The sequence below is a fragment of the Triturus cristatus genome, chromosome 2_1, assembly GCF_964204655.1.
Source record: "Triturus cristatus chromosome 2_1, aTriCri1.1, whole genome shotgun sequence".
NCBI lineage: Eukaryota > Metazoa > Chordata > Amphibia > Caudata > Salamandridae > Triturus > Triturus cristatus.
In genome coordinates this window covers 663,234,861-663,306,949 of record NC_140581.1, presented here as the reverse complement: position 1 = coordinate 663,306,949, position 72,089 = coordinate 663,234,861, and positions in this window count along the sequence as shown.

Genomic DNA, 72,089 nt, shown 5'->3' with positions numbered 1-72,089 from the left:
TTCAACATACCTTGACATCAGAGACAAATTGATATATTAAACTCAGTGTAACCAAACAATTATTGTTTAAAAATTAATCATTTTAATTCAATATAATATAAAACATAATGGAACATGAATTGCACATGTATCTGTTTCCTAAAGTACAACAATGCAGACAACCTCATAAAATTACAAAGTAAACAACCTCATAAGAAATTCTGAGACACATAGACTTTCCTAAACAAAATGCAAGAAACAAGTACACAATATATATATAATACATAAACAGTGGCAATAATATGGATCTTCTTCTACACACGTTTTGGCGCACTCTACGCCTTCATCACACACAGGCTGAAGTCTCTTCTCGTTTGAGTCAAAGTATAATTTTTTATCAAACAGTAGTTGGAATCTACTCAAGATTTACGCTCTGTATTGCAGCAAGCATTATTACTGAATACCTATCTGTACACACATACTGATTTGGCCTACTCTTTTTAAGCACGCTCTGAGTGAAATTATTTTATTTCTCTATTTGGAAAAAATATTCATCACTCTTCTTCAGTTTTCACACCTGCCTCTGGTGTTGATATGGGGAATATATCCTTGCTTGTTCTGTCATCTTCTAACATCGCTACTTTTATGTCTATGGTGAAGGCATTGTGTGGATTAACTATTTAGTCATTATAAATCTCATTGTATTTTATCGCATTTTAACAAAGGGCCACATGCATCAACGAGAAAACTGGTCGCAAACGGGCAGATTAGCAGAATCTGCCCCTTTGCGACCTGTATTTTTGCATTTGAGATGCATCATCCCAAATGCAAAAATCGCAATTTAAGGAATCTCTAAATAGCGATTCCTTAAATTGCGATTGCATTTAAGGAATCCCAAATTGAGATTCCTTAAATGCAATGCATTAAAGTAAAAAAATTAGCGATTTCGCTAATAGGGGGAGCAAATTACCATGCAGTTGAACTTCATGGTAATTTGCAAAAACTTTGAAAAATGCACTTTTGTGCATTTTTCAAAGTTTCATGTTGTGCACACACATGCCCTTAGAGCATATGTGTGTGCAACATATGTGCACAGATCATTTTCAGGGGTGCAATAGGGTGTCATTTTGACACCCTTGCACCCTTGAAATTGCATGAGCAATTTGCGAGTACATACTGATACTCGCAATTTGCTCATGCAATCTCCAATTCATTCCTATGGGCCTGGAGGCCCATAGGAATGAATGGTACGGCATTCCTTAATTGCGAGTCGCAATTTGCGAGTCGCAATTAAGGAATTTGTAGGAATCGCTATTTTTATAGAGATTCCTACATGCATAGGCTTTTGCAATTCCTTAATTGCTATTCCTTAAAAATCGCAATTAAGGAATCGCAAAAGTCTTTGTTGATGCATGTGCCAGTATATTTTTTAAGGTAATTGTGGGGCATTCCTGATGAAGGCGCAGAGTGCGCTGAAACGTGCGTAGAAGAAGATCCATCTCATTGCTACTGTTTATGTATTATATGTATTGTGTACTTGTTTTTTGCATTATGGCAGCCAAACAGTGGAAAGGCAATGGGACCCCAGACAGAACAGGAGTACACAACATTGTCACCCAGGACCAATGCACAGACACCATACCCCCAACACAAACAAAAAGTGCATTATCTCAAAACAATCATGAACACAAAATGGGATCAATGGGACAATAAGCTAACACAGACAGATACACCACACCACCTATCAAGTCAACATGGTGTCATAGTGTACCATATGCATGCACATACACAATCCTGACAAGTGACAGGTCAAAGATAGGAAGACATAGCACAAGTGTGCACTCAAAACAAGCCCAGTAACAAGAATATCCCTTGCTGCATGTGACACACACACAAGTAATGCACACTACACTTGCAACACACATCTGAATGATTCACAATGCCCAAACTACTCACGCACAATGTCATGCAAATAGAACATCACACACAGAGCATCTGTCAGCAGAAAGAGCCAAGACAGGCCAAACACTGCATACATCCACAACATATGCACATGCCAATCCATCACATTGCAAAATCAGCTGGACATCAAGGGATGCACACCAGGCAAGTACAAGGCAACATACACTGACAGCACTGCATGCAGGCCAAGCAGTGTGTGCACACCAACCAAATCAGTAGCACACACATCTCAGTTTCACACCATGTACTCCCACATCACAAATCAGCACAGCACACAGACAACATCACACTCAGGAAGGGTAGCAATACCACAGTAAACACACATAAAGCTAACCCAACACTAACAGATGCACAACTCAGGGACACCCAGGTGCAAACAACATGACCAGAGGTCTGTGCGACACAAACAGATGCACTGCACATGAGCAACAATGACTGCAAACCAGTACAAAAAAATCACGCATAACTAATTGGGAAACTGTCCTGAGTGGCATATTGGTCCTGTGCACAGATCAGCAACACAAAGCATAGTGTAACAAATGAAGTGGTGGGGAGGCTCACATACTGGCAACCCAAGGGGATAGCTGACATGAGAGTGAAGTGGTGTGTACGTCAGTAGTGGACAGGTCAGGAGTGTACTATACACAAATACATGGAGGAGTCACTCACAATGGGTAGGCATCTGAAGCAAAGCTAGGGGATGGTATGACTCAACATCCCACATACCATACTGGAGCCTAAAATGGCTCAAGTGACAGCAATGCATGAGAAAACTCACCAACAATGTCAGTGTGGCTGAGCAGGTCTGCACAGTGAGCACAAACAGTAACAAGACACATGGCTGATCAACAAAACACAACACAGACTTGCCAGTCGCCCACTCTGCATACTCACAACTGGCAGCAACAACAAGTAGGTGTCCCCCAGGAATGCAAGGACACACCAACACACTGCACAGTGCACAACCTACAACTCCTACATGTGCACACAACCACAAGCACAGGGCTGACAATTCAAACAAACAGGCACTCAGCTCCTAAGTCATACAAGTCTGCAGTTGGCATTGCAGGGGCACACACACATCAACACTACTGACCAAGTCACCCACTTCACACTCAAGACCACACATTCAAATGTACCCATGTGACTAGGAAGACAGGCCATCACAAGATGACCATGCATCAACACTGCTGTTCACACATCAAGAAAGATCACACAGACATGATGGACCCTGGCCAGCCTGCCTGTAATCCTGTGGATAGAATTCCCCTCTGTGCTGGTAGTGCACCCTAACATGATGTGTACAATTTAGCAAACCTGACCATAGAATGATAGGGATAACAGTAGATCATCACAAACACCCATCATTGCACCCTCAAGCCTCAGAATGATGAAGAACTAAAGTGCCCCTCACCACTGGCAAACCTTGAAAAAGTAAAACAAGCAATTGGCAATGTCAAAGTGGCATACTGAGCATGTGTCACATGAACCATACCCATACAGAAAAGTTTTTATTAAACAAGGACACTGACAAAGCAGACAACAGGAGGAACTGTCTTTATTACATATTACCCAGATAGGCATCAAAAGTAGACAACAGCAAGGCCAGTGGCTAGTCCATAGTTCAAAGTAGGCAAAAGTGTGCATGAGAACCTGCACAGGTAATGGGCAAACAAAGTGATAAACAGCAAGGCCAGTGGCCAGTCCATAGTTCAAAGTAGGCACATGTGTGCATGAGAACCCGCACAGGGAATGGGAAAACAAAGTGATAAACAGCAAGGCCAGTGACCAGTCCATAGTTCAAAGTAGGCACATGTGTGCATGAGAACCTGCACATGGATTGGGCAAACAACTTGATAAACAGCAAGGCCAGTGGCCAATCCATAGTTCAAAGTAGGCACATGTGTGCTTGAGAACCTGCACAGGGAATGGGGAAACAAAGTGATAAGCAGTAAGGCCAGTGGCCAGTCCATAGTTCAAAGTAGGCACATGTGTGCATGAGAACCTGAACAGGGAATGGGTGACACCGTACACTGCCATGGGAAGCAACACAGCTAGGGGGATAACAATGGGCAGTTCAGGCACCGTTGTGGGAGAGTAGGGGTGGGAGGGGGACTCAGCCTCAGACTTGGCTGTCAGTCAGACTGGGAGGTGGCTGATTGTTGTGGACAGTTGGACTAGACCTGGGAGAGAGAGGACCAGCTGAGGTAAAGGCATCAGTAGCTTTGTGAGCCGGAGGGCTGCTTGGACTGGGTGTTGTGGTGGCACGTGGAGGCGGAGACATGCTGCCGTGAGACACAGTGTGGTAGGGAGAATGTGGAGGGGTGCCTTTCGACTTCTTGGGGATTTTATAGGGAATAATTGTCTTGGTAGGAGTGAGAAGTGGGGCAGGCATAACAGGCACACTCTCTACCACAGGTGCATCAGATGCAGGTGGTGGCCCTCCCTCTGGGGATCTGCTGGATCTGGCGGTACGCTTGGCCTGGCCTTGCCTTTTCCCCTCCATCCCCTGTTGACCAGGTGAACCCCCCACAGTGCCCTCCTGTCCCAGCTTCACAGGGGTGTGGGTGGGAGTTGAGGTTGTGTGTGAATCTGCCTTAGAGGGCTTTTTCAGCAGACTCTTAGCAGGCACCAGCTTCACTGTAGGCACGGCAACTGTTTGCCTGTATTTGGGAGACGCTTTTGGGACGGGAGTGTCCTTGGATGGGGCCAATTTTGAGGCATGTGAGCCTGAGGCCTGCTTCTTGGCTTGATGCCCCTGAGTGTCCCCTGAAGGGCTTTTGCCTTTGCGATCCTGTGTCACTTTAGTTTGTTTGGGGGATGGTGTCTGCGCTGTGGCCCGCTTGGGCTGCTGCTGTTGTGTGCTGCTTGTGGTGTACCTGGAGCCTGTGGGCTGTGGTGTGTGGTCACTCTCGTCACTGGCAGGGGGGTTGCCAAAGGGACCAGAGCTGGACTCTGAGCCTGTGACAGCTGAATGGCTGCCGTCACTGTAGAGGACAAAGACTGGACAGTCCTGTGTAGCCCACCCATGTCTGAATGAATGCCCTCCATGAAGGCAACTACCTGTGCCAACTTCTTGTCATGGTCTTGGAAGGAATTCACTCGAGCCGCTTATTTAATTAATTACACCCTAATAGCGAGGTCAAGCCTGATTTGCTGCTCTGTTTAAACCTACCTGATCCAGACGATTAGGCTCTGGACAGGGGACGCCGAAAACACCCCCGGAATCTGCCGATCGATTTCTGCTGCCATCTTGGGAGGTAATCGGACCTGGCAGCGGGCAAGTTGTTGTGGCGCTGCTGAAATAAAATGGACTCCTCTGTAGGTCCGCGCAGCGGACGCACGCAGCGGGCATGCCGGCGGCGTGCCGAAGGCGCGCCAAAGGCAAGCCCGTCTGCGCCCGTCCGCGCCCTCCCTGCTAGAGATTCAGGAGAATTACTATCCAACCCTTCCCCACAGAAACAACTAGGTAAGACAGGGACTTATACATATGACACTGATACTTTAAAAACCATCGGAGAGCCCAGAATGATCAAGTGTGCTAGAGCCCACAATATACTGGAACCGTTTCTCTGCAATTGTTGCGGCTTTTCACTCAATGCCAAATGTACTGAAAATCCCTATCAGATGAAAAAATGCATTGATTCCATAACATATAACATGATAAGCATAAACTGCCGGTCTCTCTCCAAACATAGTGCTAATATGTTTGACATCCTTTTTAATGAAAAACCGGATGCAGTGTTCATTACTGAAACGTGGCTCCAGGAAAGTTCAGGACCAAACTTAGCAATAGCCCTACCCTCGAACTATGCTATAGTAAGAGTAGATCGTACTAATAAGATAGGGGGGGGGGGGAAATTGCAGTAATTTAAAAAAAAAACTTTAGTTGCACTCTTGAAGAACTTCCCATTACAACAGGTGAAGCTGCCCTTTTTAAACTTACCCTGTCTACCTACTTTACTTTTTCTGGGATACTTATATACAGACCACCCGATTTGATGACTAACTGGATTTCTGCATTGATGGAACAAATCTCTTTCCAGATAGCAAATAAGGCCAATTTTACCGTGCTAGGAGATTTAAATCTCCATCTAGAAGATCTTACCTGTAGAAATAGTATAAGACTTATCGCGGACATGGCCTCTCAAAACCTTAAATTGGTAAATGAAGGGCCTACTCACAGAGCAGGACATTTTTTAGATCCCGTTTTCACCAATTTAGATACAATTACCTGCTCCCCAGCATTACCTACAATCTGGTCTGACCATTATCTAATAAAATTCTCCTTGATATCACCTTACAATACCAACAGAAGAAATGACATAACTCGCATAGAGAAGTCGTCAAGAAACTGGAAGAGGTTAGACGTAGAGAAAATGAACAGATGTCTAGAGGCACATATACCATCGATGAAGCAACAAATAGACCCACTAGCAAATGATATCCAATGCTGGCTTACTAAAGCTGTGGACCTATGCCTTCCTAATTGCAAACAAAACAAAATTACTCATCATCCCCCAGCACCATGGTATACTGATTCTCTGAAAATATTAAAATCTAGCTGTAAAACTCTCGAAAGACACTGGAGGAAAAACTATAACCCCATAGATAAAGCAGCTTATAAAGCCGCTCTAAGCGATTACCATAAGGAATGTAAGTTTGCACGTGCCACCTTCGTAAATCAAACCATCAATAAGGCCTCAAACTGTGCCAAAACACTCTTTAACACAGTGAAAACATTGGCTGGCTCAGACACAACTGCCAAACCACCCACTTTATCACTATCCAAATGTGAAGAACTAGCGAATTTCTTCATAAATAAAGTGGAAGGTATCTATCAAGATATCATCTTACAGGATACGGAAGTTCCAGGGCCAAAGGTTACTGCATCAGAGGGTACACAGCTTTCCAATCGAAGAAAGATCGAGCATGAACTAAAAGATTGGCCTCTATTAACTACAAATACTGTTCAAGACCTATTAAATTCTATCAAATCGGGGTCTCCAAAGGATCCTATTCCAGCTAACATCCTTAAGCAGTTAAATCCATCGGTGATACCTATTATAACGCAGGTACTCAACATGTCAATTAAAGAGGCTAAAGTTCCTCCCATATGGAAGCATGCTATGATCCACCCTCTGCTGAAAAAACCTAATGCTGATGTAATGGATACGAAAAACTACCGTCCCATCTCCTTACTCCCAATTCTATCTAAAATTTTAGAAAAACACATCCACCTTCATTTGACACAATATGCGAACACTTACCAACTTCTTCACCAGTCACAGTCTGGATTTAGGGCAGGTTTTTCAACGGAAACTGCGCTGCTGGGTGTCACTGAGACAATTCGGCAGAAATTGGATAATGAAGAAACAGTAGCGCTCATCCTTTTGGATTTGAGCGCTGCTTTCGATACCATTTCTCACAAGGTGCTCTTAAACACTCTGAGTAACGTAGGAATCAGTGGGGATGCTTTGAAATGGATTCAGGACTTCCTCTCAAATAGGACATTTCAAGTTTTCTCTCAAAACACATGCTCCAAGATCAATTCTTTCAGTCATGGTGTACCACAGGAATCTATCCTGAGTCCACTTCTCTTCAACATTTATGTTAAGCCTTTGGCTGAGTTAGTTGAGGAGTCGGGACTCATGATCTATTCATATGCAGATGACTCACAAATTATTTTTTCTTTGACGGCCCAAAAAGTAAATGACATCTCTGCGCTTAAAACTGGACTGAACAACATCGCAACTTGGATGAAGGAAAATTTCCTAAAACTAAACGGTGAAAAAACAGAGGTGATCATTTTAGGGAAACAGAAACATCTATGGAGCCAGCAACATTGGCCAGAGAAAATGGGCAATCTCCCAAACCCTGTTTCACAAGTGCGTAATCTGGGTGTACTCCTGGATGATTCTCTGAGCATGCATGCACAATCAGTCAGAGTGGCAGCCACCTGTTTTTCCATCTTACGATGGCTGAGAAAAATCTGCTGGATGCTCCCTGAGTCAACTAGGAAAATGGTGGTGAATGCCTTAGTAACATCCCGTTTAGATTATGGGAATGTCCTTTATTTAGGATCAAATAAAGCTAATCTCCATCGTCTACAAATGGCTCAAAATGCGGCAGTCAGATTACTATGCAATGTACCTAAAAGGGAATCAGTCTCTGCATTCCGGCGCAAACTGCATTGGCTTAACATTGAAAATCGAGTGAAATTTAAAGCCCTCACCTATATGTATAAAATAAAAGCCAACACAGCCCCGAGGTACCTTTGCTCACTGGTAAACACATATATTCCATCCAGGAACCTCAGATCAGCCTCCCAGGGCCGTTTCAGAATTCCAAAATTTAAACGCACTCGCATAGGAGGCAAATCCTTTGCTTACTTAGGCCCGTCTCACTGGAATTCTCTCCCTATTTCATTGAGAAATGAGCCTAACTATTTCAGTTTTCGAAAGTTGTTAAAAACCTGGTTATTCGATAAATAAAAATAATACCTTCTCTCTCCACCTGCAACAGCTAAATGCGCCGGGAAACCCTTTTGGGTAGCCGATGCGCAGTACAAATGCAAAAAATAAATAAATAAATAAAATTCAGGAGAGTTGTCTGACCCACATACAGCTGGTGCAAAAGGTCCACCGCCTCAACACTGAGGGCAGCAGGGGAGACAGGAGCAGGGGCAGCGGTGCCTGGGGGGAAGGACACTCTTCCCTTCTTACTTGTGCGAGCACGTGCAGCACTAGTGGAAGTAGCTGGGATGGTGGGCACTGGATGATGTGTGGTGGAAGAAGAGGCAGATTTCCCACTCCCTGTGCCTGCCAACATCGAGGTGTCACCACTAGCATCAGATGACGTAGAGGTTGGTGTTTCAGGGCGGGATTCCTCAAGGACACTCCTGTCCCCCTCCGAGGCGCTGGTCACATCAGTGTCAGTGAGATCATGTGTAGCAGTCGTGCAAGATGCCTCACCACTGGTGTCCGTCCCATGTCCTTCTGTGCCCTCGATAGATACTGCAAGAGACAGAGACGTAGGTTCAGTTTAGTGCCATACACACAAACATCAAATGCAAGCAAAGCACAAAACAAGATGATGATACCCCCAAGTAGCACAACACCCTGTGCAGTAACATTCTGCAACCTTAATTCAAAACTCAAAAGATGGTTGGTAGCATGCACACTTGGAATTATTGACCCATGGATGTCCACGCAGCCAAAGAGCTTGCCCGTGCCGCCGTGTAACCTGACATACAGATCACTGTGAGCCTACCTAGGTCCCTGTGGGTGAAAACAATGCACATCCCAACATATGGAGTCAACATAAGGGGACAACACAGATACAGACTCCAAAATGTCATTTAGCAATGGCCATGAGCTCCTGCCATCCACTATGTCATGCTTTTGTGCACAACTACAGTTGCACATTGGTGTCAAATGTGTAGTTCTCACAATTTAGAGCTCATGCACTGCACACATTGACGAAAGCACACTCAGATGAGGCACACTGCCCCTCACTGCCATGGGATGTCCCTGACTCCCTTAATGCAGCCGATGCCATAAGGCCACAACTCAGAATGCAATGTCAAGGGCCATTACATCAATGACATCAAAAAGTACCTCTAGCTAAAATGCATGACAGCTGCACCCAACACAGAGGCCATTTACAAGCCATTGCATCACACTAGCAACATCACAGAGCCCATCACTGGCTCAGGGTTGGAATACATGCAGTCACTGACACCCAAAGTCACCCTTTGTAGAATACTCACCCCCGGCTTGCTGCTGATGGGCCCTCAAATGTTCATCCAGCTCATGCTGTGTCACAGCTAAGATGCAGGCCATTAGTGGTGTCATGCTCATGCGTGCCAACCTGCCAGACCGAGGGAGCAGCCCAAGCGTCATCTCTGCCACGTTTTTGCTCAGCCGGCAAATGTCACCCCGCCTCTTGTGACAGTGAGTGTGCCGTCGGTTGGAGACACTCAGAACCCACACCTTGCGTGCAATGGCCCTCCATACGGCCTTCAGCTGGTGGACTTTGAGCTTCAGGCATGGGAGACAAGGGGAGCAAATTTCAGTGACGCTGGGTTATGTACCACTGTGTCTCAGTACAAGAGCAAGAACACACTCAGCACAGCTATTCAGATATGTTTAGCAGAGACAATACAGCATGACATGTATAACATTAGCATGAGATAATCATAACTAGATGCATGCAGGTATGAGGATGGACACGGTACCTGGCCATCTCATACACATGCAGAATGCCAGCACAGAAAGCAAGATGAAGATGGCCCACATCTGCAATGCAGTATGTGAGGGAGCAAAACATACATTACATTGCTAATGATGTTTTGGGGCAGACTCACTGTGTCCAACACCGCACACCCCTCAATGTCCTTGGCCTGTGAATGGCTACCTGTGTCATGGAGGTCACATATAGGGACATGATCTTACAATCTCACACCCTTATCACAAGGTCTATCTTGTGCAATCCACAGGCCTAAGATAGCTCATTGAAGAATAGGGTAGCAGACAACCCATATGTCTCACTCTGTCACTACAGTGATGGGTCCCTGACAAATTGCGCAGTAACTGTGCAGGCCAGGAGGGCTCACACTGCGGTCTAACATGTGCCACCAGAACTGTCACATGCATGTACAATATGAGAGGGCAAACAGTACCTACACATGCAAGTCAATACACAATATGATGAAAATGGAAGGGGGATGTTTCAAAAGTACAACAATCTGCTGTGTCATAGGTGAATTTCCACAAGAATGTCACCCTCAGTCATTTCACTCTTGTGCATACTGCTGACATTTCCATGGTGGCAATATTGAGTCAGACACACTTCCATCAGTACCCTCTGGATGGAAACCCTTTGTAATGTCACAGATGAGCTTGTGAAGAACCTCATGGACCCAAACATCCATTAGCACAGGCAATTTCTGTCCTGACTCCCACTTACTAAACTTGCAGTGTAACTGCATGGCTGCAAAACCACTGCATCTCTCCCATCCTGATATGCAGCCAGGGAAATGTGTAAAATAGGCTACAAACCCCTTTCCCCTGAAGTCAGTATGCTAGGTAGTGTATCACACATACCCTCACTCTCAGGCACATACTGCAGCAGATCAACTTAATTCGTGCACTCCCTGCACTCCCCTACTTTCACTCAGAAACACTTACCATGACATCAGGGGCACCATATAGCCTCCCATACTGTGTGAGCACCTCGTCCACCAGGACCTCCAGCTCCTCTGTGGTGAAGGGACGGGCCCTGATGTTCTCAGTCCTCGCCATCACTCGGTCCAGGAGACAGGAACAGCAGCAGTTGGTGGTGAAGGGTGTCAGTCAGCAGTATCTGGAAGCAGTGGAAATGTGTGTCTCTCTCCCACACATATATAGTCCCCTGGGGTTGATTCAGTGGTACTAAGCTGCTGCAATTGGTGTTCCAGGTCAGCTTTTTTCAAATGCATCCAATGACCGGCCCCCGGTAGTGGAGCACGCCTACCGCGATTTTCAAAAATGCATTTGGCTACCGCGATTGCGTTTCACATTGGCTGTAAGGGCATGGGCACTGGCGGCGACACACCACAGGGGCCAGGCGGTTGCTACCGCAATCGTGCATCTTGCAATTTTATCCAATGACTGGCCCCACGGTAGCGGAGCACACCTACCACGGTTTTCAAAAATGCATTTGGCTACTGCGATTGCGTTTCCCATTGGCTGTAAGGGCATGGGCATTGGCGGTGGCACACTGCAGGGGCCAGGCAATCACTACCGTGATTTGGCTGCTGGATATTGGTGCCCATGGCCGTGATTGTGTTGGCAGAGCACACCAACTGCCAGTTTACAATGTGTATATCACTACCGCGATTGCGGTGGGCATTGGCGGTGGCACACCGCAGGGGCCAGGCTGTCACTACCATGTCATGGCCGCTTGATATTGGTGCCCTTGGCCGTGATTGTGTTGGCAGAGCACACCAACCACCAGTTTACAATGTGTATATCACTACCGCGATTAGTGTGGGCATTGGCGGTGGCACACTGCAGGGGCCAGGCGGTCGCTACTGTGATTTGGCCGCTTGATTTTGGTGCCCGTGGCCATGATTGTGTTGGCGGAGCACACCTACCGCCAGTTTACAATGTGTATATCACTACCGGGATTGCGGTGGGCATTGGCGGTGGCACACCGCAGGGGCCAGGCGGTCGCTACCGTGATTTGGCATGCTTGATATTTGCGCCCATGGCCGTGATTGTGTTGGTGGAGCACACCTATTGCCAGTTTGCAATGTGTATATCACTACTGCGATTGCGGTGGGCATTGGCGGTGCACGTTATGGCACCTATGAGCACATCATGCAGTGGCAGTGTCAATGGCCAGTTAAAAAAATTGTACAGTAGACTCATGACTCATGCTACCAGATAGTGCTAAGCAATGCTAGTGTGACATTTAGCACACTGATGATCACACATGTCATGTCAGTGCACACGATTACATGCACGGGCATGTACTCCCTCACATGTCACTCATGAAATTGTTGTGCATGTACACACAGCTGTGGTGTGATGGACTCCCACATGTGTACACATTTCAATGTGTGAGATGACTAAGCGACACACAGTAATGAAGGTATGACCACATAATATGCCTATTTCACTGTTTATATAGCTGAACTCATGATAATACTTGCTCTTTGTGCACACACTGTACCACATTGTGTTGTGACTTTGTGCCCTATCTGACTTATGCAAGTAGATGTAGCAGGTATAGCAGCTACGTTGAGGCTAGCAGTGTTGCTGTCACACACATGTGCTGTGTCAACTACTCTCAGGGCTGGTGACACAAGATGTTGCAATGTACCTTTTGGAATTCACATAGTCTGATTCTGTTTTGGGGGTACTCACTGTGTGAATACTGGACAAGTGTGCAAATAGTTTAGATCAAGGTGTCCCTACATGTGAATTGTGCTGTAAGCTGAAGTGTTTCTGCCAGTCATTGTTGGCGCTGGCTCAGTGAACACTTAAGATCTTGGACACATCACATAGGGGGATTTAAATGACATGTGTGCCCTTTCATCTCACCTAGGAATCAACCAAATGTGCATCGTCCATTCACAGTGCTGGCAGACATGGAGGATGAGGACATCATATGGAAATTCCATCTGGATCGACCTACCCTTCAAGACCTATGTGCTATGTTGGAGTCCCATCTGAGGCCTCACAGAACCTATCTGACTGCTTTGACACCAACGTATAAGGTGATGGCGGCCCTGCATTTCTTTGGTACTGGTTCATTCCAGTACACGGTGTCCACCGCAGGTGGGATGTTGCAACCTATGTTCAGCATGGTGCTACGTGATGTCCTGTCCGCTATGATGACCTACAAGGACAGATACATCCATTTCCCCAGGAGGCATGAATTGGCGGCTGTGAAGGGTGATATTTATGTCCTTAGCCACATCCCTAATGTTGTTGGTGCCATTAACAGCACACATGTTGGCCTGGTTCCACCACAGGTATGTGATCACATCTACAGGAACAGGAAGCATTTCTATTCCATCAATGTGCAAGTGGTATGCCAGGCCGATATGATAATCTCACATGTCTGTGCCAAATTTCCAGGATCAGCCCACAACTCCTACATCCTGCCTAACAGCATCGTACCACAGCTGATGGTAAATCTGCATCTAGAGCGTGCGTAGATTGTGGGTGAGTACGCAGAGTCAAGTAGTATGCTGTATGTGTGATATTAGTCTGTGTATCCCACACCTAGGTGACTCTGCATATCCCAACCGGCCTTGGTTGCTGAGCCCACTGAGGAATCCCAGGACTGCGGGGATATCCGCTAAAATGATGCCCATGGGATGACATGTGAAGCATTCCTTTGGTCTATTTAAGTCACGATTTTGCTGCCTGGACAAGACCAGAGGTGTACTGATGTGCTCTCCCCAAAAAGTGTGTCAGATCGTAGTTGCATGCTGCATGCTCCACAGCCTGGCCTTGCGCAAGGAGATCCCCCTGCTCCTGGACGATGATGAGCAGCCGAGGCCCCTGCCTGCAAACCCACAGATGTCCATTGACGAGGATAGTGGAGAGGAGGAAGGTGTCGACCTGCGTCAACAGCTCATCAACCGCTACTTCCCTTGAAGGTGAGTGAAAACATACAACGGTGCCTTGGTCTGCAGATTTTGTTGTTGCTGAAAAGGCCTGGGTGAGCTTTGTGACTGCTGCCTGTTGTTGGCTCTGTGCTGGCTGCTAATGTTTCTGGGACAGGGTAGTCATGCACAGCTACAGGATGTCTATGTTGGTACTGTTGCTCATTGTAATGTGTGCAGAATTGAGTACCTTGATGACAAGTGTTGTGTAATGGGTGTGATGCCATCACCTGACAAGTGAATAGTGTTCTCCGGTGTTTTCCTAGGTCCCTTCAGCTTCTCAATGCCTCAAAACAATCACTGCTCCTGGTACATTGTAAACAGAGTCAACATTGTGCATCCTGTGATAAACATGGAGCTGACACGAACACATAGGTGTGTAATGAGTGTTTATTTACAATGGGGTATATGTCACATATTTACGAAAAGGTGTAAAGTGAATCAATGAGTTGTCAGTGATGGAAGATGAGACAATCGAGTAGTCACCACATTGATGTGGTGACACAGTCCAACAGACGCATGCCATTAACCTGGCAGCGTGGGTAATGACAGTCAACAAAGTCAATGGCGACCGAACATTCTTCTTTGAGTCACCTGCCATGGCGGATGAATGGCTGGACGCTCTGCCTCGACGACGCACGGAAGAGGACACTGCCGTAGACGGGGACAGTGGCCGGGATGAACAAGGTTGATGTATTCGGAACCGGACTGACTCGGACTGACTTTAGATAATGACTTGCAGTAACACGGAGGTTGTGGGAGGACGAGGGGAGCTCTTTCCTCCCTTAGGGTACTTTTTGTAGATTTTGGGTTTGGTAGGGCGACAGGCACACTGCAAGTTGGGGGGGCTTTGTAAGCTGCAGCAGGGGTGCAGGGTGGGGGGGGGTTCCGGGATTTTGGGGTTGTTGTTGGGGGGTTTGTTTCAGCAAGGCATAGTGATTATTTCCAGGACTGTTCCATGGGGGCTCTTCGGGTGTGGGGTGGGCCTCTTTACGTTTGGGGATGGGGGTAGGGGTTTAAGTGTTATAAGCTGGAATGTGAATGGTTTGGGGGATCGCATTAAGCGTGGGATTGTTTTGCAATTCTTGAAACGGTCATTGCCGGATGTCGCCCTGCTGCAGGAGACGCATCTTATAGGTAATACGTGCTATGCCCTGAATAGGAAGGGTTATAAATTCATAGCTCATTCGGGATTCTCCTCTGGGTCCAGGGGTGTGGGCATCCTAGTCAGAGCCTCGCTACCATTTGAGGTGGACTCCACCATTGTTGATGATAGGGGGAGGTTTGTGGCGGTGGCGGGGCGGTGGGAAGGAAGAACTTTGGTTTTAGTTTCGGTTTATGTCCCGCCGGCCCTGCAGGCCTCCACTTTCACAGATCTGGGTAGGGCCCTGCTGGATCTCCCGGGGGGTATGCTTGTAGTGGGAGGTGATTTCAACGCTGTTGGCTCCGGCCTGCTGGATAGATACCCGCCCAGAGACACGGGGGGGCTCAGAAGTGGCTTCCAGACTTTCTAGATACGCTTGGCCTGATAGACTGCTGGAGGCTCCGGCACCCCACACAGAGCCAATACACTTTCCACTCCGGGGCGCATGGTAGCCTTTCTAGGATTGACTACCTACTCACTCTGGCTGCGCATGCCTCATTGGTGTCTGAGGCCAGGAACATGGCGCGTGGTATATCTGACCATTCGCCGGTGTGGGTCAGGCTGGATCTGGGTCGAGAGGGAGGGGGAAGGGTGGCCCCTATCAACCCTTGGTATTTCCGAGACCCCAAGATGCGCAGCGCGCTGGTAAAGACAGTAGATAATTTTTTCAAGGACAATCAGGGATCCGTGGACTCGGCAGTGTCGCTGTGGGAAGCATTTAAGACCGTGTTGCGAGGGGAAGCCTTCTCCCTTGTAGTGGCTGCCAAGCGGCGGAGAGATGGCGAGGTTTTGCAGGTTGAGGAGGAGATCGCGGCTTTGGAGGGAGCGCTGGAGGAGGAGGTTACAGAGGCCTCACTGCATGAGCTGTGCTTGAAGCAATCCGAGTATAAGGACCTGGTGACGAATGCCGCTAAGACCCTCGGTAGGGAACAGCAGGGCCGTCTGTATGATGTTGGTGACAAGTCCGGGAAACTCCTGGCTTGGCTGGACAAAAAAGAACGGGTCAATAGAGTAGTGCCGGAGTTGACGGGAGAGTGGGGAGAGGTGATTGTGGAACCTGAGAGGATTGTGCAGTGTTTCTCGGACTATTTCCGTATGGTTTATGCCTCAGTGTCGGACAGGCCGCCCGAGGACTCGCATGACCTCCTGCGTGATATTGCATTGCCCTGTCTCTCTGATATAGATAGGGACGATCTAGATGGTGACATAACGGTCGATGAGGTGGCGGGGGCTATCCGCGCGTTGAACTCGGGCAAGGCCTCGGGTCCGAACGGCTTGCCGGTCGACCTGTACAAGCTATTTCCGGATAGGGTTGCCCCTCACCTGCGCGCCATGTTCGTGGAGGCGCGGGGGAGTGGGGCCCTCCCGTTGGATCAGCGACTGGCGACGATTGTGGTTATACACAAAGAGGGCAAACCCCGAGATAAGTGCGCCTCATATAGGCCTATCTCACTCCTTAACGCAGAGCCGAAAATTCTGGCTAAAATCCTGGCGGCCCGTTTGATCAGGGTACTCGGTGACTTGGTCCATCCGGATCAATCCGGATTCATCCCGCACCGTAACACAGCGTTAAATCTTCGGCGCCTACATGGTGTAATCGCCAGGGCGGGCACGCTGCGTGAACCAGCTATTGTGGCGTCTCTCGATGCCACGATGGCCTTTGACACGGTGGAATGGGCATATTTGTGGGCCGTGTTGACCAAGTTCGGCTTTGGCCACGGTTTTGTGAGCTGGGTGAAGTTGCTGTATGAGGGCCCTCTTGCGAGTGTGGTGGTAAATGGCCGGGCGTCGACTCCGTTTCAGCTTGGGAGGGGTACTCGGCAAGGTTGTCCCCTGTCGCCATTGCTGTTCGCCCTCGCCCTTGAGCCGCTGGCTGCGTGGATACGCTGGCACCCGGATATACGGGGACTTAGATGGTCGCCGGAGCACGAGGACCGTATATCGCTCTATGCTGATGACATCCTGTTGTATCTTGCCTCACCCAAGAAATCACTGATAGTGGTCTGTGACGTACTCACATCTTTCGGTAGGAACTCGGGTCTCGTTATCAACTGGAGTAAATCGTATTTATATGTTCTTAGTGGCGAGGTTCCACCGATCCCTCGAACTTGCTCGATCCAGGTTGCTCAGCAGGGCTTCGTGTATCTGGGGATCTTTATCTCCATGCATTCTGCCGTGCGATATGAGAGGAACCTGCTCCCCCCCCTAGCGCGCCTGAGACGGGATGTGGAGGGCTGGCGGAGGCTGCCGCTCTCCCTCGTTGGGCGTGCGGCCCTGTTCAAAATGATGTCTCTTCCCCGGTTCCTCTACGCGCTGCAGAATACTTTGGATTGGGTACCGGCCAACTACTTTCGGGAGGTCGAAGGCCTCCAACGAGCTTTGCTGTGGGACGGGCGGCCGCGAATAGCTATTGCAAAGTTGACGCTCCCATGGTACGACGGGGGTATTGCGCTTCCAGACATCCGACGGTACTATTGGGCCACCCAGCTGAGTGCGATTAATCATGGGTTTTATGGCCCGGCCCTCAGCCCTGGGTATGCCATGGACAGGTGGTTGCTGCGTGGTGGTAACTATTACAGGGAGTTGTATTCGCGGTCCCTGGACTCGTCCCTCACGGGGCCCACTGGTGTGGCGGTGCGTGTGTGGAAGATGGCAACTGACTCGCTGGGCTGGAAGGATAGGCTCACCCTCGCTACCCCGCTGTTTGAATCTGAGAGATTGGGTAGGCTTTGGCACTCAAAAGGCTTTGACAAATGGGACTTGATCGGCATCTCCAGGGTCGGAGATGTCCTGATTAAGGGGAGGGTGAAGTCCTTTGAAGAGTTGCAGAAGGAGTATGAACTGGGGCCATCTGAGTTTTTCCGCTATATTCAGGTGCGTCACGCCCTCCGATCAGTCCTCATAGAGGGTGAGAAGGTGCCTGAGTCCTCTCCTTTGGAGGACCGGGTCCTTGATGGTCATATGCCCGAGAGCACGATCTCGCTCATCTATAAGAAACTGATAAACGTCCGGGCGGATATGCTTCTGGGGTTGAGGGACCAGTGGTCTAGGGATGGCCTCGAGTTGGATGACGAGGATTGGCAGTCTGCTGTTTCCTCTCCTAAGGAGGTTGCGATCCCGTCGCGTCTGAGGCTGGTGCAGCTTAAAATACTGCATCGAGTGTACGTGACGGGGCCAAGGTTGGTTCACATGGGATTCTCGGAGGACGGCCTATGCAGGAGGGGATGTGGTATGGTGGGTACTTTCCTGCATATCATTTGGGAATGTGGTGTCATCACGGAATTCTGGCGGAGAGTCCATGCAGTGATGGGGGAGGTGACGGGCATTGCTATGCAGCCGGAAGCGCGGTGTTGTCTCCTGAATGTCTGGGGGCCCACTGATCACAATGCGGCGCAGACCCAATGGGTGACTCTGGGCAACATGGTCGCTAAGAGAGATATAGCGCGATTGTGGGGATCCGTGGGCCCCCCCACATTGACCGCGTGGAAAGAAAATATGGACTGGAGTATGCTAAGGGAGAAGACGGTATATTGCGCAAGAGGCCGCCCTCGGAAGTGGCACGCCATCTGGGGGCGGTGGAACCAATACAGGGGGGGAATTTGTCTTGCCCCTGATCTGGATCCCCCCGAGGAACAGCTTTCCTCCTAACCTTCTTTCCAGCTCAGTATGGTTAATGGACTTCTTTGGCCCCTGCTGTCCCCCTTCTTCCTCTTTTCACGATACTGTAAATGGTAGATGATTGGGGTCCTGCCTCCCCTGGGGGGCTATCACCATGGGCATTCAGCGTTCTTGCCTTGCTGGGGGTTGTTGTGTGTTTTGTGTTTATTTAAAAAATGGAATCTTTGCACTCCTCCTTCACTGTACTGTGGACGCGTCTCTGTTCCTCTTTACCGAAGCTGCCGAACCTCCGGGTTGTCGGCTGAATAGCTGTGTCCAGACTTTCGAAAATAAAGGTTTTAAAAAAAAAAAAAAAAAAAAAAAAACCAAAGTCAATGGCAAGGTGAAGAAGGGTGCCATCATGGCAGGCTCCGTGACTGGCGTCTGGCTGGTGTGTGCCACGGGATCCTCCCTGGGATTACTTTGGACGGCCCCTTGAACGTTTGGCAGAGGGGGCCTCTGCTGCAGGCTCAGTGGGGTCTGAGGACTCCCCCCTCTCTTTGGCCGCAGGAGAGGTTGGGGAACTGTCATCCTGCAGGCCACTGGAGGGAGGTGGAGCTGTTGTTTGGGCCACAGGCCTGTCTTTCAGAACCACCACAAGCTGGCCCAAGAGGTCCACAATTTGGCCCATGCGGGTGTCTATGGACCTCAGCAGCAGGCGAAGTTCATGGGAATCTTCAAGAGCCTGGCCCGTGTGTCCCTGGGCTCATTCATAGGCCCCAAGAACTCTGGCGATGTTGGCCAGGGCTTCGGTCCCAGTGTCTGGTTGGTTTTGACGCCAAGTTGCCCTCCCACCTGTCCTGCTGTCCCGGACCTGTGGTGTCACTAATCTCTGCACACGCGTACTCTCCCTGCCCTCCTCAGATTGTGGGGTGGGGTGGTCATCCCCTAAGGCAGAGAGAGTGTTGCAGGCGGTGGTGGTGGTGGTGGAGGCCGCACAGGTCATTACAACAGGGGTAAGCGTAGTTGTTGTTGCTGATTTGGTGGCAGGGGGGGACAGTGGGGTCCTGGGACCTGTTGCGCCCTGGCATGCCTGATGGGCCAGCTTCTGGCTCCGCATCCTCAAAACCCAGGGAGTCAGCATCAAAGAGTCCATGTTCAGGGGTGGAGACTGGCTCTGCATGTTGGTGTGATCATCTTCTGCTGTCGGTTCTTGGTCACCTGTGGAACAGAGGGGAAATGGTCATTGAAGTGCACCCCTCAAGCTTGGTATTAGATGTATCTTATTTACAGGTTATACACCACACTGTTTACTAGTTATCACATTGTATGTCTGCACAGTACTGTGCACCATGACATGATGTGGAGGTACAGACATTACGGGCCCGATTCACAGAATTAACTTAAGACAAAATCCTAAACTTACTACGTTTGGTATTCACAGAATGCAGTTACTACTTTTGGTATTCACAGAATGCACTTACTACTTTTGGTATTCACAGAATGGATTTACGACTACTAACTTTATGTCCGCACTCGGGCCGGAAATTCCGGCCCGGAGGCGGAGCTTCCGGACCGGAGGCAGAGCTTCCGGCCCGGAGGCGGGGCTTCCGGCCCAGAGGCAGAGCTACCGGCCCGGAGGTGGGGATTCCGGCCAGTGGCGGAGATTTAACCATGGCCAAAATCTCCACCTCTGGGCCGGAAGCCCCGCCTCCGGGCCGGAAGCTCCGCCTCCGGGCCGGAAGCTCCGCCTCCGGGCCGGAATATCCATCTCGAGTGCGGACATAAAGTTAGTAGTCGTAAATCCATTCTGTGAATAACAAAAGTAGTAAGTGCATTCTGTGAATACCAAAAGCAGTAAGTGCATTCTGTGAATACCAAAATGGTAGTAAGTTTATGATTTTGTCTTAAGTTAGTTCTGTGAATCGGGCCCTACTTGTCCATGATGTGTGTTAGAAATGGGATTTCTAGTTGGCTAAGGCTTGCGCCAAAGTCAGGCAGAAACCACCACTCTAGTCAGGGCAAGGGAGTTACATGCTGAAGATAACCCCTGCACACCCCCTTGGTAGCTTGGCACGAGCAGGCAGGCTTATCTCAGAGGCAATATGTAAAGCATTTGGGCACGCACACAGCAACAACATCCCAGGCACACTACAAAAGGAACTCCACACAAGGTTATATCAAAAATAGCCTTTGTATTCTCATAACACATTAGAATAGTAATCACACAATATACACTGTGCCAACTGGCACTGGGCAATATTTCCAAGGGATTATGTACACATGACAGGGCCACATGGACTACTCTCAGAACCATCACAAAGTAACTTAGTAAAAGTAAAACAGATCATAAACATACAACCAGTAACCACTGGTAATCACTGTACTTAGCATCAGCCTGTAACATAAACTACATTATGCACAGAATCCCATCAGGCGCGAATTACATTCTGCGCCAACCTCACCAGCATAAACAAATTATGCAATCCTCTCACGAGTCTAAACACATTAGACCCTAACCTCCTAAGCGCAACTCACATTAGGGGCATAAATCACACAGAGAGACATAATCTCACTAGCATAAACCATGATATGCAAAACAACCTCATAATTATAAAAGGCCACATTTAGAGGTATAACACAGGGTGCGTAAAACATACTACATGAATTACATTTCCTAGCACCAAAATCACATTAGGGCCTGGCGCCCTATTTACCGCCCAGTCCCCTGGCCAACTGGCCATCTCAGAAAAGGGGCTCAAATGCCCTGTGTCCCCAAAGTCAGGGCACGCTGCCTAGCAGCGGAATCCAATTGCACCACTGCGCAAACCTAAACGGTGCAGCTGGCACTAAGTGCTGCGCAGCTGTGAAGGGATGAGGGCGAGGGAGAGCGTCTCACTCCTAGCTTACAATCCATGTCCCCCAAAGAAACCAATAGCCTAAAAGTTGCAGCTGCCCACTACTTTCTGGGCAGCTGTGAATCTCCCAATGAGGCCTGGCACCACTGTGCCATTTTTGTCCCTCTCAGGGACTGTTAAAATACTATAGCCCCCTCGTTGCAGCGGCCTGCAACTGCGGCGCTGCTGTAAAGCAAGTAAAGAACTGGCACCACTGTGCCTGGGGACCCCCACTGGGGCCCCTTCAATCAAGTTAGCCCATCAGTGCAGCTGCCCTCTGCAAGTGGGGCAGCTGAAGTCATCGCGACACGGGGAGCATGGGCCCCTCTGGACCCTTAAACAAGAAGAATGCCCCTCATGGTAGCCCGCGGGCCTTTAAATAAACTTGCCCCAACGTTGGAGCGGCCCTTTGCCAGACGGGGTCGCTCAGCAAATTGGCACCGTGTGCCTACGTTGGGCCTCCCTCACAACCATCCCAACTCACCGGCTCTTGGGGGGGGGGAAGGCTCTCCACCTGGATGCAGCCGGGGCAGGCACCGGCAATGTGCCTCGCGCACCCTCCGCGGGAATCCTGTGCCTCGACCGGCACCACCCCACCCCCTTGAGCCCTCACTCACCGGCTCTGGGGGCAGACTCCGGTCCAGCCTCTCTTCGGGGGCCTCCTCTCATCATCAGCGACCTTCCGTGGACATCGCGGGGTTCCCTCAGCTCACGGGGGCCCCTCCTGGCCACAGACGCCTCCTCGCTTCACCCGGGCCCCCTCATGGGACCGGGACTTTACCATGGAGCCTGCGAGGATCCGGCTTCTTTCGGCCCAGCCGCAGGCCCCGCCCACGTCGCAGGCAGACTTGCCTGACTTCCGGGCGGCCGCGGCTGGGCAGCAGCAGTGGCAATCTTGTTGGCGGCAAATGAGGGGTAGGCTCCCTCGGTATTCAAAATATAAAGCGGGCTGGGCACCCGCTTGAAGTGGCAAAAATGCGGGATGGGCACCCGCCGAAATAAAAAAATAGGAATGAAGACGCAGGGTGGGCACCTGCGCAATGAAATTCATAAATTAGCGGGGTGGGCACCCGCGCTACAGGCGTCACGGGGGAATCCCTTATCTGAGGATTCCCTCTCTCTCTCTCAGCAGCGTGACACTGCACAGCCCCAGCTCCTCTTCCTGGGGAAATTAAAATAAAAGCGTTCACCAGGCGCTAAGAGGGGAGTCCTTAAGAAATGGAGCACAAAGCTCCCAGCAAAGAAGTCAGAGATGGAGCACCAAGCTTCCAGCAAAGAAGTCTTCAGGGAAAAAGGGGCAGGCAGTGCCCAGGGAGGCCAGCCCTCCCCTGGGCCCCAGCAGCACGCCCCACAGGATCAGGATCCAAAAGCAGAACATTTACTTGGGGTCACAGCCCCTTATTTATACAGCTAAATCCTTTGTCTAAAACTGTAGGGCTAGGGGAGAACCAGATACAACGGGTTCTGGAGCACTTTGTTTTGCCCAGCTCCCCTCTCTATTCACAGGACAGGCTATGTGCTCAGACGGACCACAGGGGGTGGAGCCAGCATTGTGAAGGGAAGGCCCAGCCCTATTCAGGTCCCAGGTGCAACTCCTCCCTCCCATTTACATGCAGATCTCTCCATTCACCACCAGGCATACTCACCCTGGCTCCTGGAATTCCCCAGCCCTCTCAGCTTCTGTCAATCACAAGCCAGACATGCAATTCACAGCACACAGAAATGCCAACTTCTAAAAGTGGCACTTCTCCACTAGTCACAATAAATCTGCGCACAACATTGTGCAGCATTTATTCTCACGAGTTCGCACATACTAAACTCGACCCTGCACTCCACTCACATCAGGAATTACCATGGACACACATATCCCCCGTGGATTCCTATGGGAGGGCAGGCCCATCTCACCACACATACACAAGAGAGCGCACGCACTTTACACTGGACCCCAGTGCTAAAGTGCTCAGAGGCCTAAAATCACCAACACCAGGTGACAGAAAAAGGCTAGGAGAACGCATAAAGTTTTGGGGTGAACCTGCCAAAAGGGCCAAGTCCAACAGTGTGACATGTCAATAGATACCATGCGCCATGTGCAGATTTTGTGATTACAAGGACATGTTGTCATCTAACGACTAGCGGCACAACGACTTTATGTGAAGCATCTTTGTTGATTACTCTGCATGGCAGACGTTGCATCTGAGCATGAACTAGCCATTGTTATCTCATGCATACCTTTGTCATGTCATGTCCTTTGCTTTATTTGTACTACAGACCATGCTTGCTTTGTTTTCATATGGTCCTTGATGTTCCGCCCCCATGGCACTTACAGATAGCATTCAGTGATGTGCATGATTGTGCACTGAATTTCTTCAACATATGATTTGGTGAGTCACACTTTGGTTTCTGTGACAGTTACATACGCTTAGGTGTCTGCACACTGTAAGTGGCAATTGGATCTGTGACAATTTTGGTGGGATGTGAGGGCTGGTGTTATCATATGGCGCGATGCTTTTTGAGAGGAATGGCAGGGTACATGCACTGTCTACTAACCTGTTCAGTTGGCACATTTGGGGGGAATTTCTGACACATCTTTCTGGGCGTGTGGTGGAGTGCTCCATCCTGCTCAGCTGTCGGACAAGGGGGCCTGGTGGGAATTGTAGTGCTGGCCTCCAACCCACACACACCCCTCCCTGAGAAGATGGCTACCTACCTACTAGTTTGATGAGGGTAATGTAATGGCTGACACATGCTTCTGGGTGGGGTGGGGTGGTTGCTCCACCTTGCTGAACTATGGGACAAGGGGGCCTGTTGGGAGTTGTGGTGCTGGCTTCGTACCCACAAACACCCCTCCCTGTTAAGATAGCAGGCTCCCTGTGGATCAGAGGAAGTGATTGGTTGCATCTGGCTCTTGGGTGGGGGGAGTGTTCCATCATGCTGAACTGTGGGACAAGGGGGCATGGTGGGGGTTGTAGTGCTGCCCTCCCACCCACAGACACCCCTCACTGTTAAGATGGCTGGCTCCCTGTGGAGCAGAGGAAGTGATTGGTTGCACACGGCTCTTGGGTGGGGGAGTGTTCCATCATGCTGAGCTGTGGGACACAGGGGCATGGTGGGGGTTGTAGTGCTGGCCTCCCACCCACAGACACCCCTCCCTGTGTAGATGGCTACATACCTATGAGTTTGGTTGGTGAGGTACAATGGATGCCACATGCTTCTGGCTGGGGGGAGTGCTCCATCATGCTGAGCTGTGGGACACAGGGGCATGGTGGGGGTTGTAGTGCTAGCCTCCCACACACAGACACCCCTCCCTGTGTAGATGGCTACATACCTATGAGTTTGGTCGGTGAGGTACAATGGCTGGCAAATGCGTCTGGCTGGGGGGAGTGTTCCATCCTGCTCAGGGGTGGGACAAGGGGGCCTGTTGGGAGTTGAAGTGCTGGCCTCCCACTCACCCACACCCCTCCCTGTTAAGATGGCTACCTACCTGTAAGTTTCATGACTGAGATTCAATGGCTGCCACATGGTTGTGGGCGTGTGGAGTGCTCCAGCTTGCTCAGCTTGGGCACAAAGGGGCCTGGTGGGAGTTGTAGTGCTGGCCTCCCACCCACACACCCCTCCCTGTGAAGATGGCTACCTATCTATGAGTTTGGTTGGTGAGGTACAATGGGCTGTCACATGCTTCTGGCTGGGGGAGTGCTCCATCTTGCTCAGGGGTGGGACCAGGGGGTCTGTTGGGAGTTGAAGTGCTGGCCTCCCACCCACACACACCCCTCCCTGTTAAGATGGCTACCTACCTGTAAGTTTGATGACTGAGATTCAATGGCTGCCACATGGTTGTGGATGTGTGGAGTGCTCCATCTTGCTCAGCTTTGGTACAAGGGGGCCTGGTGTCAAGAATTCCTGTCATACGAGGGGAGGAAAACGGTAACCAGCGAAAACGGACTACATCTCCCAGGATGCTTAGCGGTTGAGAGGTTATGTAAACAGGAGAGCTGTTACATAACTCAAGGGAAACACGCCCTTATGTAAACAGGAGAGCTGTTACATAACTCAAGGGAAACACGCCCTTATGTAAACAGGAGAGCTGTTACATAACTCAAGGGAAACACGCCCTTATGTAAACAGGAGAGCTGTTACATAACTCAAGGAAAACACGCCCTATAAAGGAAGGAACCGGGAGGTACAAGGCTGTCGGATATTGTGTTTACACCGACGTACCTGCTTCGTGAAGAGCAGTGTTCCGGAGTGGTGCTCCAGTAAGGCAAGAACGGAGGTAGGTCGAGTCGTTACTCCCTGGGCCGTGTCTTGCCCCATCGTCACCTGTGAAGGACCCGGAAGCTCTACCGGTCAACCATTGAGCTTCGCTTTTTGACTCGGCTGAGTCCAAGCGCAGTGGCGCTTTTGCTGGTTGGAGTCGTAACTCTCAGCCCGACCAGAGACACAGGGACTGCCAGCTGTAACGCACACCAGGAGGTGTTTGCCGCGTTACAGACTCGGAAGTCCACAGGATCGATCGAGCGGCTGCTCTCGGTTCAGTCTTCTTGCTTGTGATTGGGGTATCGGTGACGCATCACCAGAAGGTGACTCCGCGTCCCGGTGCAGTCTGAGGAAGAGGTTGAGCGGCTGCTCCCTTCAGGTAGAGACCCCGGCTGGGTGTTTCCCTGACTCCTCGATTCTCCCCAACACTCTTCGTGCCCCTCACAGCCTACCGATTGGCATTGTCGGCCATTTCATTTCTGCCCTCTGTTGGCATACGCCGGGATCGGCGTATATGCAGAGGACGGTTAGGACCATCCGTGCTGTGGGCTGGTAACGTACTTAGCCTGGAGGATTCCAGTGACTATAACTTTTGTTTGTTCTTTGTATTTTATTTGCCTTCATTAAAAGAACTAACCCTTCACAAGTGGTTGCGTCCTCATTGTCGTGTCTGTTAAACGATCCTGAGACGTTCAGGGCGTTACAAAATATCCGACCTTAATAACACTAACTGTCTCCCGGTCGATAACAGACATGGCAACACTTGATGATGTGCTGGCTGCTTTAGCGGCCATGCAAGTTGAAGTGGCTGCCTCTAGGCAAGAAACAGCCGATGTAAAAGCCAGACTGGATGCTATCCAATTGGACCCGCTCACGCCCAGCACCTCCCTCACGAACCAGACACCTGCGGTAGTAGTGGAAATGCCGGTAGCCATCCCCTTGGCAACACCAGAGAGGTACAGTGGGGATCCTAACACAGTGCAGGTATTCCTCACACAAGTGGCGCTACATTTATCGTGCAAACCAAAGGCGTTCCCCACGAGTCAGGCTCGTGTGGCTTTCCTTATATCCTATTTGGCTGGAAACGCGGCACAATGGGCCGTACCTCTGGTGAGCAGGGACGACCCCCTCTTATGTGATTGGGGTGCTTTTCGCGAGGAATTCCTGAAGGTATTCGACAGAAGGGCTGACTCGTACACGGCGGACCGTGAAATGCTTGAGTTGAGACAGGGATCCAACGACCTGGTGCAGTATCTCAACGCGTTCCGAAGGCTGGTTGCGGAAACCAAGTGGCCTGTTGCTAAACAGACGGCGCTCTTCCATCAAGGGCTGTGCGATGAGCTCAAGGACGCCGTGGCTCATATTGACCCTCAACCCAAGACATGTGAGGGCCTCATCAACCTGGTATTACGGCTGGAACATAGGCTAAGTGAAAGAAAGGGGGATCATGGGAGAAAAGGAAAATCCCTTCCATCCTATGTGACGGTGGGAAGTCCTGAAACTTCCACCGCATCCAAGGGAGAACCCATGGACATCAGCGCAATACGTGCGAGCCTCACAGCCACGGAGAAAGAGTCACGCCGTAAACAAGGATTGTGCCTATATTGTGGCAAAAAAGGCCACTACGTACGTGAATGCCCTGCCAAACCGAAGACGTCACGTTATCGGGCCAACCGGTCGGTAACAGCCGTGGTGGACATACCGGCGGAAAACTAGAGGACTCCAAGACCAGAGAAGGGGCATCTCGGAGTCACTCATCCATCCCTTCACTTTCCAACTCGGTCACTAAGGGACAACGACACCTGTTTATCACGGTGCACGTGGGAGTGCATGACCAGTGGATACCCGTTGTGGCCATGGTGGATTCAGGGGCCACTGGCATGTTTATGGACCACAACGAGGCATGCAGGCTAGGGCTAGTGCTTCTTCCCAAAGCAGTACCCGAAGACGTCTATGCGGTAGACGGAAGGCGATTGGTGACGGGGCCCATCGGACAGCACACGGGGGTCCTTCCGATGAGATATGGGAGGAACCATTTGGAACAAATCGATTTTAACATCATCCGAGCTCCCCAATATGGCGTCATATTGGGATTGCCGTGGCTACAGAAACACAACCCCTTTGTGGATTGGCCAACACATCGCATCGAAATGACGTCACCGTATTGCATCCTGCATTGTGGAATAAGAACGGAATCCCTTGACGCAGATGAGAGCAGGAGTCAGACGGTGGCTACAGCGGCAGAAAAAGATGTGGCTCTCCCCCAGGCTTATCACAGTTTTGAGGATGTATTTGATGAGGTGAAGGCGGAAGTGCTACCACCACATAGACAGTTTGACTGCCAGATCGACCTGGTGCCAGGGGCCAGCGTTCCCAGCGGCAGGCTGTATGCCCTGACGGAGCCTGAAAACGTGCATCTCCGGGGGTACCTGGATAAACTCCTCAAGCTAGGATTCATCCGCCCGTCCAAGTCTCCGGCCGCCTCGCCACTCTTCTTCATCCCGAAGGCTAATGGGGAGCTGAGAGCCTGTGTGGACTTTAGGGCATTGAATGCGATAACCATAAAAAATCGGTACCCCTTGCCTCTCATCAGTGTACTTCTGGAACAGGTCAAGAAAGCTCGTATCTACACCAAGTTGGATTTGAAAGGGGCATACCATCTGGTGCGCATGAGGGACGGAGACGAGTGGAAGACCGCCTTTAAGACCAGGTTCGGCCTTTTTGAGTACCTCGTCATGCCGTTCGGTCTGTGCAACGCCCCGGCAGCCTTTCAGTACTTTTTGAATGAGGTATTCAGAGAGGAGTTGGATATCTACGTGGTCGTATATATCGACGACATCCTCATCTATTCGTCCAGTGTGGAGGAGCACGTACACCACGTCAAAGCTGTGCTCCAAAAGCTGAGGGAAAACATGCTGTTTTGTAAACTCAGCAAGTGTGACTTCCACGTCACATCCGTGGAATTCCTCGGAGTGATGCTGAGTCCAGAGGGACAGGAGATGGCAGAACGAAAGATCAAGGCGGTGAAAGAATGGCCGGTGCCCCAAAGCGTGAAGGACGTCCAAAGTTTCATTGGCTTCGCCAACTTTTACAGGCGGTTTATAGATGGATTTTCAGGAGTGGTGGCCCCAATCACACAGCTACTGAGGAAGTCCAAGGAGTTTGTCTGGTCCCCTGAAGCGAACAAAGCCTTTGAGGCCCTGAAAAGCGCCTTTGGTAAGGCGCCGGTGTTGGCTCACCCCGATCCGGATCTCCCCTACGTGGTGGAAGCGGACGCGTCGGATGTGGCGCTGGGGGCTATCTTGTCCCAACGCAACCACGACACAGGGGTGCTTCATCCCGTTGCGTACATGTCCCGCAAACTCAACGACGCCGAACGCAACTACCATATTGCGGAGAAGGAGCTTCTCGCAATCAAGGACGCCTTCACCGAATGGAGGCATTGGTTGATGGGGGCAAGACATGTGGTATCGGTGTACACGGACCATCGGAACCTACAGTTCATGACGGCCACTAGACACCTTTCTCCCAGGCAGCTGCGGTGGATGATCTTCTTTGCGGGGTTCAACTTCCGCATCACATATCGGCCGGGGACGGAAAACCGGAAGGCAGACGCCCTGTCCCGTCAATCTGCAGTTAAGGAACCATTGCCTGCAACCGAGCGTTCCATCATTTCCCCGAGGATGGTATTGGGGGTTATCCAACCGGATACTTTCCTGAGGGGAATAAAGAGAGGGATCAGGTCATTCGCATGGCGGAGGTGGCTCCTCAGTCACAGAGAATGGCAGCTGAAGGACGGGATACCCCTGAAGGGCAGGTGCCTATTGATACCCACGCCTAGGCTAAGGAAACAAGCATTCATCTGGTGCCATGACTCTCCATGCGCAGGTCATTTGGGCTTTGAAAAAACGGTGGCTAGCATGGGACGGCATTTCTGGTGGCCAACCATGAGAGTGGATGTCAGGAGGTGGGGACAGGAGTGTCCTACGTGTGCTACCATGAAGGCCGACCATGGCCGAACCCAAGGGCTCTTACATCCACTTCCGACCCCGGATAGACCATGGGATAGCATATCACTGGACTTCGTGGTGGGCCTACCGGTAGACCAGGGGATGACGGCAATACTGGTGGTGGTGGATTACTTGACGAAAATGGGGCACTTCATCCCCTGCAAGAGAGTCCCTACGGCCGGGGAATTGGCGTCACTACTCCTAAAGAATGTGGTACGACTGCATGGATTACCTGGGGTGATCGTGTCGGACCGGGGGTCGCAGTTTACTGCGCAATTCTGGAAGACTTGGTGCACTGCGCTGCATGTTAAGACCGCCCTGTCCACCAGCTACCACCCTCAAACGGACGGCCAAACCGAGCGCCTGAACCAAACGCTCAAACAGTATCTGCGATGTTTTGTGGACCAGGGCAGGGAAGAATGGGTCGACTTGCTATGGGTTGCAGAGATAGCCTATAACAACGCCACTCACAGCTCCACACAGTCATCTTCGTTCTATAGCAACTATGGCCAACATCCCAGGTTCTTGCCATTTCTACATCCGTTCAGAGAGGACAGGATTCCCGCCACAGCGGACAGGGTGGCACACATAAAAGACACGTTGATGCGCTCAAGGGCTGTCCTAATAGAGGCCAAGAGAAGATACAAGGCTGCGGCAGATAGGAAGAGAAGGCCCGGGCCACTGTACCGCACTGGAGACTACGTCTGGATATCCACAAGAAACATGAGGTTTCGAAAGAACAGTGTGTTCCATCCCAAGTACATGGGCCCTTATCGAATTACCAAGTGTATGGGTCCCGTGAACGTGAAGGTGTGCTTGCCCCAGTCATTGCGGATACACCCTGTCTTTCATGTATCATTGCTCAAACCAGCACCCTCCAAGCCGTCTGGGACACCTAGGCCGGTATGCGTGGAGTCGGAGGTGGAGTATGAAGTGTCGGGCATACGGGCGTCCAAATGGCGCAGGGGGAAGCTGTGGTACCTGGTTGCGTGGAAAGGCTATGGCCCGGAGGAGCATTCATGGGAACCGGCTGAAGGGGTTCATGCTCCGCGCTTGGTCTCCTTGTTCCATCGGCGTTTTCCTGCCAGCGCTGGACCCGTGGGGAGCCGCTGAGAGGGAGGATGTACTGTCAAGAATTCCTGTCATACGAGGGGAGGAAAACGGTAACCAGCGAAAACGGACTACATCTCCCAGGATGCTTAGCGGTTGAGAGGTTATGTAAACAGGAGAGCTGTTACATAACTCAAGGGAAACACGCCCTTATGTAAACAGGAGAGCTGTTACATAACTCAAGGGAAACACGCCCTTATGTAAACAGGAGAGCTGTTACATAACTCAAGGGAAACACGCCCTTATGTAAACAGGAGAGCTGTTACATAACTCAAGGAAAACACGCCCTATAAAGGAAGGAACCGGGAGGTACAAGGCTGTCGGATATTGTGTTTACACCGACGTACCTGCTTCGTGAAGAGCAGTGTTCCGGAGTGGTGCTCCAGTAAGGCAAGAACGGAGGTAGGTCGAGTCGTTACTCCCTGGGCCGTGTCTTGCCCCATCGTCACCTGTGAAGGACCCGGAAGCTCTACCGGTCAACCATTGAGCTTCGCTTTTTGACTCGGCTGAGTCCAAGCGCAGTGGCGCTTTTGCTGGTTGGAGTCGTAACTCTCAGCCCGACCAGAGACACAGGGACTGCCAGCTGTAACGCACACCAGGAGGTGTTTGCCGCGTTACAGACTCGGAAGTCCACAGGATCGATCGAGCGGCTGCTCTCGGTTCAGTCTTCTTGCTTGTGATTGGGGTATCGGTGACGCATCACCAGAAGGTGACTCCGCGTCCCGGTGCAGTCTGAGGAAGAGGTTGAGCGGCTGCTCCCTTCAGGTAGAGACCCCGGCTGGGTGTTTCCCTGACTCCTCGATTCTCCCCAACACTCTTCGTGCCCCTCACAGCCTACCGATTGGCATTGTCGGCCATTTCATTTCTGCCCTCTGTTGGCATACGCCGGGATCGGCGTATATGCAGAGGACGGTTAGGACCATCCGTGCTGTGGGCTGGTAACGTACTTAGCCTGGAGGATTCCAGTGACTATAACTTTTGTTTGTTCTTTGTATTTTATTTGCCTTCATTAAAAGAACTAACCCTTCACAAGTGGTTGCGTCCTCATTGTCGTGTCTGTTAAACGATCCTGAGACGTTCAGGGCGTTACAGCTGGTGGGAGTTGTAGTGCTGGCCTCCCACCCACACACACCCTCCCTGTGTAGATGGCTACCTACCTGTGAGGTTGGTTGGTGAGGTACAATGACTGCCACATGCTTCTGGCTGGGGGGAGTGCTGCATCTTGCTCAGGGATGGGACAAGGGGGCCTGTTGGGAGTTGAAGTGCTGGCCTCCCACCCACCCATACCCCTCCCTGTTAAGATGGCTACCTACCTGTACGTTTGATGATTCAATGGCTGCCACATGGTTGTGGGTGTGTGCAGTGCTCCATTTTGCTCAGCTTTGGGACAAGGGGGCCTAGTGGGAGTTGTAGTGCTGGACTCCCACCCACAAACACCCCTCCCAGTGAAAATGGCTACCTACCTGTGAAGTTGAGCAGAGGGAGGGAATAGGTTACACATGGCTCTTGGGGGGGGGGGGGTTCCAGCCTGCTCAGGGGTGGGACAAGAGAGCATAAGATGGCTATCTACCTATTAGGTGAAGCTGAGCAATGCAATGGCTGCCACATGGTTCTGGGTGGGGGAGTGCTCCATCCTGCTCAGCTGTGGGACAAGGAGGCCTGGGGGGAGTAGTGATGCTGCCCTCCAACCAAAATGCACCCCTCCCTATGAAGATGGCTACCTACCTGTTAGCTTGGTGAGGGTAATGTAATGGCAGCCACATGCTTCTGTGTGTGGTGGGGTGGGTTCTCCACCTTGCTGAGCTGTGGGACAAGGGGGCCTGTTGGGAGTTGTAGTGCTGGCCTCCCACCCACAGACACCCTTCCCTATTAAGATGGCTGGCGCCCTGTCGATCAGAGAATGGGAATGGTTACACATGGCTCTTGGGTGGGGGGAGTGTTCCATCCTGCTGAGCTGTGGGACAGGGAGCCTGGTGGGAGTTGGAGTGCTGGCTGCCTATCCAAAGACACCCCTCCCTGTGAAGATGGCTGGCTCCCTGTGGAGCAGAGGAAGTGATTGGTTGCACATGGCTCTTGGGTGGGGGGAGTGTTCCATCATGCTGAGCTGTGGGACAGGGGGCCTGATGGGGGTTGTAGTGCAGACTTCCTCACCACAAACCCCCCTCCCTGTTAAGATGGCTACCTACCTGTAAGTTTTCTTGGTAAAATACAATGGCTGTCACATGCTTCTGGGTGCGGTGGGGGTGTGCTCTATCCTGGTGTGCTTTGGGACAAGGGTGCCTGGTGGGAGTTGTAGGCTGGCTGGCTGCCTGTACACAGATACCCCTCCCTGTTAAGATGGCTGGCTCCCTGTGGAGCAGAGAAAGGGAATGGTTACACATGGCTCTTGGATGGGGGGAGTGTTTCATCCTGCTGAGCTGTGGGACAAGGGACCTGGTGGGAGTTGTAGTGTTGGCTGCCTGTACACATGCAACCTAGGGAATGTTGCTAGATACCTTTGGGGTGAATGAGAGGGAGTGAATGTTGGATCTGTGAAACAAGTGTTGGGGAGTGTGTGGTGCACATGAGTGCATTTGGGCCTAGGGTGTGTAGCTTTGTAGTTGTGCAAGTCAGTACATAGCAGTGTGCTGGTAGACATTTGTTTGTACTTACCAGCCTCCACTTCCCCGCCTATTCCTGTGAGACTCTCTGGATGCAGAATGGCAAGCACCTTCTCCTCCCATGCAGTGAGTGTTCTTGGTGGAATGGAAGGGCCACCACCAGTCATCTGAGCCAGCTGACGGTTCTTGTAGTTCTTTGCTTTCACCTGACTCTTCAGGTCATGCCACTGCTTCATGATTTCCTTCTTGGTGCGCAGGGTGGTCCCTACTGCATTGACTTTGCTGACTATCCTTCCCCACGTTTGTGCTCTGGTGGCTAATGGTGTCTGTTGGACCAGGTTACCAAACAATTGTGGTTCTACTCTGATTATCTCATCTGCCATGACTGACAACTCATTGTCAGTGAATTTTGGCATTTTCTTTTGTGCCATGGTGTGTGATGTGCAAATGGTTTGAGGTGCAGTTCTGAGGGTGTTGGGGTGGTGTAGGTGGTGTAGGTGGTGTGTGTGTGTTGTTGTGCTGGTGAGAGGTGTGTTGTTTTGCCTATCCAATGTGCTGTAGGGTTTAGTTCCTTCAGGGCTGGAGTAGTGCAAAGGATTCTGGTCAGGGATGGGGCAGGTTTTATACTCACCTATGTGGGTTTGACAAAATGGTGTATTCTTGTCAGGTGTGTTGTGTGGGTTGTCCTGGTATTTGCATTTTGTTAGTTGCCATGGGGGTGTTTCCTTGGGGTGTGTTAGGTGGTTTTGGGGCTGATATAGTTTGAGTTGTGCACTTGGTGGCATTGTTGTGTGTTTTTTTTGTCGACCACCATAATAGCTCCGGTGCGACCGCGGCGGTGGGTATGCAACAGCCCTTCCGCCGGCTCTCCCATTCATCACTGTTTGCGATTGCGGCGGTCGGGAATAGCGGATCATTCCACTGTCACCTCAACGGTATCCTAATTGTGCGAGCGGTCACTCCGCTGGCCTTGCGGCAGGTTTGGGTTTTTCTGCCAAGAATCCGACCTTTGCGGACGGATTTTCATCTGCTCCGCCCGCTACTCGCGGTCTTTTGTGGCATCGTTCCACCGCGGTCGGATTTTTCTGGCAGTTGATCCTAATCTGACCACCGGTTTTGCCACAGTACCTGTGGACGGTTCATTTCCACTACCATGGCAGTCGGGATTGTTTTGCGACCGCCATACTTATAGACCCCAAAGTGTCTCAGAATCTCTTATGAGGTTGTTTACTTTGTAATTTTATGTGGTTTTCTGCATGTTGTATCTAAGAAACAGATACATATGCAATTCATGTTCCATTCTGTTTTATATTATTATGAATTAAAATTATGATTTTAAAAAAAATAATTGTTTGGTTACACTGAGTTTAATATATCAATTTGTCTCTGATACAAAGGTCTGTTGAAATTGTAGACCGTTAATTGCCTAGGGAGGTTTCTTTCCATTATATATTTGCCCTGCGCTAGGAATTGTTATATTACTCCTGCAGGGGGTTTCAGTTATTTTCACTTGACTACAGTCTACACTTCTAGAATGAACCCTTATGAGTTATACAGCATTTTACTGTACGCTACTCAACAATATGGCACTCCACTGTACGTCTGAACACTTAAAGAAACAAAAGTAAATGTTGTTATACTAAACACTACTAAACTACACCCTACTCCACTGTATCACACTACAGTTTATGTTACTCCACTATAAGCCATTGCACTGTACCGTATTACACTGTACCCCACTGTGGTCTATGCTATATCACTCGGCACCACTGCACTGTAGGGCACTCCAATATACACCACTTCATTTTACGCATTTAATTTTACAACACTGCACTGTACAACACTCCACATTACGTAAGCTCACTGTACCCCACATAAGTGTACAGTGTACACTTTACAACAGTATCCGCTACTATATTGTATCACACTCTACTTAATAACGCTCCACAAAAATAAACGGGATGAATATTACAAAATTGTTACTAATATTATAAAAACCATTGAAATTTAGACAAAAAAACAAAGGTTAAACATAAGTTATAGTCAGGAAAACTTTATGTATGTTTGGTATAGAAAGTCAAATTAATCTCCACAAACATTAGAAATTCTAAACTTATAATTATCTCTTAATATTATGATACCTGCACCATTTACATACTTATTTCTATGTTATTTGTGCCAGACACACCTTAAACTACACAACCATAACAAATTCAAAATGAATACTTATCTACTGAAATGATCCCGTATGCACCACTTCCAATTTACTATAAGTCATACTTATTTCTCAGACTTATATCTCTGCACAACCTTTTAATTAATATCACTCGCCACACTACATTAACTATGTGAAAGCAAACAATCTTGTACTACGTGAGGAAGGCAGAAGCCAAAATGTTTTTTTATCCCACGTAGCTCTTCATTGGAATTTAAATATAAATGCAAGTGCCACAATCAATATAACATTATCAGGTAATAAACAGTTTCATACAATATATCCGCTATATATTACTAGACTCTCTGATGCTGTCCACGTGAGGTGTAGTTAATCCACAGAACAAAACGAGGATCACATATGTACAATTCACTGTATTACCTAAATTACATAGAGAGAGCATCAAAGAATGTCCTTCTTCTTCACCAGAGCCCAAAAGGGAGTCTCACGAAACATTGCAGCCCGTAACGCAGGAGCAGGTAGCCTCCAGGTGGGAATTGGGGCCTGACACCTACCCCACGCCAATGCCACCAGAAGGGAGTTGTGGTACGACACACGTACTCAGCCATCCGGACACAGGCGATCATCGTGGAATTATCCAGAAGGAAATCAATTCTGGTATGGAGCTGTTGGACGTGGGAGAAGTGGGAGTATTCCAACGCAACCGGATTCATGGAACGCCAGACATCATGGAGCCTGTTGTGTGTCAGCCAATCTGTAAAGGATCGCATCGTGTGGATCATCCGTGTGCCTGGGAGCAGAGGGGCAGACCTGTCCATATCCGTGTCATAGACAATTAAAATCATCCCCCATGGGCTTAGAGCATGACTGGGGTGAGGGACTCAAAGAAATGGGATTGACCCACATTAGGTGCATAGAGGGCCACTAGGGGAATAAGCCTTTCATCCAGCTGCCCCTCTACTATTACATGCCGTCCCTCCTACTCTACCTTCTGGTGCACAACCTGTAGAGGTACCATAGCTACCACCCATATAAACACCACCCATGCATAAGCCAAGTAAGCAATTCCCACTATTTGACCCCTCCAGCGGCACTGCAGGTGTAGTAACTCCACTGCCATCATGTGTGCTTCCTGGATGTATACTATGTGAATGTGTCTGCGTTTAAGGTACAAATAAACCTGGTGACGTCTCTTAGGTGCCCCCATCACCCACACATTCCAGGATCAGAAGTTATATATAGAGGGAAAGCTAGCATCTCCAGACACCATTACAGGATACCACAGTTTTCCCTCACCAAGGCCTGCCTCCCAGTGTGCTGCACACCTCCCCTGACCCACCACCCTCCCACAATGCACCCACATTTGCACACATACAAGAAGTAGAAAATAGAACAAAAACAGTAACTCCAACATCAATCCCAACCCCCTCCCCAGGCCGACACAGGAACAAGCCCCAGACCAAAAACCAGCCAGAAAACAAAACCAGTCTAATTAAGTCCAACAAGGTCGGGAGGGGTAATATAGAGATAGGAAAGAGACATACGGATTTAGGTCCACTTGCCACACTCTAAAGCATACAGCACCCACATGCAAGACACCGTCTTTCACCAACACCCAAGTACAGCAGTGTAGGATGTAATGTCAGCACTCAGATCACTTGTTCCATCAACATCGGAGTGAGTGCTGGGCCAGCTCGCAATTCAGGCGGGATGTCAGCGAGTGCGCGTATCTGGTCGTCATCCAATGAGGACACTGTCTGGGCCGACGAGTCCGTGGTGTGGGTATGGCAGGACTCCAGTTTAGTCACAGCCCGCTCTTTCACAGCTTGCTTCTGTAGGAAGCTGACTCTATATATACTACACCAAAATGAGGTATAGTTTGTATAGAGTCCAGGTGAACCCAGAGGTAGGCAGAGGTTAAAGTTAGATAGAACCGCAGGGCCCGATTCACAGAACAAACTTAAGACTAAATCCTAAACTTAGTACCATTCTGGTATTCACAGAATGCACCTAGTACTTCTGGTATTCACAGAATGAACTTACTACTTTTGCTATTCACAGAATGAACTTAGTACTTTTGCTATTCACAGAATGGATTTACGACTCCTAAACTTACGTCCGCACTCGGGCCGGAAATTCCGGGCCGGAGGCGGGGCTTCCGGGCCGGAGGCGGAGCTTCCGGGCCGGAGGCGGAGCTTCCGGCCCGGAGGTGGAGATTTCAGCCATAGCTAAATCGGCCGGAATCCCCACCTCCGGGCCGGAAGCTCCGCCTCCGGGCTGGAAGCCCCGCCTCCGGCCCGGAAGCTCCGCCTCCGGGCCGGAATTTCCGGCCCGAGTGCGGACGTAAGTTTAGGAGTCGTAAATCCATTCTGTGAATAGCAAAAGTACTAAGTTCATTCTGTGAATAGCAAAAGTAGTAAGTTCATTCTGTGAATACCAGAAGTACTAAGTGCATTCTGTGAATACCAGAATGGTACTAAGTTTAGGATTTAGTCTTAAGTTTGTTCTGTGAATCGGGCCCTTACTCTCTATTTGTGGTAGAGTGGTCGAGCAGTAAGGCAGTATCAGAGGACTGTGTTAAGCATTTGATGTACACACTCAGTCAGCGAATGAATTCACACACTCAAGAACTGAACTCTAGGCCAATAGTTTTTGTTAAAAAAATATACTGTTGTTTTATTTTAGAACCAAGCAAGCCTGGCACAGGTAAGCAGTAAATACTTTACAATAATAAGTTGCTGAATGTAGAACCGTTTGAAAATGCAATAGGAATTGTACTATGTTTGAATTACAGGGGATGCAGTAGGTTGCAATACTTAGCAAATACAGTGCATTGAAATGAATAGGCTTTTCCAGTAAATTACAGGTAAGTTACTTTTTACGTTACCTTTCTAACTCAGTGCTGGATACCTAGATTCAGCACTGGGACATTTCCTGCAAACAGGTAAGTAAATGCGTTTTGGTTAATCATGCAATTTTTAAAGAATATTTTTAGGTTTCAAAACTCCACACAGAAACTTTTGGGAGAAAAATTGTCAATGTTATCCTACGGAGAAAAAACAGGTTATTGATTCAAAGGTAAATTATCGACTGTGGGTGTTAAGGTTCTGTGGTTAGACTCAGGGGTCCCCCAGGGTCAGTGATGCACTCTAGTTACACCCTCAGTGGCACTAGGGCGGCCGGGTGCAGAGTGTTGAGGCCTAATGTTATCGTATGGAGGATAGGGGGTCTCCGGTTGGTGGCTGCTAGCAAGCAGGCCTCACGGCTGTGGAAGTAAAGCTCCTAGGGTTTAGCACAGGGCAAATGGGGTTGCAGGTTGACACAAAAGATGTACCCCCAGTGGCACTGTGGCAGCTGGGTGCAGAGTGCTGTTTCGGCATCGGGCGCCCTGTTTTGTGCTATGGAGAGACCCTGGTCGAAAGAAACACTGCAGGCTTGGGGACGAAGATCTTCTGGGCGCGACCACCACTTCGAGGGGTAAGTTGGGATGTCTTGGGTTGGTCAGGCACCATTGGTTGTGGCACACAAGGCCGTGGGGCGTCGGGTGCAGGGGTGCCTTTTGGCATCTGAAAGTCTTACCCACTCTTTGTCGCGGTAGAGGGGATCCTCTGAATTGAGGCTGCAGGCAACGGCTGGAGGTCTTGAGGTTGGACTGGGGGGACCTCCTCGTGGTGTTCGCCCGTTCGGGTTGTGGACGGCGGGTGCAGAGTGGGGCGGACTCGCGGTATCCGGCCAGAGGTTGCAGTTGAACGAATCCGGTGTTTACAGGAGAAGCATTCTTTGGAATTGAAGGCAGGCAGGTCCTCTGGGGTTTTTGAGGTTGCTGGCTGCAGGACACACTGAGATTTTGCAGGAGCAGGTTCGAGGGGAGACAGGCCTGTAGGGCTGGGGCCAGGTCAGTGGGCGTCGTCCTCTTGTTAGATCTGCACGGCTTTTCAGTCCTTCTTCTCATTTTCTTTCTTGTCATTTTTGGATCTGAGGAAGCAAAGTTCAGGGTGCCCTAAATACTAGATTAGAGGTAGGTAAAGGACAGGGACCAATGGTCCCTTCCCTGGGGTGGGTACACCCCCTATCGTGCCACCCTTCAGTGGGAGGGGGGCAGGAGCCTGTCCCTGGTTGGTTGGGTCCCCCATCCTCAAGATGGTGGGAACTCGGAGATGTGCTTCACCTCGCCTCCCCCACCTGAGGGGTGGAGTTGGCAGAGGTGGACACACCTCTTTCCCTCACTCGTTTTTCCCGCCGGTTCTCTCGCCCAAAGTGGGGGGTAGAACCAGTTGGGACAAGTTGCTGAAAGCAGCAAATGGTCTGGGGAGGTTCACAAAGGCGGCATGCCTTTGAAGCTTCCCCTTCGTGAACCCTGCCCATCCTTGGGGAGGAGGCTTGGCACCTTGTCCCAGGATGCGCATTGTTTCAGCCCCCCAGAGCAGCAGGCTCTCGACTCAGGGGGCCAAAAACATGTCTGTTGGTGCAGGGGAAACAGCTTTAGACAAACTATTCTCGTGCTTCCTTATTATTGGTACTGAGTTTTGGATTAATATAGTTTTGCTTTTTTCCAACTGCGATCTCCAATTCATTTTAGAATCCAATGTAATGCCTAAGTAGTTAAAATTTAGCACGTATTCTATCTTCTCATTTTTGACAGTTAAGTTTAAAAAAAAAGATTTGTGTGGATTAACTGCCATATATTTCGTTTTGATAGAATTTATTTCCAAGCCCTTCGTTTCACAGTAAATTTTGAAAGTATTTGATAGGCTTTGCAGACCTTTGGGGGGTTTGTGATATTAAAATTGTGTCATCGGCGAATAAAAGTGCCGGTACTGGCACCCCCCCTAACTTAGGAGAATCGTGTTCGCAGCCCAAGAGATATTCAGGGATGTCATTAACATACAACGGAAATAAGGAAGGGGCCAACACACATCCCTGCCTTACCCCCCTTTTTACTTGTATGTAGTTCACCATTTAGACCCCATCGGACCCTTGCAAAGTTATCCTCGTGTAGTCTTATGATCTGCACGAGGATTTCCCCTGGGACACCCTGGTCTCTTAGTGATTTCCACAGGAGATTTCTGGGGATGAGGTCAAAGGCTGCTTTAAGGTCCACAAAAGCAATATACAAATGGGCTTTCTTGACTGTGATATACTTCCAAATTATACAAAGAAATCTAAAAACCTGGTCAATTGTGCTAGTTTTGACTCTAAAACCTGCCTGATATTTGGATAAAATGCTGTACTCCTCAATCCAGTTACTCAGTTTATTTAAAATTTTACGTGCATATATCTTTTGTAAAACATCAATCAAACTAATCGGTCGATAATGCGACGGGTCAAGGCGGTTACCCTTTTTAAAAATAGTTGCAATCTCTGCCCCCTTCCACGTTTCAGGAATCGGTGCACCTGCTGCAACTGAATTACATAAAAGATTAATATAAGGAGCCCAAACCTATTTTTCATGCCTCCATAGATCACCTGGTATCTTGTCTGGTCCAGGGGCCTTCCCTACTTTTATTGCGTCTATTGCGACTATTGTTTCCTTCATACTGAAACATAATGGGGCACTATTTGGACAAATTTCATAGTCTTCTTGATTATAATCAGTATCATCGTTAGAGGGTGAATAAAGTTGTGAAAAATGGGTTACCCAGGTGTTTGCATCCTTATTACATTTCCCCTTTTTATTACCCTTAGATATCAAACGCCAAAAGGTTGATTGATCATTTGTTTTGCCTGCAGTTTCCAGCTGCATTTTAATCGGAACCTTGGCAGTTCCTCTGCCAGCGCTGTGGACTCTGCGCATTTTTTAAAAATAAACTTTCCTACCTGCTTGCGCTCCCGAGCGCCTTCCGCTCCTCGCTCTCCTCCATTGCCGGCTGGTCACTGGAGCGGGGCGGGTGAGGTCACCATCTTGGACGCTCTGGGGTTGGCGGTGCAGTCTCTTGCTCCCTCCCCCCCTGGCTGGTATATCAGTTGCCTGGCTACTCCTTTGGCCAGCTTGACCGACGTCACTGATCTCCCGACGCGACTCCGGGAGCAACGCTTACCTTCCAGCTGCATTTTAATCGGAACCTTGGCAGTTCCTCTGCCAGCGCTGTGGACTCTGCGCATTTTAAAAAAATAAACTTTCCTACCTGCTTGCGCTCCCGAGCGCCTTCCGCTCCTCGCTCTCCTCCATTGCCGGCTGGTCACTGGAGCGGGGCGGGTGAGGTCGCCATCTTGGACGCTCTGGGGTTGGCGGTGCAGTCTCTTGGTCCCTCCCCCCCTGGCTGGTATATCAGTTGCCTGGCTACTCCTTTGGCCAGCTTGACCGACGTCACTGATCTCCCGACGCGACTCCGGGAGCAACGCTTACCTTCCAGCTGCATTTTAATCGGAACCTTGGCAGTTCCTCTGCCAGCGCTGTGAACTCTGCGCATTTTTAAAAAATAAACTTTCCTACCTGCTTGCGCTCCCGAGCGCCTTCCGCTCCTCGCTCTCCTCCATTGCCGGCTGGTCACTGGAGCGGGGCGGGTGAGGTTGCCATCTTGGACGCTCTGGGGTTGGCGGTGCAGTCTCTTGGTCCCTCCACCCCCTGCCACGCCCTGTTTCTCAGTCATTGGTGCCTATATCATGGCCCTGTGTCCTCGGCAGCGCAGCGGCCGAGTGCAGCGGGCGCGACGAAGGCGCGCCGAAGTTGCGCCTAAGTTAAGCCCGTCTGCGCCCGTCCGCGACGGGCCGGGACCAGGGGCCATGGACTCTGCCTCTCTGCGGGTGTACACCTCCGCTCAATTGCACTCCCATAAAGTTGCTCTGCCTCTCACACCCTCACTACTGCTACATCTGGACATGCTTGGCATTTTAGTTCCCGATCCTTCTCTTTTGCTCGACCCCCCTGCTCCATTTGTGTCTATCTCTCCTAACATTGCCTCTGCTTGTCTTCTTAACACTCGGTCGGCTGCGAAACATCAACTGGAATTATTTAAGCTCCTGCATACTGAGTCCCTTGATTTTTTGTTTCTCACTGAAACTTGGTTTTCGTCTGACTCTCTTCCCGATGTCCTGGCTATTCTCCCCTCCTCCTATTATGCCCTCCGGTCGGATCGCCCTGATGGCAAGACGGGTGGCGGCGTGGCCATGATTGTTCGTTCCAGTTTACAGTTTCAGCTTCTCCCTCATTCTTCTATTTCTAACGTGGATTTTTTGGTTGCTCGTTCACTCAATCTTCCTGTCCCTCTCACGGTTGTCCTCATGTATCGCCCCCCCCAACATATGCCCCTGTTTGTTGCCACCCTACAGGAACTCCTCGCAACACTTGTGGTCAACAATTCTTCGGTTCTCCTGCTGGGTGATTTTAATTTTTGGCCAGGTGACCCTAAGGAGGATTTGTCTTCCAAGGATTTCTCGGCTACTCTTCAGTGCCTCAATTTTCATGCTCATGTCACTGGCCCGACCCATGCCCAGGGTCATACACTTGACCAGATTTGGTCTTTAAGTTGTACGCTTTTTCCTCCTAGCATTTCTCCCTGCACTTGGTCTGATCATTTTCTGATCTCCTTTTCCATCTCTCTTGGTGTCCCTGACAGACCCTCCTTACCTAAAAATCTTGTCGCTCGAAACTGGAATCGGGTTGACTTAAACTCTCTTTCTCTCTCCCTTGCTTCTTCTACTCCTGATCTTTCTGAACTCCCTCTGGATTCTCAAGCTGAAGCGCTTAACACCTGGCTGTCTTCCTCTTGTGATCAGGTTGCCCCGCTTAGGAAAACTAAGGCTGTTCGTCCCTATGACGCTCATAAGTGGTTTAATACCGAGATTAAAGCTCTGAAATTGGACCTGAGACGCTCTGAGCATCATTGGAGACGAAATTACTGCCCCGCTCTTCGGGTCCAATACAAACATCTTCTCTATGAATATAAGCAAGCCGTCCTTCTGGCCAAAACAAAATACTTTTCTGAGAAAGTGGCCCTCTCTGCTAACAAATCCAAGGAGATTTTCTCTCTGGTCAATGATCTGGCATTTTCGGCTCGTACCAATCCTACTCTCATTCCCTCTCAAGATCTCTGCTCTTCTCTCAATGATTTCTTCATTGAGAAGATCGTCAAGATCAAAGCTAATATTCCCCTGCTTCCTCCCCCTCTCCCCACTCCCTCTCTGTCGGCTCTTTCTTCTTCTTTCGACTCTTTCCCCCCTATTTCTGTAGACACATTTCTCACTTTGCTTACCAAGATCAAGTCAGGCTCTCCAGCTGACTGTGCTCCGGCCCGGATTTTAAGAGCTTTATTTACTAGTTGTCCTTCTCCCCCTCTTTCTTTTCTCAATGCCTCTCTTGCCCTGGGCCTAGTCCCGTCATTCTTTAAATCTGCTATTGTTTTGCCTATTCTAAAAAAACCTGGCCTTGACCCTTCACTCCCTTCTAATTTTAGGCCTATTTCTCTTCTTCCCTATCTTGGCAAGATTTTAGAAAGTTATGTTACCTCTTGCCTTTCTGCTCATATTGAGGAGAACCATGTCCTGGCCTCACATCAGGCAGGCTTCCGTCGAGGCCACTCCACTGAGTCAGTGGTTCTTGCAGTCCTCGATGAGCTGAAATCTAAAGCTGATTCTTCTCTTCCTCAAGCCTTGGTTCTCCTTGATTTGTCCGCTGCGTTTGACACGGTTGATCATTCCATCCTTCTTGACCGTGTCAGCGCGGCGGGCATTCGGGGCCTTGCATTCTCCTGGCTTGCCTCCTTTCTTTCTGGCCGCTCTCAGGCAGTTCATTTATCTGGTTTCTCTGCCCCTTCCCGCTTGGTTCCCTGTGGTGTTCCCCAAGGTTCCTCTCTTTCCCCTCTGCTCTTTAATCTTTACATCTATCCTCTTATTTCTGCTCTTCTTGCTCTGGGGGTCTCCGTGTATAATTACGCCGATGACCTCCAGCTTGTCTTTGATCTTTCCTCTTCATCTCTGTCTCTCTCAAAATTTCGCTCTACTCTGGTCTTTATCTCGGATTGGATGAGCTCTAACCATCTTAAGCTCAACCCGGACAAGACCGAGTTAGTCTTGACGGGCGGCCCATCCAGTCCTTGGTCTTCCGCTTTTTGGCCCCCCTCCTTTGGCTCCCTCCCTAATCCGGTTCCTTCTGTCAGAACTTTGGGTATTCAGGTCAGTCATGATCTTTTCATGCATGCACAAATTAGTTCTGTTGTTTCTTCCTGCTTTCTATCCCTCCGGCTTATTCGAAAGATTTCCCGTTTCTTTTCCTCAGATGCACTTAAAATCATCATTATGGCTCTGATTACCTCCCGTCTTGATTACGGGAATAGCTTGTACGTGGGCATTCCAGCCTACGAAACTCGACGTTTGCAAGCTATTCAGAACCAGGCCGCTCGTCTCATCTTTCACCTTTCTAAAACTCATCACATCACTCCCGTGCTCAAGTCTCTTCATTGGCTCCCTGTTTTTCAGCGTTCTCTCTTTAAAATGGGTTGTCTTGTTTTTTTGGCTCTTGCCCGTTCAGCTCCTGCATTCATATGTTCCCTCATTTTTTCGCATATTCCTGCCCGCACTCTCCGCTCTTCTACTTTGGCCCTTCTCAACGTCCCCCGCTTCTGTAAATCCAGAACTGGAGGCACACGCTTTTCAGTTCTGGCCCCCCGTTTCTGGAATAGTCTTCCCCTTTCCATGCGATCCATCCCCATTTACTCCCATTTTCGTAAAGCCTTGAAAACTTTTTTGTTCTCCCAGGCGTACTCTTGCTAATCCCTTCGGGTTGCCTCAGTGACAGTTGGTCTCAATACCAGCGCCAGGAAGCCGCTTGGCCACAGTGCGCTTAATCAAATACTTTCTTCATTCATTCATTCATTCATTCAATACTCAGCTCAGTCCAAATGTTATCTTCCCAGTTCTTTCTAGCCTGGATTAGTAGCCTCTTGTAACAGATCCTTTTTTCCCTTAAGGTTGCTATATCGTTGACCTTTGTTGCCTGGATCAAATCTTTTTTTGCATCACAGCATTCTTTATTATACCATGGGTTCTCTAATGTAGCGACCTCAGAAATTCCTTTTTTGGATTTCTTAGGACCCTTACTTAGTATTGGTCCTAATTCTTCTATCAGTCTGTCATGCATCTCCATAATTGGAATCTCAGCTATCTGTAAGTTTACATACGGGGAAACTATTTCTACATAAATACCATAGATCTTTTTAATAGTCATTTCATTTCCCATTACTAAGGGCCATCTAAGTGCTCTACGATAATTCGTTAATAATGGCTCAATTGGACTAGAACTGAAATCACTTTTCCTTGGAGAGCTCAGCTGAAAGAGGGAGGCTACAAGTGTCAGACATAATGGATAGTGATCGCTCTCTATTTTATCTTCAATTACTAGGTCACATACCATGGGCCAGAAGGAGATAGATACCAATATGTAGTCTATACAGCTTTTAAAGCTACCCCATATGAATGTGGGTAAATTTGGGCTGTCAGAAGGCAATCGCCCATTACAGGCACGTAGACCGTGGCCTGAGACCAGCCTTAACAACTGCGCAACGGCACATGTGCACGATACTACTGGGCTACTGTCCAGTTGTGGGATGTTATTGGCCGAGTCCTCATCCTCAAAAATATTTTCAAATCCAACCACAGGTTCAAATTTGCGGTTAACCGTGGTTAAAAGTTGATCCAGGTGTTCAATAACTTAAGATTCCCTGCTTGCTACATTCGGTCTACTATATATGTTAAAAATATAGACTTCCCTTTTATCAGGTGCTAAAAACTTTATTCCCAAAATATCTTGGCAAGGGGAGTCAATGTGCTTAATATCAACACCTAGAGTAGTTTTTATCCAAATAACAGGACCTCCCAAGGGCCTTCCTCTTCTTCAGAGAATAGCAGCTATACTAAAGGTTTTATAACCTACCTTGTGAGGGCTTTCCAAGGCCCAAGTTTCTTGGAATAGGACTATTTCACTGTGTTCAATATAATCCTGTCATATTGCATCACCTAGGTTTCTCCTAATCCCTGCAATGTTCCATGAAATCAGTTTTATCTCAGTTTTACATTCTTCCATATTTTGATCACAGTTTATTTCCTCAGCTTGATTTTCTAGTCTTGGGACTTTCTCGCAGTCATTAACAAAGTTACAAATAAAGTTACCATTTATGACATCCTCCTCGCTGCACTGAGCTATTAGGTCTGTCTCAGCATGCACACTATGGTGCCGATTCCGCTCCGTTAAAAAACATTTACCGTCCGACTCGTATCCGTACAAACTGCCAAGTACGATTCGTACTTGAAAAATACATACGAATTGCGACGGGAAAATGGTCCGAGAGGGAGCCGTAAATTTTTACGTCCGAATAGCGTCGGGAAAATTGTCCGACAGGGAGCCGGACATTTTTACGTGCAAATCGTAAAACAGAAGTCCGAGCGCGCAAGTACGATCCGTACCGCCCGTCTGAATACACAACCGCATGTAAAATGCCCCATACGGAGCGAACGCTGTAGCCTACATGTACACGGGTAAACTTGTGCCTGGATACGAGTCGTACAGTCCCCCTCACCCCGCATATGTCAGCACCGTACCCCCGTATGTCAGCACCGTACCCCCCCTCCGCACCGTACCCCAACACCGTAGCACAGCCCCGCACCTGTACGTCCCGTACCCCAGGAACGTACCCCAGCCCCCCACCTGTACGCGCCACACCCCCGGCCCATCTCCCAGCCCCGTACCTGTACGTACCGTACCCCAACACCGTAGCCCAGCCCCGTAGCTGTACGCACCGTACCCCAACACCGTAGCCCAGCCCTGCACCTGTACGCACCGTACCCCAACACCGTAGCCCAGCCCCGTACCTGTACGCACCGTACCCCAACACCGTAGCCCAGCCCCGTACCTGTACGCACCATACCCCAACACTCCAGCACAGCCCCGCACCTGTACGCACCGTACCCCAACACCGTAGCCCAGCCCCGCACCTGTATGCACCGTACCCCAACACCGTAGCACAGCCCCGCACCTGTACGCACCATACCCCAACACCGTAGCCCAGCCCCGTACCTGTACACACCGTACCCCAACACCGTAGCACAGCCCCGCACCTGTACGCACCGTACCCCAACACCGTAGCCCAGCCCCGTACCTGTACGCACCATACCGCAACACCGTAGCCTAGCCCCGTACCTGTACGCTCCGTACCCCAACACCGTAGCACAGCCCCACACCTGTACGCACCGTACCCCAACACCATAGCACAGCCCCGCACCTGTATGCACCGTACCCCAACACCTTAGCACAGCCCCCCACCTGTACACGACGCACCACAGGCACGTACCCCAGCCCCGTACCTGTACGCACCGTACCCCAACACCGTACCCCAGCACCCTCACCCAGCATCGCGTATGTACAGACATACCTACGCGAAAAAGACTCGTACAGAACCAGGACACTGTACAACAGCGCAAGGAGGGTCAATTCGACTCGCACAACACCACAAAACACGTCAACATGACAAAATACATCTCTATGACTGACCTGGCACATCCAAACAGGCACACAGAAGCCCAAAATCACAACCACCTCTTATAACACACCCACCACAAATTGAAACCCAGCCACACCCACAAATGGACCAATAAAAAGGGCCCACACACACAACCCATGAGCCTTTGCAACAGACTCACTGCTGCCAGACCCCACAGACAAACAACTGCACCTTACTTACACCTTAACTACACCTTCACTTACACACCTTCACACAACCTCATTCACAAACACCCCCTCTTCACATTCACACACACACCTACACCTTCACACCCACACACCCACAACCATCCACACCCACACCATGCCCACAGACAAGAATCCAAAGTTCACAAGGGCGGAGCTGGACCTCCTCGTCAACGAAGTCATCAGAGTCGAGCCACAGCTGTTTGGAACATTGGTCAGACAGACCAGCATAGCCCAAAAAACAAGCCTGTGGCAGAGGATCGTCGACAAGGTGAATGCTGTTGCGCCCATCCAAAGGACCAGGCATGAATGCCAAGCCAGGTGGTACGATCTGCGCAGGGCAGTCAAGAGGAAAATGAACGAGGAATACGCCCAGAGTAACATCACTGGAGGCGGGCTGCCCCGCAGACCCATACATTACCATCCCTGGGAGGAGAAGGTGATGGCCACGCTTCCGCCGGTGGGAGTACACGGAGTCGAAGGAGTCGCAGAGCCTGGTGAGTAAACAAACAACTCACGTAACATAGGGGGAATGGCATCCACACCACAAATACACCAAATGCACGCAACTACCCCCAAGCCCTCACCGCACACAACCACACCCAAAAACCACGCTCATGCCACTAACGTCTCCATGCCCCATTCACAAATAAAGGCAATGCCATGTCCCAGGCCACACCAACCACAAACCCAAGACTGGATGTCCGAGATGCTGGGAGGGTGGGGCTCACACAACACATTGTGCAACTCCGAAGAAGACACCAATGCCCTCAGTCCATATGGCCTAGGTGCATACCCATGCACCATGCCCAATGCACAGGGACTGGCAAAGTACTGACAAGGTAGCTGACACTTGGCCCAGCTGTATGCAGCACAAGACCCTTCTGTGACCACTGTACACTCAAACACCAACTACACAAGCTCAGATAACTAGCACAGGCACTCAAACTCACTGTCATGCCAGCATGCACCATGAGGGGACAGACACATGACCTGGGAGACCTAATGACAAATCACACTACACCCAACAGCAGGCCCGGTCACACACCCCCCCTCACACAAGCACACACCCCCGGGGCAGGCAACGGATTTACCCACTCTCACAATGGACATGTGACACAACAAGACCAATCCATCGCCAAATAAGCATCCGAGCCAAAATACTACTGGCAAACACTCAGGAGCACATACCAATCTGTCCCCCGCAACATACCCATCCCCAAGTGGACATTGAGAGGAATGCTAGGCACATCCAACTATCTGGAGGAACCGTGACTACTTGAATATGTATGAAACATGGATGTGGCATAAAACAGCATTAACATTGTCTCTCTCTCACGCACAGGGCAACGTCATCGACCTCCCCCCAACAATGGGGGGAACAATCACAGTCCCAGGCTCAGCGTGAAGATGATCCCACCGGCAGCGACGACTCTCACCACTCCGTGGATGACCCCGACCAACCTGGCCCCTCTGGTGCCCAAGCCCCTGCAGCACCTGCGTCAGGTACATCTGTGCCAACCACCACCCCCATTCCTGCCACATCCCAGGAGACACCCAGGAGCCCTGCTCGCACTGAACAACACAGCCAGTCTGACCAGGAGGGACAAGGTTCTCCGGGCACCCAGGAGGAGGCAGACAACCCCGACAATGCCATCCCTCTGGGGTCCCGTAGACCCGATGTGCCCACAACGGCAGGCCAGGCTCGTGTGGGCAGGGGTGGTGGGAGTGGAGGCAGGCGGAGGCGCGAACCTGACCAGCCAGCTGAGGGAACCAGTATGTCACACATACGCCACATCCTGGACACATCCCGGCGTGACACCAGGGGCATCAGCCAGGTAGTGTCGAGCCTCACAGAGATGAAGGGGACCCTCGACGAGATGAAGAACCTGCAGGCCGAGCAACATGCTAGTCAACAACAACACCAAGGACGGATGGAGGCAAGACTGGCTGAGCTCCTGGCGGTGCAAACGGACATGAGCCGTTCACTCCGTCGGATTGCCGACAACATGGGCAACCCTCCCTGTGACACCAGGTGAAGACCAGCACCAGCCACAGGGAGGGAGGAGGAGGAGGAGGATTCGTCCGAAGGAGCATCACAGACATCGGTCAGGCCTGCATCTGAGGGTCCCCGGAGGAAGGTGGGTCGTCCACGGAAAAGACCGTGAGAGTCAGCGGACCATCCACATCTCCCAGGTCACCTGGCCTGGCACCTGGCCCTCTGGTGCAACAGCACCACCCCACCCAATGACATTCTCTGCCACATGGACTTGCTGGTCACAGTCTGACCAATGATGACCAACACTGTGGTCTGGACTCTGATGACTCCAACTGACAAGGATGCCATCTGCCCCTGTGAACTTTGGATTCTATGCACACGGTAGAGCACCTTACTTCATCCACCAAAAGACTTAACCCACCAAAAATAAATAGTTTATTTTGTCATGAGTTGTTGTTGTCATTTTGCATTATTCCCCAACATATGTGTGTGTGAATGTCAAACTATGCCTGAGTGTTGAACTAACTCCACACATCCATACCCTGGGATAGGAGTCTGGTACAGGACAAACATGGGTCACAATGTATCATTAAATGCAGACATGGATCACAATACTCACCTGTGATGGCCTCAATCTGCTGAGGGGGTGCATGCAATACTGTGCCGACAGACCGATTTGGAAGAGTACCATCAAGGCGTAGAGGTCATGCCTCATTCGGAGGTTCCCGGGGAGGGAGTCCGAGGTATGTGTTCCCAGGTGGGAGAACTATGTCCTGCATGCTGGAGTACGGTGGATCTGAAGAATCGTGGCCAGGTCAAGATTGGATGCACGGAGATGGCACTACGGGGTCTCGAATGACAGTGGTTCAAGCTTGGTGTTGGGTCGGGGTTGTGGACTGCCTCCTGAGTGTGGGTGGGGAGTCTGAAGGTCATCCTGCAGCACACAGCGATCCATTGCAGCTATCTCTGCTGGACAGTGATGTGGCTGGGGCGCAGTATGTTGCAGCTGAGGTGTGCAGATGCAGCCTGGATGTGGACAAGTGTCCTGGGAGTTTGGATGTGGCTGCCCCGTAGAGGGCAGGGCAGTATTTGACACGGATGTTGTCGTGGACCTGGGGGATGGTCCGTCTTTCCTTGGAGTGGATCTATCTGGAGATCATGTGCATAATGCAGAGGGTGTTGCAGTCTGCGGCACATATGCTGGTGATTACCATGGCAAATGTGAGCAAACAATCCATGATGCACGCCATCTTGTGTGCATGGACACTGGGTGCTTGTGCGGGGCTTTTGCGGGTGGGACACAAGCAGTTGACCCAGCTGTAAGGGTACAATCCTCAGATGTTGACCTCAGTCCTGTACAAGTCCAGCCTCAGGAGGCTGCTGTTCTGCCATTCATCAATAGATCTCATGAAATCTAGAATATTGGAACTGGCAATGTCTGCGCCCTTGGTGAGGGTGAGGAGCACCTGGCTGTCAATGGCATACGAGTTGATGATGAGTTTGTGTGCGCATGTGATGGTGGAGAGGGGGGTCCTGGACACATTGTATTTTGACACGCTGACAAATGATACCTGTGCCATGTGCCTCCCAACGACAGCATACTACATGCAGAAGCCTTGAGTCCCACTCCCATGTCCTTGCCAGGGTACAGAGCCGGTGGGGAGTAGGAGGGACATGACCTGGTGGGTGTGACAGGGCCTGCAAGGCGTGGCAGCACTGTGTAGGCAGTCGGAGATGCACACTCATCATGCAAAGGTATTGTGTGTGCGCTTAGTGTATGCCTGAGAGCTGGCGGCAGATGTGTGGATGGACATTGCTTGGAGGGTGGCTGCAACATAAGACTGTAGTGTGATGTGGGTCATGCAAGGACATGAGGCTCGTGCAATGTGCACGTTGCATGTGCAGACGGTCCAGCCTATGGGACGGCGTGGCCGCAACTGTGGCACAGACAAGCTGATGACAGCCAAATGAATGGGTTGATGTAGGAAGGGAGGAGCATCTTTGATGTGTGTGTGTTGCCAAATCAGGAAACTTCGTGTGCCCTTGCTGCAGTGGCTGCAACAGCAGGCGGCATGTCCTGGGAACTATGCCACAATTTCCACACAAAGACTAGGATGTCAGAAAGGACTACTGCAACAGGTGTATGTCAAGGAAGGAGTGACCGGTTTTCAATGGCACTCCCAGAGACAAAGGATGCACAATCCCCAAAGATGACTGACACCGGATCATGAAACTGAAGGCCAAGGTGCGCACAGGAAACACACCCCAGAAGGTGTTGACGGCCCGTTGTGGGGACCAACATACCAAAACACATACACAGCCATGGACGTCATGCCCAATAGAGAATCAAATACATGTAGAACAGCATGCAGGTTGCTAATCTACACATAGACTCATATGTACAATCCTTGACAACCATGCCAGAGATGGCGCATGCACAGTGGCAAGAGACCTGCATTGACAGAGATAAGGCACCTTGGAGGCTGAGGAACACCTTTATTACTCAGGCTCACACCTATGGAAATGCATCAATATTAACAGACTCACATGGTATTTTGGATTAACATGTGGGACCTACACTGGACACCCCCTTCGCACCACAGATACTGTCAATCTATGGGAGTGGCACACAAGTGAAGGGGGTGAGCCAAACATCCCCTGCTGCACACAGAGAGGCTGCATTTCCCCATTGAGCCTCTCATGGGGATGTCCCGCAATATGTCCACCCGTAGCCTCCCGTATGTTTCCGAGGGAAGTTGTACACACATAGATGCCTTCATCAAACTACACAATGCCATAACAGATGACTGTCACAAAGTGTGACTATCAAATCATGTGAGTCATGCTACATGTTATGTGCCCCATGGTGAGTCGACATGTATGCATAGTAACAATACCTGCACAGGAGCAGTGCCCACACATTACAAACAACTACCACACCCAAAAAGCCTTGCTGCAATCCTTACCCAAAGGAGACTTCTCACCATGTCCGTGCATGTAACGCTGATTCAGCACACGTTGCATTACTCATGAGGAATAGCAGGAGCACAACGATGCCACGAGCAGACAGCCTGCGCAAATACCTGGGATGAGAGCCACACAAGAAGTCAGGAAACACATAGTCATCCGCATGCATGGTCATGTACTCTACATGAATAAGGTTGACACCATGCTAGTTGTCAATTGAGTGTGTCAGCTAAAATGTGTGGAATGACATCAGCACTCGAGTGACACATCAGCACACACCTCAAAGTCACTTCGCATACAGTCAGCTGGACACACACATTGCAACACAAGCCACACAAGGCTCCAAGCGTGCACACTCAGACTCAGGGACTCGCCATTATGAGAAGAAGTTGCGTATGAGCTGACTCCGGATGTTCTCCTCCTCCTCCTCCTCCTATTCCTCCTCACTTGCCTCGTGACCAAGGCCCTCATCCTCCATGGGTGGATGTTCCTGCTCATCGGGATCCAGGATGAGTGGCACAGCTTTATCTACTGCCATGTTGTGCAGCATGCAGCACACGAGGAAGATTTTGCAGACCTTCACCAGTGCATATGGGAGGGACCTGCCGGTCTTGTGGCGACAACGGAATCGGCTCTTCAGGAGGCCGAACGTCCTCTCAATCACTCGCCTGGTCTGCCCATGGACGTTGTTGTAACGGTGATCTGCAGCTGTTCTCTGGTTGCAGAGAGGCGTCACCAACCATGGCATGTTGGGATAGCCAGAGTCCCCTACATGGAAACATCATGTACAGAAGTGGGTCAGGAGAGGCCGTCACATACTAAGATACCGCTGAATACTGGACAAACAGAGTCTGCCCACCATCAAGACATGCTCGTTCGTTGTGCAGTTGCAGCATCATTTCTGGCACCCTGCTACGCCTCATGATGTAGGCATCGTGTGTTGACCCTGGAAAACGTGCACAGACATGGGAAATCACCATGTTAGCAAGACTCACCACAAGGGCATTAATGGAGTGGTAATGTTTACGGTTACGAAAGGCTACCTCCTGTGCCTGTGGTGGTACCAAAGCCACATGTGTCCCATCAATGGACCCAATTACATGGGGCATCCCTCCCAGGGCATAGAACTCACCCTTGATACCTGTCAACTGATCAGGAGTTGGAAAATGGATGAATTCATCCAGGTGTTCCAACATGGCTTCTAAAACATCATGCAGGACACGGCTGAACATGGTCTGGGACATGCCACCCACATCAGCTATGGTCAATTGAAACGTACCGGTGGCAAAGAAATGTAGGGCTGACATCACCTTCATCTTGGGGGTCAGCGCAGTCGGTTAACTGTGTCGTGGTTGGAGGTGTGGGGCCAGCCTGTTTGTCAGGTCCACAATTAACCGTTGGGGGAATCTGTAGCGGCGTATGCAGTCGTGTTCCCTCATGGCCGCCAAGTCTGGCATTGGTCGGGGGAGAGGCGGTGCCCTGCAGAAATTTGGAAGGAATAACGATGATTGAGTACATTACTACACCAATGTGAAAGAACTGAGCACATGTTCAACAGCTAATACACATATGCTACATACAGAGTCTGGTATGTGCAATACATCCTGCACACGTATGCCAGCCAGGTGATACTCCTAACAAGAGGCAGCTACAAACGTGGATTGTCAAGGTCTACATAGTATGCCAATAAAGTAGCTGTGGGCCAGTGTGAGTGAACAGCCAGACACATTACAGGAGTGACATACATTCACATATGTGCATTTGAAGGATGTTATCTCATACAGACAGCTGCCGGCAAGCTAGACACACAGGTCACATGTCATGGAAAAAGGACAGACCACACACCTTGCCATGAAGGGGTACATGTCAAAAATGATCACACAGACATTGAAACTACGCTGATATGTCCTAAGCTCGCAAGTCCCTGTTCGATGCATACAGACACACGTTACGTGTAATTCCACATGTGTCCTGGTGTGCGTAATAGTGTGACATGGGCATCTACACACAGACACATGTTGGCTGCAGCTTCAGCAGATGCCGTTGACGGAACACCAACAGCAAGATCATGGAAACACATGACACACACATGACATAGTCACATCGGGGCACGCTGGTAGTGAGATGTCAGGTGTCATCATCCGTGTACCTGGCATCAGGGGACAGTTGCGGGTGTTGGTGACTGTGCCATGCCAGTGATGCAGTGCTTGACAAGTTTGAACTACATGCACACATGTAAAAGGTGTGAAGGGGAAGTGCGCCACATAGTGCCCCATCACACATGACATGTGTACACAGGTCATCACACAACTATTGGGTTAAAACATGAGGAGACATGTGCCAGCTCACTGCCTGACACACCTAGGCCCTACACATGAAGCACTGCACTGACAATGACTTGATGTCCATCCTTGTGCGAGTCTGACACCTCTATTCCTTCCCTGTGCGCCTCCTATCACCAGTGTGAGCTGTGAAATGCACCGTACACACGCTCTGAGGGCGTGTGTACGGTCGTATCACTATATGGGGTTTGGGTAGGAGTACGCGTGTTTGTACGGACCGTACACACGTACGTGTACACACTGGTCCAATCCCTATGGGAGTGTCGCCGTAGGCGTACGCCATAGAGATACAGCTCGTACACGCGTGTGTAGGGCCCGTAGCACTATGGCAGTGTTGCCGTAGGTGTACGCCACAGTGCTACGGGCCGTACCCGCATGAGTACGGCCCGTAGCACGATGGCGTACGCCTACGGCAACACCACCATAGTGCTACAGCTTGTACCCGCGTGTGTAGGGCCCGTAGCACTATGGCAGTGTTGCCGTAGGCGTACGCCACAGTGCTACTGGCCATACCCGCGTGTGTACGGCCTGTAGCACGATGGCGTACGCCTACGGCAACACCACCATAGTGATACGGACCCTACACACACGTGTACGGACCGTATCACTGGAGTAGTGGTGCCCTAGGGGTACGTGTGGAACGCACCGTACCTGTGTGTGGATAGTGAAATAACATAGGGGACACATGAGGGACAAGTATGAGGGCCTAAATGCATGCTGGTTGTCATGGATCCCGAGTTTCCAGTTCAAAATTTTTCATCAGGTGGCCAGCAAAAGTCGGTTGGAGACAATATACTATGTTGCAAAGTGGTTGTTGACTTGACATCATGCTCAAATTTTGAACCATGCAAAGGCCCTCACTGGGGTAGGTTTAAAGGGATTGGAGGAAACGTAGGATGCAAATGAGATTGACCAATCACTCTGTACTCCTGTAAATGAAACAGCCCAGTAAGGCAGATATAAGGCAGCCAGGACCCATGAGAGAGCACTTGCCTGCACAACCTTTCATTCCACACCACTGCTGCTGCTTGTGATTCCTCTGGCACCATGGCCAGGTCTGTGGACAGGGCCCAGCCTTTCACCCAAGAGGAGAATGAGGCGTTGCTGGACGTCATCCTCCCACAGTACCCCTGCCTGTATGGGAGACCAGGGGAGCAGGTGAGTGCTGACTCTACTAGCTTTGACTGTGCCCCTTTTTTGTGTCTGTCACTTCTGGCATTGTGTCCAGGTGTGACAGACATGCAATGTTGTTCATGGTGGGTCCCAAGGGGGGGGGGAATGCCTTATGTCTCCCATGCAGAGCATGATGTGGTTCATATCTGCACTCCTCACTTGCATTGTGCTTACTGTGACTATCACTGCATGGTGCATGCCACATTCAGCCTGGATAATCCTCTTGGGAATGTTGTTTCTATAGTCCTGATGTGATTCTGTGGTCCCCCCAGTGTGACAGGTGACTGTACCCACAGATGTGTGTGAGTTGAGTGTACCTGTGGTGAGAGTGTCCAAATGATGTGTACAGGCCCTGGACATTGGTGTGTGTGTAAGTCCCCTGTCATGTGGGTGAGTGTCTATGTGGAGTGTTGCACCCCAGCTGCATGGAGGATGCATATGCCCTACCCATCTGATGTGAGCAGGGAGCCGTGCTGTGTGTCTGACGTGCGAGCTAGCCCCACACCTGTGACACCCCCCAGTCAAGTGGCACATGTTCAGAGTGAGGTTTTTACCCGCAGTTGCCAATGGCAGATGATTGGCCTGTGCCTGTGTGTGTCTGTGTACTCCGCTGAGGTTGCGTGAGTGTCCTGGGGCATGTGACTGCTTTGAGGTGCTGTCCATAATCCTGGTGTTGCTTGTGATGCACAGTGGGAGCCATGATCAGTGATTGTGTCGCACCCCTCATGCCACCTGTGTACTTTCAATACCACGTAGTGCTTTTGGCCTTCCCCAGAGGACAATGTCCCTATGACAAAGGTGCAATGAGTTGGCTGCATACTATGCCCTGTTCAAACAATCCAAATTGTTCTAATGTGTGTCTCTGTGACATGGAGCAGGTGTATTGATGTTGTCTCACTTTGTCATCCTCACAGGTAGCTGCCTACGCCAAGGGGGAGATATGGAAGCGGGCCGTCAGGGCCGTGAGGTCGGTGGAGGGTCGCAGTCGGCGCCTGGCCCAGGTGAGGAAACGCTTGCAGGACATTCGGTGCTGGACCAGGAGGATCGTCCGGGTCCTGCTGGGGGTCTCACCACCACGCAAACACGGCGGGCGCCGGCGCCTGACCCACCAAATGAAGTGTGTCCTGGCGGTGGTCTTCCCTGACATGGATAGGCGGCTACAGAAGAAGCAGCAGCAGCAAGGGGGTTGGTACATGTGTGTTTGTTGTGTGTCACCAGCTTTTGGAAGTGCTCAGTCGCCTGGATACACTGCCAGGGTTTAAATGTGCAGTGCATATCCTGTTCCCCCAAGTCGCCCGGTGCTGTTCTTCCTCCCTTCCCCTCCTTGACATGTGTTCCCTGGTCTGTGTGTAGTCACTCTTGCACAAGGTAATCTTGGGTGCCAGTTAATCCAAGTGCCCAAAGCTTGCAGCATCATGTGTGGGGGTGGTCTGTGACATGTGTTGGGACCTTGCCTCTGCCCTGTCCAGTTCAGTCATATTGGGGTCCATGATTGTTGGCACTAATGCTGAGTCTCAACATAGGAGTGTGAGGCTTGAAATGAACAGACTTGCAGCATGCATGACCGATGTTGTGGCCTCAGACATGATGTGCATGAGGGGGAGATAGTGCAGGGACAGTTGCTCCTGTTGCAGTCAAATCTATCCAGGACCATGGAGCAGTGTGGCCACTACAGTCCCCTGAGACACCTTTTCCTAGGAATCATGTGTGTCATCCAACACTGTGGACATTCTCTGTGTCTTCAGCATAGGTTGGGCTCTGTGGCATTTTACCCTGGCCTCATTTGTATTTACGTAAAGTGTGCTACATGTGTACACTGTACAGGGTGACCCAATGTGGCTTGTGCATACTCACTGTGGCCAGTGCCTGTGTGTCTCGGTACAACTATCTGATGAATGTTTGTTTGTCAATAATATGTGTGGTCAGCCCCACGAGGGGTAGTTAGAGTGCCCTTTGGATTACATGAAGCCCATTTTTGTCATCCCAGATGAAGAGGTGTAAGTCCTTCCTCTGTCTCAATCACATAGTCACAGGTAGGGGGGGGGGTTTGTGCGGCCAAGGCCTACATGTCCAAACCTTATGTCTCCTTTCCAGGTCTGGCCTGTGTGTGATGACAGTCTGAACAGACACTCAACAAGTATTGACCCAGTCATGTTGTGCAGGCTTTAATGCTTGTGCTTTGTAGCATGTGTCTAAAGTTTAAAGACATGGTTCCTGCTCATCCTTTTTTGGCAACGGTGTGTGGTCCAGATGCTGTGCTCAACTGTCCACAGACACTTGCTTCTCTGTATAATTCGATATCAAGTTATTTGCTGTTGTGTCATACTCTCCATTGTTTCCAAGTGGCATGGTGGGTCAACCTACTGTCTAGTGCAGGGCCTACATATGTGCGTAGTACTGTAGATGTAACTCATGATGCTTTTCATGCTATGCACTGTGACCTATGTAGTTTGGACTCATGTGTCATATGTATACAGGTGTCTGATTATTTCCTGTCTCTTCACCTTGCCCACAGCATCGTCGGGGACACCGAGGGAGACACCGGCACGGACGTGGAGGAGGGATCCAGCACCGGTGCCACCAGTGGGGAATGTCTGGCGCAGCAAGTGGCACGGAGGGCGAGGGGAGTCAGGCGGAGGACCTGTCCAGTCCCAACACCGACTATGACACTGACGGGTCCGAGGCTGAGCTCCCAGAGGGGGCAGAGGCTGCTCCCACAGCTGAAAGCAGCACTCCATCTCTCGCCGCCCCCTCCATTCCCATCACCGCCCTCCCACTTGCTCGAGTCCCTTCTGTCCGTGCTAGGCGACAACATGTCTCCTTCGTGCCAGGCACCGCACCACCTGTCCCTGTCTCCCCTGCTGCCGTCAATGCCGAGTCTGTGGACATCCTGCGGCAGTTGCAGGTTGGTCAGACATCGCTGCTTAATGTCCTCCGGGCCGTACCGCCATTGTTGGGGTGACGTAGGGGTACGGGTGGTACGGCCCGAACCCACGTTCTAAAGGCCTGGTTATGGGCCGTACCACCATTCTTGGGGTGACGTAGGGGTATGCGTGGTGCGACCCGTACCCACGCTCTGAAGTCCTGGGTACGGGCCGTACCCCCAATGTTGGGGTGCCGTAGGGGTACGGCCCGTACCCAGGCCTTCCGAGCGTGGGTACGGGTCGCACCACGCGTACCCCTACGTCACCCCAAAAATGGTGGTACGGCCCGTACCCAGGCTTTTAGAACGAGGGTACGGGCTGTACCACCATTGTTGGGGTGACGTAGGGGTACGCGTGGTACGACCCGTACCCATGCTCTTAAGACTTGGGTACGGTGCATACCACATTTGTTGTGGTGATGGGACGCGTCCACGTCCACTTCCGTTGTGGCGGGACGCAGGCCTTGGTGGACATGCCCCCACACCCCCCGAAGTGACCAGACCCTGGAGGTAAGGTATGTATAGGGCATGTTTACTTATTAACTTGGGTGGGGGTTATGTTTCCTGCCCCTGTCCCCCACCTTTGCCCCTGGGTGTTGTTCTGACCTTCTGCGGCGTCTGCGTCGGTTCCTGTGCACCAGGTCGTAGGCTATGAGGGCCGGGATGACACGTAGGATGGGGTCCATGGCTGTCCGTCGCGTACAGGTGCTCCTTCTTCGCGTCGTCCTCAATTTCCCAGCAGTTTTTGGCTCCCGTAAAAAATGCTACGTGCGGAGTGACGTAGGCACGAATCGTGCTTGCTGGTTCGTAAAACGCTGCCTGACTCCGTCCGGACGTCACGTACGCGATGTCCCGGATCAGAATTGTGGGTATTTTTTGGCCGGTCGGTGTTTTGTACGACTCGTACGGAAATGGCATTACTGTACGAATCGTACTTGCGGGTTTGTAAGGTGGTTTTCCCAGGTACGAGTCAGACGGAGAATACGCTCCGTACGACCATTCGTACCCGGGTTTTACAGGATGGGAATCGGCACCTATTTGTATCTGCCATGCATTTTAATATTCTTTCAGGGTCCCTACACACTGTGTCATTCGGACTATTATTAAGGTTGCCTATCTGATCCCTTTGGCAGATATTCATGCTTTGTTTTCCTGGCTCTCTTTTCAGAACACTAGTGAGAGTTTCTACGGCTACCTTGTCAGTAATTATAGGTCCAGGAACACTAGGGGCAGTTACAATACTGGTGTGAGTTCCTGCAGCTACCTTATCAGTAACTGAAGGTCCCAAATCTTTGGGGACAGTTAACAGTATCCTTCCCTGCTGGACTTTATGTAATTGTCAGTCCTGGAAATCCAAATCTGACAATGCTTGAAACCTATTAGATGTCTGATCGGTGGAAATCTAACAACTTTGTCCCCAACTTGCGGTTTATAAAAATATCTGAGAGGGAGTAAGCTGATCCCAGTGTTAGGGGAAGAAGTTGCATCACGGTGATGTAAAAAATAATGAACCATCTTTGGCCTACGGAAGTTAACCACAATGCAATCACCCCTTATGCTCTTAGTAGATTGCCCTATCCACCCTACCCTACGAACCATTAAAATCTCATCAATGTTCGAAGGATGAAAGTTCTTATGTTTCGTCAACCAGTCTGCAGTTTTATTCCTTAAGTCATTCCAATTCTCTTTCTACCCAACCCTTAGTGCAGGAACCCCAGCCAAAATCAAAACATAAGGACACGCGGCCGGAGGAAGACGTAGTATCTCCATATTAGGAACCGAAGAGCCGCTGAGTTCCTCGTCTCTCAGGCTCCCAACAGGGGCACTCACACCGTCTCCCCCGACTTGAGGTGTTACACTTCCACTTTTGTTACACTTTCCCCTGCAAACCTGACACATTCAATCCTTCAGATAATACCCCCCAAGCAATTTTTTCCCCCATTATTAGAAATGGGGTTATTCACATAGTTTTTGTCAATTTTGTCAATTTTCCCATCATGCAAAAGCGATGGGCAACTACCCACCATTAACCTTGTATCGTCCCTTTCCAATCTAGGCAGTTGGAAACCCACATTAGTGGAGTTTAAGATTTTATTGCAGACTCTAGAAGGCTAATTTTTTCCAAAAGTAAAGCAACATTTTTTTCAACCAAGTCACAAACACAATCTAGAGCTGCTCCCAGCCCTGGGTCATTTAACCCTGCATATAACACGGTCATGACTTCCTTGGTATTAATATCGCTTGATGCTAGTAAGTGCGGGATCATCTCGGTTTGTGTACCAACTGAAGTGCTTTTCGCAGGGGAACTAGTACCATTATGGTTACAATGAGCGCAGGCATTACCTTGATCGACCTTACCACCATTACTACCCTTCCCCTTAGTTTTTTTTATCCCAACCCCCCGCTTTCCTTTATCTAGCAGTGCCTCTGTTTTTTCCAGTCCCCACATTTTTTGAGGCCCTAGTCCTAGTAGCTCTGCTCGATACTGCCGGAGAGTTTAAGGCCGCTTCCAAGGAAGGTGGCGAGGGGGTAAATGGCACACTTGTAACAGTGCTGGACACACTCTCTTGACCAGTAGCCCCCAGTACAGGTGAAGAAGTACCGGTTATTATATGTCTCTGTAATGTAGACGGGTCCAAGGAAAGACGTCGCTCAGTCATTTGGATTTCATGGGTTAGAAGTGACTCTGCCCTAACCAAGAAAGCGTCTAACGTACCAGCAACCCCCTTACGTTTTTCCATTCTAACACTACTTAATAAATTTAACAAATCAGGTGTTCTCTATATGTGTTCTCTATATGTTAACACAGTACCTTGGGTCTTCAATACGTTGCAGAGTTTTGCGAAGACTTAAAGTAGGATCTCCGCTTTTCAGGGGGACTGCCCAACCCAGCCTCTTCCTGTCTCTGACGGGCCCTATGCCCCTTTTGAGCGCCTCCTGGCGCGCTGGTAACATCACACGGCGTGGAGGATTGCTGGGAAATGTAGTTTCCAGCCTCCGGTCAGCCCGAACAGCAACAGGCTTCCCCAGCTCCCCCCACGTCTTTCGCGGCAACAGTGGTAGCAGGCAGGCAGGCAGGTTGGAAGTACAAAGATACTGGGTTCCCCTGTGGAAAGTGGAATCTCAACAGCATCAGAGTCTCCCCAGGCGAGTGGCAGATCAGGCAGTGGCAGGCACGTTGCAGGAGGGGATGACCCAGTGGTGCAACTGGCCCCACGCACCCAAGGAGGAGTTGTCACTGAGGCAGACCATAGCGCGGCGAGAGCCTCGATCGCTCACTTCGAGGACTGGTCTCCGGGCGTCGGCCTCCCTCAGGCGGCAATCCGGGCAGAGGCGGGCTGTATAGATGCGAGGCAGTTCCAGGTGCCGGCCTCGGCACACGGGCTGATGTCTTCGCTACGATATTCCCACGCCGCGTAGGCCTCAATGCGGTCCGGACCCCGCTGCGCTCAGTACACTCAAGGGCCGACCCCCAGGCATCGCCCCCGACAGGCAGCAGTCCAGTCAGATATTAGAGGTGCAGGCGCGGCCCACTCCAGCTACGACGCAAAAGGAGCAGGTCCTATTCAAGAACACTAAAGAGAACAGTTGTATTATTCACCAGATGCTGGATGATTCTTCCCTTTTCCATGTACTTTCTTTCCTCCAGCGGAGCTCCAATTCCAATCCAATCCGCGGGACACTGCTCCCCAAAGGCTCCCCCAAAGGCTCCTCAAAAGCAGCGCCCCCGCCTGCAGGACCGCAACGGAAACACACCTCAGGGAAAAAACACAAGCAATGCAGAAAGTCCGCCAGACCGGGCCTGGACCGGGCCAGGACAGGGCCAGGACCAGAGTGCTGTGGAAGCCACGGATGCCGCGGGTGCCGCAGCTCAACATTGCGGGACAATTCAGGCAGGCAATGCGACGATGCGGCAGGATCAAAATCAGCACAAGATCCGGTGCGGCGTCCCCCCTCGCACTGCTACCGCTTCCGGAAACCGACTGACTGGAGGGAAGCGGGAAGCGGTAGGCACAAAAGCATGGACTGGAGAATTACTCGTATACTGTGTCTCCACAGTCATTGGTGTAAGGAGACCCCCTGATCCCCTTTGCAAGCTACAGTAGCTAGAGGGCGACTGCAATCTCCACTGCCACGGGTATACGACCCCCCCCAGCCATGCAAAGTCACATGTAACGGGAATCACCAATGAGGCAGTTAGTCCTGTCTTCCAATGGAAGGCACCCTCAGAATGCCATCCGCAGCACCTCCTGGGCTCACTAAGTATCGACTCCCAGCACTGCAGAATATGAGGGGGAGCCCCGGCCAGGTCCCGCAGAACAAGCCAAGCCAAGACCAGGCCATGTAAGGTTCAGATTTGTTTGCTCACAATGAAGGGTGGAAGCCACTGGTCTCTGGGGCTAGCAGTACCAAAGTGTGGGGGGCAGCACACTGTCTCCTTGCCTCCCCTGTCAGAAAAATCCAAACTTTCTCAAATAGGGGCCACCCCTCTTGCATCCAACTTGCTGGACCTTACAAGGCACCAGTCACCATCAGGCCGGTGTCTACACATACAGCTGCCCGTCACCACTCCATCTTATCTGCCAGCGCAGCAACTGTTGCTCCCCATCCGTCTCCCCATGCCACAATCATAGCCGGCATAAGAAAGGCCGGCCTCAGGTCCTTTTGGATGTTTAACAGAATTGGTTGTCTTTTAGATTATTTAACCAATATACCTTATATGTTCACACAATTTACCATTGTGTTTTCCTTTTTTAGGTTTTATTTTCCTTCACATGGGGCTTTCTTTCCTTTCCCCAAAAATTATTTATCACTCACATCATTATAAATGTTGAGACTGCATAATTGTTTTGTTCTAAAAAAATAAAATTTGGTGAGGCTGAATCAAATTATACCACAAGATACTGGTTGTTCTCTTTTGAATTAACATTCATAGCAATTAAGTTAAGACAAGAACATTTCTGTCACAAATGTTAATCTAAATGCTAGTATAGATTAAGTCCACACAGAAAACTCTACCACTACGAGTTCTTGTTTAAATGAGTTCCTTTTGAAAACGTATCCAAGGTTTACTTGATACCCATGTGTAGTGTCCTAGTATGGACACGTTCTAGTGTTCAGCAGTGTGTATCCCACTATACACCCACCCACCACAGACGTCACTGGGTCAGGTGACGCTGCTAATAAAAGGGCCGAGCGCACGTGCTCGTGGCCAGTCAACCCACTACCTTATACCATGTGTCTGCGTCCGTTATTACGAGCATGAGGGCCTAGGGCCCCAACACCACACCCATGTTCACATGTACATTAGGGTTGCTCTTGTTTTTGTTGACGGTCATAACTGAAGGTCATGCTTAACAGGCCAGCTGAGCCCTGTGTGCAGCAAATGGTGAATCACAGTTTGGTAAAGTTGCAATAGTTTGAAACTTTCTAAAAAAAGTTCTATAAAATGTGCAAAAAGATTGATAATTGCCTCATTATGTACATACAGACGTACACTCTTTGCACTGATCTTGGAAGCGTAGGTGCATCATTCGGCTCCTTTGCAGTGGCAGTTCTGAAAAGAAACGATGTTTGAAGGTTTTTATTTTTTAAATATTTTTCAGGTAATTATTTTTAAACTTCAAAATTAGCAACAGCTCTTGAAGTCCAGCTAAACAAAAAGCCTAAATATATGTACTGAAGTAGGATAACTAGAAAAACAAAGGCATAAGGATGGCAGTTTATTTAGTGCTCCTTTGCAACACCTACCACCAGACATGTAATGCTCACATTGAGTGCTCCAGTGAAGATCACTGAGATGAGTATGTCCAAAACTATGATCTAAGTCCAAGGAGTCCTGCAACCCTCCACAAAGTAGACATTACACTTACCCATAGCTAGTGAAGGATCACAGCAAGTGCTCTGCTTGTCAGAGATCTGCTCTACAGCCTGAGGGATTATGTCATTCTCCAAACATGTCTATGACGGGGTTGACCCATTTCTAAAGCTGAGGACATCTATTAGGTAGCATTGTTCCTTTGTACTCTCTCCAAGAATGTAGGTAACATCCTTTGATGTGACACCAAAATAATACTTGTGGCCAGTCTTTCCAAAAGCTAGCACTCATAGACAATAGATGTCTGGGTGTTAAATCCGGGAAACCTCTCAGTCAGCTGAACACCTTTTCAAACCGATCTTGTGACCTGTAGGACACAACATCTAGCACTTCTTATCCATCGTCATCCTTAGAATGTTTTTTTGCATTCCATTGGATTAGGAACAGGAGTAACAGCAGCAGCTGAATTGTGTCTGGCCCGAGGAACATGTGATCAAAGCCCATTCTGATGGCAAATGGATGCACCCTTCCTGGAAATGTGGAGCTCACAGAACATGATGTGTTCCTCATATACACGAAATGGAATGAACTCTCAAAAGGAAAATATAGAATTCTCACTGTTACAGAATGTTTATGTGCATTTTATAACTACCACTCATGGTAACCAGCATGCATGAGTAGTCTGGAATCACTCACCAAAGCAAATCTTCATTATTAAATGGTGCATAACATTGTTGAACATGCATGTGTAAACCAGCAGTTGGCAGTGAACATGTGTGTCCTTGGTCATATGGATTGCATAAGAGGGCTTGTGCTTGTGTTACCATTATGCACGGATCTTACTGCTTTGGGGTTTTCAGTGAATCAGGGGTTTCAGTGTTTTACAGCAGAAAAGTCCTCTGCATGGAAATAGACATGCAGTCCTACCCTGAGTGCACTACTCTACCAATGTCTGGATCCCTAATGCTGATTGCTGTTGCCATAGGCTAACATGAATCCACCTCTCTCATGGATTGTAATTTTGTTGGACCGGGAGGGGCGGGAGGGGCGCCCAAAGCGCTACCCTCCTAGTGGTGGATGGCCACTGTCTTCTCTAAGAGTTAAGCAGTACAAGCGCAATGGTGGCAGCATGTCTTGGAGTTGAAGCACTATTCATTATCATGATTCCTGCTTCCTGTCGATACAGTAGCCCTATACACATATGCATTCAAGACTTTTCTCTCTATTAGTTCTGATCCCCACTTCATTAAAGTTATCCTATTTCCCTTCTTGAGTCTTCTGGCTTTTTTTGTTTTACCCGCTCCAAGTCAAAGTGCAGCCTTCCCTCTATTAAAGGGACCATGATTCACAACACCTGGTAATTACTCATACCTGGCTCTCTCCCTGCACATGTGCTCCTCTCTGAAACTTTCTGATATATCTGGGTCATCTTTTCTTTTTGAGATGCAGAGTGTACATACACCACTTCCCTGGCACAACTCAGTCGAGTCTGTTTTCCAAATGATGAGGCGGTGCTGCTTTCACGTGGACACATAATGAACCAGCATGGCTCCCGCCTTACAAATCGAACTTGCAGCAGGCCGGACAGGAGTGGCAATACGCATGCCAATATCTACTTTGAAGTTGTTCTAGGACAATCTTTCTGATATTTGGACGCCCAGTTCAGTTTTTCGGCAGCAGCAGTGGGGGCAGAGCTACAGGCCCCCGCTTTACTCCCGGCAGGAAGACACCAGCAATTCCAGCAGCGCCTGGAGGCACCTATATTAGCCAGCAGGGATTCCCACTGCATGGGACGCCCAGTTCTTTTTTCAGCAGCCGCACTGGGGTCAGTGCTACAGCCCCAGCGTGACTCATGGCAGAAAGCCGCCAGCACTTCCAGCAGCGCCTGAAGGCGCTACATTAGCTAGCAGGACTTCCCGCTGAGCTGGTTGCGCCCGTCCGTGGCCGTACGAGGCTGGGCTGGGCCACCCCTCTTGGCTCCTGCATTAACTAAGGATAGTCTCATTCTACAAGGGTGAGTCACACTGCTTTATTCTCTTGAGAAGCTTGCCAAGTCCTAACCATGGGAAAATGAAAAATGCACTGGTGGGGTTTCTTTTGCAGAGCCACCAGCCAAGGTAACCACTATTAACACAAAGCTCCAGAGGGCCATAGGAGGTATAGCCATGGAAATAGAGCTCACTGGGAGGACGCTCTCTATTGGAGGCGGTGGAGAGACCCCACCTAGTACATCAAGAACAATACCTCCCACACCCATACTTATGCCCTCAGAGGTCCCTGTAGAATCGGGAGCAACCACTATATCTATGTCCTCCTGTACCCAAGTCTCGAGGTCTTTCAGGTCCCCCTTAACTGCTTCTTCAGTAAAGGGGAAGAAACCACAGGGAATCCTGGGGTCCAAATCTAAATGGGCTGAGTCTAATAAGCCATCTATGGCAATCAATTCAACGCCTGCTCTGCCCAAAAAATCCAAAGCCAACTCCCGCAGAACCCACCAACAGAAAGGGGGGGAGGGGTAGGAAGGTAGGATCCTTCTGCATGTGTACCCACACTTTTTGCCTGGTGCTAAGCTTGTTTTTGAATAGTCTGACTAGTATCCTGCTAATCAGGACCCCAGTCTATCTGCTTTCTCCCTAAGCTGTTATGCTATGTACTTAGGTATACTCCAGATTGGATACTGGGATACACTTGTCAGTCCCTAGTATTTGGTACCCATGTACCCAGGGCATAATTACCACAGAGGTCTCCCATGGCTGCAGCAGGTATTATGCCACCCATGAGAGACCATTCAAAATGGAACTACAGGCCAGCTATTGCAGCCTGTGTAAGTCGATGCATGCACCACTTATTTAAGATATTGGTTTACTATATCTAAGGGTCACTGCACTTAAAACCTATAAGTCACCCCTATAGTAGGCCTTTACAATCCTGAGGGCACGGTGCTTGGTTCTAAGTGAGAGAGTGCCCCTACATGAGCAGGACCCCCCTGCAGCCTACGGAGTCCATTCTCCCTGGTTGTTAGTGAAGCAGCCATAAATTACTATAGAGGGGCATTATGCGACCGCGTGATGACCAACTCTAAAACGGCTGAAACAAACCCTATCGTTTTTGGTGTCAAAGATGTTGGCATCATACCCCCACACCAGTAACCGGTGTGGGAGGTATGATTTCACCCCTCAGAAGCATCCTTTGTGGGGCTCCTGGTGTTCCACCCATCAGCCTTCTAGCTCCAGACAGCACAAAATGGTTGTTGCCGACCAGAGGCACATTTCTGCCCTCCTGCTGCTGAGCCAAGCTCGAGCTGTGGAAGGCAGACAATAGGCATTCCATCACTTTCCAGACAGGATTTAGTGTATTAGGGCTGGGTGGGTGTGCTTGCCAGAGACTGAAAGTCTGCATGAGGGGCACATTTGGTGTCCCTGTGCATAGTCCAGTTCAAACCAGTCCTGGGAGCCGTTGGCTCCCGCTGTGGCTCGAAACTGGACAAAGGACATGGGAGTAACCTCCCTCCTGTCCAGACCCTCCCCTAGAAGGGTTCCCTGAACCTTTCCAACCCTCTCAGTGGGTACTTAAGGGCTTACCTCACTGCAGGACCTTAGATTCATTGTGGACAAGATTCAGAACTAAAACCATTGCACTTTGACCGTCTGGACACTCTGGACTTCGCTGGACTTTGTTTGGGCCTGACTTCGTCTCCCTCTCGTCTGGTGCATCGTCTGTGCCTGTGCACCATACAGGATCCGTGTAGGACCTGTGGAGCATCCAAAACACCTGAAGATAATCTCCCTTGGAGTGTAGGAGTCACTCCCCTGCATTCACAGGCACCTCAACACTGCTGACCGGTCTGCTGATCCCAAGCTCAACACAAGAGGTGGGTTTCTATGCCCCTTGAGGTCCGAGTTGCCCTCTCACCAAGTTTGAGGTCAGAATCCCTCGTGGGGGATGTAATACCTGAACCCCTGTGCACCGTGTACTTTTGCAAGTGCATGTGCTTGTTGGCAATCCTGCAAGTGCATTGGGCTCCAAGTAGCCCCTACCTCTGGCAACCTTTCCTACAAAGATCTTCAACCACCTCCCGCCGTGTGCCCCATGGTCTGTTGTTTTGTGAAGCTGCCTGAGGTCCTCTCGCGACTCCTGTGCCTCCGGCCTGTGGGTCCAATTGAGGGTCATCCTTAATTTCCTTGGGCTCCCCTGATTGCTCGGGCCTGCAATGACTCCTCTGCTTGGGGTGACTCTCCTGGACCTTGCTGGTCCAAACTGTACACTTCCTTGACTTCCTGCGTGGGTTGCTTTTACCAAGAGTTGTTGGTGCTGCCGGACACCGACCCCTAAGCACTCGACAACCTTCAAGGGACAACTCGCATCCGGCTCCTGGTTGTCCTCAACATCGCCTGCTCCTCGCAGCCGCAGAGCCAAGGTCACCGTCAACTATCCTGAAGCACCCGACATCATTGGGCATTCGTCTACCGAGCCCCTGGTCACTCTCAAGTGACCCAGACTCTGTCCCCTCTGGTTTCAGGTACTCTTCGTCAAGAATCCATGTTTGGATTCCACTGGACACTTTCTCCCCTTCCAGCAGCAGCTCTTCTTCGAAGTCCTCCATTGGGTTCGATGGCGGTTTCTGACACCACTGAATACCTATGCACCCGGCTTCCCTGGGTTAGGTAACGAGGATACTTCGGTATCCACAGGTGGGGTGACTCTCCAACCTTCTGTCTTCAACGGGGTTTCTTCGTAGTCCACTGGAAAGGGTTCCTAATCCTTAAAATTCCAACAGCGACTTGGACGTAGACTTATATGGAACACGCGTTTGTGTTCCCACACTACACATACTCCATGGGGTCCCTATCTACTCACCATGGGTGGTTCCTTGGGGTCCCAGCAATTCTACGTCCTCTCGACACTGTCCTGACTTGAGTCGTGGTTCTCTTACCACTTTTTTAGTATGTGGTTCGGTCCCCCCTGGAGCCCGCTGTGTATTAGTGCTATTTACTGTGACTTCTGTGCTATAGTATTGTGTGCTTTGCGCATATTTCCATGTGGAAGATACAAGAACGTACTAGAGAGTATTATATAATAAATACATATTTTTATAAATACCTTGTGTAGTTCCCTTTCATTTAATCTATACTATAAGATTGCATTCTGATATAACAAGCTGCTTTTCACCATAAGGGTTGTCTGGACTGATGCAAGGTGCCCACTTACATCAGTGGATATCATATACCAGACCAGCCTCTCACAGGGGGGAAGTCCTGACATAACCAAACCGGAATTGATAGTCACAACTGTGGATGATGTGATTGACCAACTTAATGGGCTAATTTGTTCAGAACTTACTCCACTCCTGGACATATTGACTGTTCTTGAATCCAGGGTACTTTCTCTGACCAAAATCAACCCGCTGATTGAATGTCCCCAGCCAGATGTCTCTCTCCCTCACATAGAAATGCTTGCAGGAGCTCGTCCCCACAGGCCCTCTAATCACTTGATCCAAGGCCTGCCCGAGAGTCTGGAGAACGCTAATCTTTAATCATACAACTGGTACTACCCTCCATAATCACAGAGGCACCCTAGAATGGTGGACTCACCTCCCTTTGACACCAAGGACTTTGTGACTACTGATCTTTCTCCAGAAGTATGTCCCTATGTGGTTGTGATGACTGGGGTCCCTGGAACTAGGGATGGCCAAGGGAAAACCATATACAATTAAGAAACTAGTGTCTTAACTGGCTGGGGAAGTATAAGGATCTCCCTATCGAGAAGACCATCAACATTCTGTTTACACGGCGTGTGGGTTGGCTTGGGAAGGGGGCCAAGGATTGTCCGGGATCCTGCTGTAGTCCATAGATTGCTATGTAAGTATGGATTTGGACCCATGAGGGTTTCTGGTGTGAGATTATTTCCCTTGGGTTATTTTTACAGGCCCCACCCAAAACCCCCTTCTAGGTCACCGGAAGCCACCTCTAACCCCCAATCTTTGTGCCCCATGTCCTTGAACCTCAACCAGCCACAGTTAGGGGAACTGTACTATATACCAGTGCACAATAGATATGGTACGCTGGACCACGTCGATTGACTGAATGAAGGAAGCAGTGCTTTCATGTCTTGAGTGTTAAACATTTTAGGGGCCGATTCCGATCCTGGAGAAACCGGGTACGAATCGTCGGATGGAGCGTTTTCTCCGTCCGACTCGTTCCCGGTAAAAACACCATACAAACATGCAAGTACGATTCGTACGGAAACACCATTTCCGTACGAATCGTACAAAACACCGACCGACACAAAAATACATCCGA